General features: G+C 41.6%; 6 protein-coding genes across 14 annotated transcripts in view; 5 read left to right on the top strand and 1 right to left on the bottom strand.

The window, feature by feature from the left end:
* The first annotated feature begins 17,089 nt into the window (after positions 1–17,089).
* Positions 17,090–23,623, top strand: isy1 (ISY1 splicing factor homolog). Its single transcript, XM_012838524.3, has 11 exons — positions 17,090–17,213; positions 17,780–17,802; positions 17,915–17,966; positions 18,093–18,158; positions 18,882–18,924; positions 19,038–19,150; positions 19,342–19,459; positions 19,925–20,047; positions 21,480–21,604; positions 22,850–22,939; positions 23,245–23,623. The coding sequence occupies exons 1-11, from the start codon at positions 17,211–17,213 to the stop codon at positions 23,350–23,352; spliced, it is 864 nt and encodes a 287-aa protein (XP_012693978.1). The 5' UTR covers positions 17,090–17,210; the 3' UTR covers positions 23,353–23,623.
* A 94-nt stretch (positions 23,624–23,717) lies between these two features.
* Positions 23,718–36,744, top strand: zgc:77375 (uncharacterized protein LOC402927 homolog). The gene is made up of 8 exons (XM_012838480.2): positions 23,718–24,963; positions 27,093–27,296; positions 27,750–27,862; positions 29,042–29,135; positions 31,769–31,802; positions 32,987–33,161; positions 33,491–33,679; positions 34,178–36,744. The coding sequence occupies exons 1-8, from the start codon at positions 24,847–24,849 to the stop codon at positions 34,617–34,619; spliced, it is 1,368 nt and encodes a 455-aa protein (XP_012693934.2). The 5' UTR covers positions 23,718–24,846; the 3' UTR covers positions 34,620–36,744.
* A 422-nt stretch (positions 36,745–37,166) lies between these two features.
* rab43 (RAB43, member RAS oncogene family) lies at positions 37,167–42,568 on the bottom strand. Its single transcript, XM_012838523.3, has 3 exons — positions 42,216–42,568; positions 40,635–40,818; positions 37,167–40,172 (listed from the first exon to the last, which is right to left on the bottom strand). Exons 1-3 carry the CDS (start codon positions 42,402–42,404, stop codon positions 39,919–39,921), a joined length of 627 nt encoding a protein of 208 aa, XP_012693977.1. The 5' UTR covers positions 42,405–42,568; the 3' UTR covers positions 37,167–39,918.
* Positions 42,497–50,994, top strand: nuf2 (UF2 component of NDC80 kinetochore complex). Of its 2 annotated transcripts, XM_031567572.2 has the most exons (15): positions 42,497–42,574; positions 43,132–43,297; positions 44,134–44,267; positions 44,851–44,925; positions 45,104–45,180; positions 45,350–45,411; positions 45,676–45,773; positions 46,174–46,247; positions 46,935–47,028; positions 47,165–47,227; positions 47,452–47,589; positions 47,962–48,102; positions 48,419–48,594; positions 50,526–50,661; positions 50,886–50,994. In XM_031567572.2, the coding sequence occupies exons 3-15, from the start codon at positions 44,139–44,141 to the stop codon at positions 50,991–50,993; spliced, it is 1,371 nt and encodes a 456-aa protein (XP_031423432.1). In that variant the 5' UTR covers positions 42,497–42,574; positions 43,132–43,297; positions 44,134–44,138; the 3' UTR covers position 50,994. The 2 variants fall into 2 exon arrangements, with proteins under 2 accessions (XP_031423432.1, XP_012694030.2); XM_012838576.2 differs by lacking the exons at positions 42,497–42,574; positions 43,132–43,297 and adding an exon at positions 43,317–43,387.
* Positions 50,995–52,340: 1,346 nt separating this feature from the next.
* On the top strand, positions 52,341–60,476 carry LOC105903018. Of its 2 annotated transcripts, XR_006152414.1 has the most exons (9): positions 52,341–52,422; positions 52,609–52,725; positions 54,664–54,819; positions 55,775–55,918; positions 57,511–57,742; positions 57,844–58,001; positions 58,117–59,062; positions 59,164–60,090; positions 60,246–60,476. XR_006152414.1 is itself a non-coding variant. In XM_031567571.1 (3 exons), the coding sequence occupies exons 1-3, from the start codon at positions 58,624–58,626 to the stop codon at positions 60,296–60,298; spliced, it is 1,419 nt and encodes a 472-aa protein (XP_031423431.1). In that variant the 5' UTR covers positions 58,117–58,623; the 3' UTR covers positions 60,299–60,476. The 2 variants fall into 2 exon arrangements, 1 of the variants encoding a protein (XP_031423431.1); XM_031567571.1 differs by lacking the exons at positions 52,341–52,422; positions 52,609–52,725; positions 54,664–54,819; ... (1 more) ...; positions 57,511–57,742; positions 57,844–58,001.
* A 3,144-nt stretch (positions 60,477–63,620) lies between these two features.
* LOC105903019 overlaps positions 63,621–69,875 on the top strand; it is an 8,496-nt gene continuing 2,241 nt past the window's right edge. The window contains exons 1-11 of one of the 7 annotated variants that reach the window (XM_031567569.2): positions 63,621–63,944; positions 64,523–64,591; positions 64,721–64,783; positions 65,343–65,399; positions 65,987–66,103; positions 66,477–66,541; positions 66,644–66,938; positions 67,744–67,887; positions 68,730–68,961; positions 69,068–69,225; positions 69,341–69,875. The exon at positions 69,341–69,875 is cut by the window's right edge and continues 1,217 nt beyond it. In XM_031567569.2, coding sequence (XP_031423429.1) covers positions 64,544–64,591; positions 64,721–64,783; positions 65,343–65,399; positions 65,987–66,103; positions 66,477–66,541; positions 66,644–66,938; positions 67,744–67,887; positions 68,730–68,961; positions 69,068–69,225; positions 69,341–69,875 — 1,714 coding nt within the window. In that variant the 5' untranslated portion in view covers positions 63,621–63,944; positions 64,523–64,543. Of the gene's footprint in view, positions 63,945–64,522; positions 64,592–64,720; positions 64,784–65,342; positions 65,400–65,986; positions 66,104–66,476; positions 66,939–67,743; positions 67,888–68,729; positions 68,962–69,067; positions 69,226–69,340 lie in introns of all 7 variants that reach the window. The other 6 variants (XM_031567567.2, XM_031567565.2, XM_031567564.2 and 3 more) reach the window with 6 other exon arrangements.

Below are 69,875 nucleotides of genomic sequence, written 5' to 3'. Positions count from 1 at the left end.
GCAGGATGGAGATACAGATACTGCTGGTATTCTAGTGACCTGGGACAAAAGAGAAACCTTTTAGTCCTGCTGACAGTAGTAGTAGTAGTACTCCAGAAAGGTATGGCCTTTCAGCCTGTACACAGTGCACAAGCATACCCTCCAAATCATGTACAAAGGTCTTTGTGAAATAAAACTTCCCATTTTCAGCATATGGTTTTACAGTCGTTTGCCAATACAAGCAATAATCTATTAAAGCAAACAAACAAACACACAAGCTGAAAAAAGTTGTTCATTGACCCATATTTAGAAATCAGCAAAGCTGAGGAAAAGGCTGTGGCGTTCCTGCAAATTACGTAACGCAGATAAACAGAATCAACAGAATCAACATCGGCCTTTGAACCGTTTATCAACACAAGACATCTGTCACACAGAGCAAGTTGTGTTTGTTGTCTTTCTCCTCCAAAGTCACTGAGCATCACAGGAACCTTCTTTCTAGAACAAGTTCAGAGGGGTCTCCTGCCCTCCCTGCCTGTTTCCTTGCCTCCCCACCGCCCCATACTCGCACTTTAACACACTCCCAAGCGCCTTTATGTACCACTCGCAGACATTGCATAAACACTTTACCGCGGTGCACTTTATTGGGGAACAAAGAACCCTGGAGCATTGTTCCCTCACTGCAAGAGGAATTTCAGAAAAAGGAGAGAGAGAGAGAGAGAGAGAGAGAGAAACAACAAAACATAGCCAGGTGTTTAGACACTAGGAGGGCAGGAGCCCCCAGAGGTTGAAAGCATGATGGAATGAAATTTGAACAAAATGACAACAAGAACTGAAAAGGGAGATGAAAGACACAACACAACATAAAAAAAGTAAATTTAGAAGATCTTCGAAGTGCATCAAAGGCTTTGTCAAATCAAAAGACTATGACAGGAAGTTGTGAATGTTTTTGTTTGTGTTGTATTCTAAGTTAAGCATCATCAATATTTTCATCCGGATACGTTGCTGCTATCACTCTTTGTGTTTTTGTTTTGCATTGTTTTTAATACTGAACTGGAAGAGCGCTGAATGCATCCAATAGGTTTAAAATGCTTTGAAATCCCTGCAAGGTCAACATGGTCATGTTCTTTATCTTTCCCTCATATCTTTTCATTAAAATGTAATATTGAGTTTACCTGCAGTCAAAATACAGTATAACAGAATAACATCGGTTGCTGCCTTTCCTCCTTTATTTCCAGCGATTCGCACAAAATAGGGTGAAAGGGGAAAGGAACTGCATAATGTTGGTGAGAGAAACCCAAACAATGGTCTATTCCAAGACCTCTGATCTCCGGGCTCCATGAACCCGGTGAACGTGTCTCTGAGTGTGTTCTCTACGCTCTCCTACAGAGAAATGTCTCTGCGTGCAACAGGGTTTAGATGAGTGGGGTTTCTTTTTCTTTTTTTTTTGCTTGCTTTACAGACCTCATTTCATCCTACGTCTGCCAACATCAACTGACGGGGGCAAAGCAAGGAATGCTGGGAAACCACACGATCGAGCAGAGTCCCCCCACAGCAGTGGGACTGATGACTGCCTGATTCGCAGCAGGCAGAGCTTCTGAGCTGCTCTACCCCTCCCCTCCCCACCCCACCTCACCTCTCTCTCCTCTCCTCAAAACCTGCTCTTAAGCGTCATCCCCGTAGCTTACTCCAACACACCGTGCAAAAAAAAAAAAGTTATGAAAAAGATCTTACAATATTACTGGGCTTACAGAGCCATGGCCACCCCTGTAGAAGCGCGTGGGAAAATATGTGCAGTAAGCACAGGGATATCTACCTGAACAATGAGGCTTTGTGGGATTCAGGAGGCAGACGTTCCTCGTTTCTCCTGCATCCTGACAGACTACTCTGGCCTGTGGCAAAGCGTGATAATTCCAAAAATACAGTTTTTCAAATGAAAGGTTACATAACTGCTCATTAATTGCACCTCTGCAAGTCCTGGACTTTTTTAATGTTAATGATGCAGAATGAATAATTCTGCTTGTTAGCTGCCACTTTTCTTGTTTTTCATCTCCATTAAAGTTAGGTATATAATACATAATAAGTAAAACTTTATTTGTATAGCACCTTTCATACAAAACAATGCAGCTCAAAGTGCTTAACAGCAAAGAATATATATGCCTTACACACTGTAACACACTCATTGTGAACATATGTACCCAACTTCTAACGAAGTATATAAAGTTGGCAGTCAAACTTTTCCAATAAACGGTTATTGACCGAATATTGTGTGCAACCAACCTCCCCATTTGGTCCCCAACCATGTTATCCATCACTACAATGTAAAGTTAAAGTTTTGCTATGCTTTACATGAACAGGCCTCAAGTACTTCTGAATAAGTACAGTGCCCTAAGTGTGTGTGCAAATGGCAGGCCAGTTTAGGGTTAGTACCATGTAATAATATGTAGAATCAGAAATACATCAGTGTTTATTACTAAATCAAGAACATTGTAATAATGAACACCATTAACCAGCTATTTGCACCTTCCCCCAGTGTCTACTATTCAGCTGGTCTGCTATTGCTAACACAAATAAAGGCGCATTTTTCAAGTTGTGCATCAGACAGAGCTTATTCTTTACAACATGATAACATATAATCCAGTACATCATGCATAATTCAGGCGTGAGATCAAGCCCAGAATGAGCCCATGCCCTCATATGCACACTGGCTGAGACACAGCACAAGTGATGGAACTGAGGCATTATGAGAAATGTTATCACTCACCTCGTCTGTCATTAAATCAAGTGAGAATCTCACAATGTGATGTATAACAATCAGAAACTCAGCTAGTGTTTGCCTCATGTGTACTCCAAATTTCAGCTATCCGCCACTTTTTAAGGCTTCCTTTTGGTGTCTGGATTTTTCCTTTGTTGTTTTTCCCCACAATATCAAATCAGTCCATTGTAACAAAGTCACAGTGTATTAACAACAACATCCTGGACTAAGCATTCCTGTGGCACGTGGCTCTTTGAAACTAAATTAGATGAATTATATTGTGATATTTAACAAGGTTATGCATGCTAATGCATGTACAGTACATTAGAAGACTACATAAATAATCAATATTGACTAAACTAGATTAAACAATAAAACAGAATATTGTCATAAGTATGAAGTTAACGTGTTCTACTGTTGTGGAAATTGTCACGAGATGACGCTAATTCATTTGTCATAGAAAAGCGGATAAAATCTTCAGAGTGCAAAATCTCAAACAATAACCCCATGAACATTTTAAGAAAGCCTAACTACTGTAAAAAAATCTTAGGCCTTGTTTCACCCCTTGACCCACATTGCATTGATCTGCCAAAAAAATGAAAGAAAGCCATGACCCAAACCACTGGCAATAACTGTTAGGCGATGGTTTGGGTCATCCTACTCCTCATGTTACGCTGTTGTCTCGTCCCTGCCCCCTCATAGATCTAAAAAAGAAAACGGCCCCGTCACACGTACTGGCACCCACAGGACTAGTTCCATTCCTGGAGGTAGTAGCCTTTACTGGAGTAACTCTTTCTACATACGAACCTCAACTAACATGTAACATTTCCATCAGCGCCAGGAAATCACTCGCAGCGGTTATGCTTAGAAGATAGTTAGATGCATGGCAAGAATGTCTTATTTCTCTGTATGATTTTCTCCAAATGTCTCGAGCTTTCAGCCATTGGTTTTGTTTGTAAAGGGTTCAGAAACACGCACCAGTTGATAGGCCTTTCAGGGCCTCTGGGAATCTCCATTCTATTCTTATGAGTGTTGGTACGGTGTTCATAAAAGAAAAGAAAATGCCTTTCACAGTTTACTTTGACTTTTTATGTCTTTTCAGTCATCAGATTATAGCTTCAAAGGGGAACTTAAACAGCTGAACAGGGGTGAAATGCATCAAATTTGTTTTTCTAGGGGACTTGCCAAAGAGGAAGATGAATCTACAATTAATTCATTACTGTTTTGATTTTTTCTTCATCTCTCATGGGTTCAGTGTCTCTTATTTACGTATTTGGAATGGAAACGCTCTTAGAAAGACATTATTGCCTTACATCAATAATATACTATGGAGACCTCTGCCTTTATTTGTTTTCATTGTTCATAGACTTAATTCAGACCGGCCGGTTGGAACAGGAACTACAAGCAGTCTCCCACGAAGGTATTTACAGTCACATTACTGTCAATTAGACTAAAATTTCAAGACAAATATAACCACGTGAAGAGCGGCACAGTGAAAAAGCTTAGAGGAGCCCGTCACAAACCAACAAATCCTATTTTACGTTTGCCGGTAATGACTGTTGCTCAGAAAGTGAACAGCATCCTACTATTCACCTTTGGCGTGAAGGTGAGCACTACACTCAAAATAACCTTCTCGCTCTGCTTCTAACACAGACACACAGACAATGCAGCTTTGGAAACTTCTAATGCTCAGACAGGAGATGTTCCACTGACCGACTGTGGCTGACTGCCCTGCACCACAAAACCTCAGCTCAACCCAGCCATGTGCTTCAGCTACTGGAAAAAGAGTGTGAGAGAGAGGGAGGGAGGGAGGGAGAGAGCAAGAGAGAGAGGCAGAGGAAGAGAGAGGTGGGGGAAGAGAGGAAGAGGGAGAGATAGAGAGAAAGAGAGGGGGAGGGGGTGAGAGAGACCAGAGGAGTCAGACAAGGACAAGCCATGAGAGGTCAGCAGGGGACAGTCAGGACCTGGATGTGCACAGGGCTACGCCATCTTCATCCAAAGGGTTCAGCACGTCCTGGTCCAGCTTATTCACATGTCAGATGTATCACTGTGGCGTTAGGATGTGGGTTTGGACATTACTTCACACTGCTTTAGACAGACATAATAGCAGCCTTAGTTTTGCAGGGTACTGTTTTGAAAATAAAAACGGCACATTATTTTCAAATTTATATAATACAGTCTTGGTTATTGGATCTTATTGGCCATAATGAAAGGGATTTTTAAACGGATTCTTAGATTTTGGATCTGGTGGAGAACAGTATTTCACTCCAAGACAGTTCCAAATACCTCAACACTGTTTTAAATGCTTCCACTGAGTCATTTAGAGGTTATCTTTGGCACCAGGTTTTTGGAATAACCATTTCTGCACCACCCACATAATGGCTCACTGTGAAAGATGTCTGGCTCTGATCTGGCTCCGATCTGGCCCTGGTCTGGCCCAGTCTTGCTGGATGTGTGCCAGTCCGGCTCCAGTCACATGTTATCCGGGTAGTGCCTTCTAAAACCATCCACCAACAAACCTTCCCCATATAAACAGACTCTTCATGCTTGAAAAGGGTTCTCTGTCACAGACTGAACAAACTTTTCAGCAGTCCTAGAAGTTCTCCTAAAAAGAGGGTGGCATTTTTAGCCATGTCCCTATTTATGAACGGAGACAGACGCTTCCTCTCCAATCGGCTTTAGAGACATGAATATTCATCTGTTGCCATATTTGTTGGTCTATCCCAGTTCCCACCACTGCCCCTGAAGTCAGGTCAGGAGCGCCATGGCCTCAATCAGTTTAGGAGCGTTAAGATGCCGGAAACAGCAGATTAGACACGGAGCGCCACAATTCACTTCAGTCATCAAAAGGAGCGGGAAAAGGAAACGGCACTTTCGAGTTGCTGTGGGTGCTGGAGAGAGAGAGACAGAAAGAAAGAGAGAGACAGAAACAGAGACAGAGAGAGAGAGAGAGAGAGAGAGAGAGAGAGAGAGAGCCAGAGAGAGAGAGAGAGATGAGGGCTGATATGAACCTTGGCTTTCATTGACCTTGAGTTATCCATGGCAACCAGACAACAATGTTCCACAAGTGCAGAATGAACTCATACAAAGACTTGAATTACTAACAAAAGGAGTCAGTAGAAAACAGTGTCAGTGACAAGACAATATCTCTGATTTAGGGGAATCGTTTTTAATATATATCTGTGATTCAGGAAAATAAATTGCTCTGTATCTGCAGCGTAGAAGAATGTTTTTTGGTGCCATGTTTTTTTTTACTCTCTTAATTTACTATTTCTGCTTTCAGTATCTACAGTGAAAATACTAGCCTCAAAAGCCCAGGCGTAGGCCTACACAACTGTGAAGATGTATGTTGTTCAGCCATAACAGCGTGGTCATGAGTGACCAAGCCATTCATTACAGGTCCCTCATGTTTGAATGCATCATTGGCCACGTTACCACTCTAATTAATGTACAGCGGTACTGAAACTAGTGTTCATGCGACCACCATAAAGCCCCTTTCATGGGACACTGTGTCGGTTATGTAACAGGTCAGTGAGATTTATGCTGAACTCAACAACTTACCCCCCATCAAACCACACACACTGTTGACTGCTGTGAAGGCATTTGCCATCATCCTCTTCAAGCAAGGAATCATTAATCTACAAAGAGAGAGAGAGAGTGAGAGAGAGAGAGAGAGAGAGAGAGAGAGAGAGAGAGAGAGATCAAAGCCTCATGGCGATGTGTTGCCGTTAATCTGAGTGAGCTGTCACTCTGTCAATCAGAGACAAATAAAAAAGAGACTGGAGAGAGCTTAGGCGCCCTGCCAAGCTGGTCATGCGGCAGCTAACCTGACGTGATGACTGGTGTGCACACACACACACACAAAAAAAACACATACTAGGAAGGATTTGTGTCAGCGCTCATTTTTATCTCTTTCCCTCTCTCTCTCTCTCTCTCTCTCTCCCTGTCTATCTCTCTCTCTCTCTCTCTCTCTCTCTCTCTCTCTCTCTCTCTCTCTCTCTGTAGTAAATAAATAAATGAAAGAGCCGAATGTGCCCAGAGTAGAGAGTGTTTGCGCTGGCGTGTCTCGGTAAAGCCGCGACAGTGTGGGGATAACGGTGATGGCACGGACCTCCACCGCCTTACACTAATCCAGCACAGGTTCCTGCTTCTACTGTTACTACAGGAAGCCTGATCCAGGCCAGGGAGGTGGTGGGCAGAGAGAGGGAGGTGGGAAGGGGAGGGGAGGGGAGGGGAGGTGGGGGACAAATGACGGCGTGTTTGTATTACATTTAACTTCTTTCTCAAGGTGTATTTATTCAAATCGACCTCATCGGGTAGTGTGTGAGATGGGATTATGTAGTGTGCAGTTTTGAATGGGTTGGTGTTTTTGTTGTGTTTAGTGTGGTGTGTAATCTCTAGCTACACACTGTTGCACTAGTTTATGCAGCCATGCTGTTTTCTGTCATCTTGTCTGATGTTGGTTAGGCAGCTACTGCAGCATGGGAACTCCATTGCATTCTGACCGGCTGTGTGTTTTTCACGTAATGTGTCTACACACGGCTACGCATAACAGTAAACAAACCTGATTGTGGCATTTATACCAGTCCTTCATACATTGTGGGAACTGACAGGTAAGCAACCAGCAACAAGATGAGCAACCAGTGTGGGTCATAAAAAGATTTAAAAATGTATGCTACACATCCATGTTCTCATCAAGTCCTTCATACGTCGCGGGAACTGACAGGTCTTGCTGTGAAAACACCTTGCCGGTTGGGCTGTCCGGTGTTCGGCGTACAGCTGATGTGCCCTTGCATACTGGCTGCTAAGCATGAGACAGGTTTGCACACGGTGAGAAGCGGGTTCACAAGGCAGCCTGTCACACTGACTTCATGTGACATGTCTAAGGGGAAGGGAGAGCTCTTGTTGCATACATCCAATTTCATTACCAACGTTTCATAGCTATTCCTGATGACATGATCCTCACCAATCACTCAGTGTTGGAGTGGGGCACATTTTTTGCATAAAACATTCAATCATCTTTCGACTAAGACAGTTGAAAAGCATCTTAATTTATTTGGTTTTGTTTTGCAATGGTATATTGTAAAAAGAAGTGAAATTGTCCCCCTCCCTCTTCAACTTATTATTTTGTTTAATGCATACAATGCAAATACTGTCCCCTAGTGGAGAATATATAATACTTAAGCAGCAGTATTTTTACTTTTTGGCAAAGCCCCAATACCCTCCCCCCCCCTCCCCCAACACACACACACACACACACACACACACACACACACACACACACATGATACCCCTTCATTTCTCAGCAAGATACCCATATCAAACACCACTAATACAAGTGCATGGGTTGCTTCAACCCATTCAGAGTGAAATGCATTCATCACAAACCAACATAGGATCTAGAAAAAAACAATGGTGTAGTTTTTACTGAGCTATACAACCAAACGCCACACACACTTAAACTCAATATGGGTTTGTTGACTGTCATCTCAGGGATCTACAGCAGTCTCTCGAACACCCAATTTCACCGGAGAGAAGAAAACCATCATAAATCATCATAATCATAGGTACTGCATGGGGTAAACATCCACATTGCATAACTGTTTCTGAAACCACAACCATCTCCCATTCAACAAACAGACCACACTCAGTGAGAGACAGAGGAGGAAAATTTGAAGTTAACAGTAAGAAAGTAAACACACTGACATGTTTGTGCACCACTTTGGCTGTGAGTGTGAGAACTTCACTCATCATAGGTCGTTGACATATATATATGCAGTATATACAGTATGTATGTACAGTATGTATGTATATATACACATACATATACATATATATAAGTGTGATTGATTCAAATGCATTAGGTTGACACAAAACACAATGCAGAGCCTCCACTGTTTGACATGTATATATAAATATATTTATATATGTAATTGATTCAAATGTATTTGGTTGACTACTGTGTCTACTGTTTGAATAGGGAATTTTGCATACTGGCAGGGAACGTACACTAGAACAGAGATTATTAGATTAGACTACTAGATTATACTCCAAGGGCCACTATGGCTCCAGGATCAATCAGGTGCTCATCTGATGATCCCACCAAACCCAAATACCCAAATAACTGCATCCGATCAACCCAACTAAATGTATCCGATCAGAATAACCTAAATGTATCCAATCAAGGGTCCTGCTCCATTGTAGCAGTTAAACCCGTCCCTGCTGGCTCTATGTGAATAAGACCACTGTGTCACATCATGGGGATGTACACAGCAAGAGTTTGATTGGGGGGGGGGGGGCTCAGATATAGATGGACACAGCCACCAGGCTGGACCCGGCAGGCACTAGGAGGGGCTGGGCGACCCCTTCTTCTGGATCGGCTCTGCTGGAGGAGAACAGGGAGGTGGTGGTGGAGGTGGAGGTGTCCGTCAGAGACATGGGCACGGGCTCCTTCTTCCCACTGACCCTCCACCACCACACGCCCCGCCGCAGATCCCAAGCTCCACCGCGCAACTCCGCCGCCAGGAAGCGCCTCAGCAGGTAGGCATTCCACAGCAGGAAGTGAAACAGGGGCAGGCAGATGAGCGTGAAGCCCAGGATGGAGAGCGAGGCCGTGAGGGGGCACGCACCAAAGTCCAGCACCTTGTAGATGAAGGGCTCGCCGGTGAGGTTGGTGAAGCCTCCCAGCCAGTAGAGCACGGCGAAGGCGGCGTAGACGCAGCCCGCCAGCAGCAGGTAGACGTAGTGGAAGAAGTGGACGGGCGTGGTGGACAGGAAGAGGTCCAGCAGGGACTGCAGGGAGTTACCCACGTGCATGTTGATGTTGAAGGCGGACAGCTTGTGGTCCTCCACGGGATAGACGGCCAGCCAGTAGAGGAAGGACACGGTGAGGGAGTAGGTGCCCACGAACGTGAGGAGGAACCACTGCAGGCTCAGCGACTTGGTGAGGAGGGAAGGGAGAGGGAACGGGCCCAGCGAACCTGTGGTGAATGAATGAAGGGATGAATGAATGAATGAATGGGTGGGTGAATGAATGAATGAATGAATGGATAGATGCATGCATGGATGGATGGGTGGGTGGGTGGATGAATAAATGAATGAATGAATGAATGAATGAATGGATGGATGGATGGATGGATGGATGAATGGATGGATGATTGGATGAAGAATGGGTGAATGAATGAATGAATGGATGGATGGATGGATGGATGAATGGATGGATGGATGGATGGATGAATGGATGGATGGATGGATGAATGAATTAATTGATGAATGGATGGATAGTTAGCTGGATGGAGGAATGAACCACTGAATGAATGAGCAAGTATAAAAAAAGGAAACAGGACCTGAAAGGATAATGGAGTAAATTAATGAACTAATGAGTGCCTGCATGAATGAATGAATGAATGAATGAATGAATGAATGAATGAATATGAGACATAGGACCTTCAGTAACAGCTCTGCACTGAACCCTGCAGTGCTGTCTGACCAGCACCATGACTCCTGTGAGGTTGGAGAAGGCCAACAGGTAGTAGACCCCGAGCAGGCAGTAGGTGAGGTGGCTGATGTAGATGAGCCACTTGGGGGTGGAGAAGAGCAGGCCGGAGTACATGCACCAGCCCAGCGTGTACCACAGCATCAGGAACCTGTACAGCAGCCACAGCCAGGGCGCTACGTCCCACTGAAGAGAACCAGTATGTTACACAGATCAGGAGAATCAGTGCTCTTGATAAAGCACTGGACTTTTATTACCAAGGAACTATGTCAAGAAGGAGACCATTACCACAAACCACTTCACAGCACAACACCATTTAAACACTATTAAACACTACGAACAACACCTTGCTTTAACAAAATATATCATCAAAAATGCTACAGTTCTGTTCATATGAGTGTGAGAGGAGGCACTCTACTCATTTATAAAATAAACATGGTGTCCCTCCTTACCTGCGGGTGTAGCAGCAGCTCAGGTGCGTAGGGGTGAAAGGTCAACTTCCTCCTGCTGAACTCCTCCCTCCAGCACTGAGTCCATGTCATCTTCACTGGTTGGGGATGGGGAGAGACAGCGAGAGCCGGCACATGGGCTAAAACAACCTCCCCGATTCACACTTAGACAGGTTAGCACTAAGACACGTCTGTGGATAAGAGGAACAAAGAAAGGGCTCGTGACATTAGCTGAAGTGAAAGTTTTAACGTTTGTGCAAATTTGACTTGGTTTCGAGCGCTCATGACTTGGCCTGCGTTAAGACAACAGTGCCAACAGTGCATTCCACACCACCTTGGCTATTTCTGCTCTGTAATGAAGTAACTACATTAGTCTAATTTGTTACCGTGACTAACGTCGAACCCTACTCCCAAGGCACATAATAGAGGTATCTATGCAGAAAGGTATCCGCATAATGTATGCTTCAATATGAAATCCACAGATAGCCGATACAAAGAAGAATGATGGCATCACGGCATTGTGAACTTGCTCCTTTGTTGTCTAACTTCAGAGAGATCAGTGTCAACAATAGGCAGGCTTGTTGATCTTCAACACAGTGTCCATTTATGTGGAGGGTGTCCGAACAACTCTCCTGTTCATCCCTCTCGCCCAGCTGTGAGGGCTGAATTGGACTTCTATACAGTTAGACATTACGAAATCAAAAAGTCCTGACAAACTCCAACTGGACACTGAGATGCCTTTAAGGATATACTGTACCAGCTAAAGCTTAGCCAGAACTCTTATTAACCACACACACACACACACACACACACACACACACACACACACACACACACACACACACACACACACACACACACACACACACACACACAGTGCATGCATGCCCATCAATTTGATCATAGAAAACAATAGAATAATAATTACCTTCTGAAAAATGCCTTTTCCAAAAAATCAGTTCTTGCTATGTTGAAAAGACACAAGCTGCAGTAAAGCTCTCCTTCAAGGGGAAGGTGTGTCTCTATCAGGAGGGCAGGACACACCTTTGACATTATGTTGTCCCCAACACTCATTACGAATGTCATAGTCACACCTCCGAGACCAGAATAGAGCCCAACTAATCTCAACCAAAAATGCTTTCATCCAAAGGCTCAGACAAGGCACAATTCTTCTCAGCAACGATTCTAAAACCACATAGCAGCTGTCGTCTGCAGATCTTCTGTGTGTGTGTGTGTGCGTGTATGGGTGTGTGTGTGTGTGTGATACACCAGAAATGTGCCAAATGAGTGCCAGACCCACCTCAGATGGTCCGATGCTACTTGAGAAGCCTTTACAAAACATCAGTCAGATAGGCACAGTACAAAATGAAAATAAGGAAATAGCAGTAATCACTGTGTGTGTGTGTGTGTGTGTGTGTGTGTGTACCAAAATGGTACCTGACATCACTAGACTACACATAGCAGTTTCAGCCCGCTGGATTCAACCTTGAAATGAAAGCCTTGTAATTCTTCAGTGTTATTGCCTTCACGGAGAATGTGCACCCATGCAAGATGAGTGCGCCATGTGTGTGATGGATATTTGTGTAAATGTGGCAGCAGTCGTGTGTCAGACAGACGTGTGTGCAGAAACATGCCACAGCAGAAAGGGTTTTAATCAATCTCAGCAAAGCCAGAAAACGTGACCTTTTGAGTAGCATCCACGCACACGCCTGGGGAGGACGGCTCCATAAGAGCCTGTACGTGGCACCTTTATTTATTGATGAGGCATTTATTTCTTAATGAGGCAAGAGAGAGAGAGAGAGAGAGAGAGAGAGAGAGAGAGAGAGGGAGAGAGAAAGAGAGATGGGGAGAGAGATTGGGAAGGAAAAGGACAGAGCATTTAATTGGGAGGGAGGGTTGTAAAACACACCTATTTCTCCTAATTAAAATGACATAAATACACACACACACACACACACACACACACACACACACACACACACACACACACACACACAGAGACACACTTTCAAAAGATCTAACATAAAACATGCCACTAATATGGTAGTGGAACAGATAGACACATAAACAGATACACACACACAAAAATACACTATGTGTATATTGGACCAGTTAACACTTTGCTAGAACTTTTTATACCACACACACACACACACACACACACACACACACACACACACACACACACACACACACACACACACACACACACACACACACACACACATATGCACACGCACACAGAGTGCCCTTTTCTCCATTGGCTCCAGCATCTGACACTGATGTTGTGTCTTCCTAGCCTATCTGTTGTGAGCCCTCCAACACTGTTGATGTGAGTATGTGTGTGTGTGTGTGTGTGTGTGTGTGCGCGCGTTCGTGCACATGTACGTATGTGACTTCTTTTCACATACTGAAATAATTCTGGTCCCCTGTGTAGCATCATGAGAGATGTAGTGTGCATTGCAAAGCTGACATATCCCTGTGGATTAAACAACAGGCTTTTTAGAATATGCCTATTGTACAATACATGGTCCAAATTAAATAATATGCATTGTAATTCCCCTTGATATGTTGTGTTCAAATACATTTGGCAAGCTTTAAAGAGTAAAAAGAAATCGTAAAAGGTATCAGACACCAGACACTGTTGCTGAGAGGTCATGGAGTTTCCTTTCTGTGGGAACGTGAGGTTCAGGAATGCCATGTTTATCCATCCTCACTATGGGGCTGTCTGTAATTCACCTTCCGCAAGTGATGAAAGGATAGGAACTATAGGAAAGGCTTAATTAGGTAAGCATTCCTTTTGTGTGCCTTTTTTTATCTGTGGCCAAGGGTGTGTGTACAATATGTGTGTGTGTGTGTGTGTGTGTGTGTGTGTGTGTGTGTGTGTGCGTGCGTGCGTATATGTGTGTGCGCGTGTGTTTGTTTGCTAGTCCTACATACCACAATTGTAGACCTACTCAGACATGGCACTATTTTCACTTTGCGATTCCTTATAAAATGATTTCATCCACACACCCTCAATCCCAAAGTACCTCCAAGACATACACTTCTAAATATAACCCGTACATGTAACATAACTAAGTATATAATGTAACTATGTATGTTGAGTTACTACGTAACTACTACTACTACCTACTACGTAACTAAAACACCCCTCTGTAAAATCCTTACTTCACACAAAACTTGGTAGACCAGAACTGGGTGAAAACTCAGCCTGTGGAGGTCACAAGGCTGTTGATGATGAATGGTTTTCACAAGTGCTGTTTGACACTATGGTTTTCAGGTAATCTGGTGGGGAATTCCTAAGACCATAATTAACAAAACCTGACTGATTCTTCTTTTAGAACACGTTTCCATAGGTCTCAGGTCTAACAGAGAACTTGGGTAGACCAGGTTAAGAGTGCAGCAAACCAACTCTGTCTGCTACACAGATGTGAGCCTAAATGTCTTACTTTCACCATTGCAAGCCTTTTTTATAACTTTGGAGATATAGTGAATGTGACTTTTTCCAGAAACTCGAATTTCCATCAATAAAATAAGTTGCAAAATGAATAACAGATATAGTCAATACTTTGACAAATGTAGAATTAATCATTTCTGCTCGAAATAAAAAAAAATTCTACGTGACAATTTGTTTTTATCAAATAATTCTCCCTTTGCAGCAGTTCTAGACTTTCCAGCATTACAGCTTGACTGCTTCTTCCCTTAGATTTGCCTGTCTTTGACATGTTTCCAATTATCTACCACACAGTTTCTGTTTCTTTCTGCCCAGTTTAGTATTTTCCTTTAATTGGCCAGTCTTGGACATACCGAGCATTGCAGAACCTCTTCACTGTTTTCTGGGTATTATTTAATAAAGCAGCCAAATGAGACGCAACCTGTGACACATCTTTTTCTCAAATGATAGTTTCTGATGTTTTAATTCACCTGCACAGTTGTGCACTGGGGCCTCCTGCTTCTATTTCTATCCTTGTTAAAGCTTGTTTACACTGTCCTGTTAAGATGTGGTGCACACCCTTTTCCAGATAGCTTCAGTTTCTTGCATAGAATAGCCTTACTTTCTTGAGAACAGCAACAGACTGAAAAGTTTCTGAAGGCAGCTTTCTTTCCAACCATTTTAGTTCTGATGCTCCAGGCACTATAGTCCAAAGAAGGCCCGTTTTATTGCTTCCTTAAACCGCACAACAGTTTTCAGCAACCAAGATATCCTTGCAAAAGCGTTTTCTAATGATGAATTAGCCTTTTAAACAGAATAGTTTAGGATTAGCTGACATAAAGTGCCATTGAAAGAAAGGAATGATGGAGGTACAAAGTGGGCTTTTTTCTGCCTATGTAGATATTCTATTCAAAATCAGTCCACTACAGCTGCAAGTCATTGACAATGTCTATACTTCATTTTGATCAATTTCAGGTTAAAACAATTTGATTTTTTAGTCAAATATAAGGAAAATATTTAGTGATTCTAAACTTTTGAACGTTAGTTTGACTGTTCAGAGGCACAATTTCACCTTTTGAATCAGAGATGAGACCTAATGTCTTCTGAGCAATGATACAACACTGTCCATAATTATTTTTCCAACATTCATTATAGGCACATCAAAAATATTCTTTATTGACACCTACAGATAAAAGAGGAATCGTGTCAATGCTACTAAACGTAAGCATGGCGCCAATTAGTTACATCTAGTCAGCTCAGCTGGTACAGTTGCCAAACATAAGAGAAGCAATGAACTGCACTGTATTCATTAAACGTATATTGATCTACATTACCTCTAAACAGAACTTAAATTGACACGCTGAAATTATTTAAAACTTCCTTTTAAACATTTTATTTAATTTTTAATACAAATGTGAAATCAAATTGCATTGCATACACAAAACTAAGGTAAAAATGTCAGACAATTACCACAAGCGGACAACGCACTTTGGCAACTCTTCTGTGTATCAACATGCTCAACAACAAACACGTGGGGCAGGTATCCATATGCAAAACATGGACCACAGTGTAAGATCGGAGATCTTTTCAGGACAGTCAATTTACTATCTGCAAAGCACATGTAATGCAGAAGGGAGGGGTTCGGTGTTCCTCGAGATGCCTATATCTGTTCATAATACTTCAAAAACATTTGTTTTAATTGTATATTGATTTAAATGTGGTTTGATTGCATGATTACAATGTTGTAGTTTGAAGTTCAAAACTGTGCAGTAACATTGACGAAGTCCACAGGATCCATGTGAGCTGGCATTTACAGTGAAGGTGCACATAAAGGACAGCCTGTCAGACCATTTATGAATTACTTTACAAAAAGTTTAAACAACACATCCAGTTAGCATTAGTATGAAAATGGAATGCCTCTAATTGGAGGAAACACATGATGTGATGTGTGAGGTATGGTAAACAGACTTTCAAAAACAGAGAATAGGAGGATTCCCGAGACAGAACTGAAGTCGGGTCATCCTGGTTTAGGTCAATGTTTCTCCCTTGGTGACCTGAAACATATTGAACATTTCATGTCAACATGCTGAAAATGCAAACAGAAAAATCACAACACTGCCATAAATTGTGACGTACCCTGGCCTCAATGTACTCGATCCTTCTTTCCAAAGCAGTGAGCTTTTCGTTGAGTGTGGCCAAACGAGATCGACATGACATGTCTGAAAATTGGGAAAAAGAAACTCAGCGTATTATTATAAGCATTCTTTCGGTAGACTTCAACGAAGAATAACATTAACCACCCAGTTGACGTCAGCAAGTTAGCTACCTAGCTAGCGAAGTCTCGTCTCTGGCTAACATGTCAGGCATCTGTCGACATACATCGGCAACACAAGAATCTCTCGCTAGCAATACAAGCTTCTTCTGCAAACACAAGCTTGAGCTCAATAACACCAAATGTGCTAACTTGACTTAGACAGTTAATGTTAGCTAGCTTGATAGCTAACTGGCTATCTAGCAATTTACTGGGGACATTTAAGGCTAATGGTACGCCCTTAGAATGTAAAGCTGATTTGCTTCAATGTTTATTATTCCTTACCAAATGAGTTAAGAAAATCCGCGATTTTCTTAATACTGCTTGTTATAACTTCGATATATTCTCGATTTGCCCAGTCTTGATGAATCTCTCTCTGAACAGGGTCTTCCTGGCCTGCCATTTTTTCAGATGATTTCAGTCTCCACCCAACCCAAAGCGGAAAAGAGGTCAACCAGCGGAGGGCGCACGCAACCACTTGGACGACAACGAATTGTTGATATAACTAATTTCACCTTTAATTCAAATATTTGTCAATATCTGAAGTCGTGCCAGTGTTATCCAATTAAAAACAACTCTGTGTTTAGTTAAACCTTGATACAACTGTTTTAAAGTGAACTACCGCAATTAAAAATATATAACCACTAGGTGGCGGTATTCTGTTATTTACTATTCGCAACCCTTGTCGCGGTGTTTTGTCATCAAGGTTCGTCATATTACTGCGTCCAAACGTGTGGGAACGTCGAATCTTTTCACAGATCTCGGGGTCTTTTTTTGTAACTGCAAATATGGTATGTAAAGTTTTATGGACTATTGTGATAATAAGATGCATACGTTACGTTTGCCCCCAAACTACTTTTGCCTAGCGATTCCATTTGATGTATCTAAATAATTTTCTAACGTTACTTACGATTCTGTTTTTAACCTAGCCAACTAGCAATACGTTGACTGACTACGTAGTTAACGCTGGCTATCATGTGAAGTCAAATTGATATCTCAGGCTGTTATAGTCTCTGGTATAATTTATCTGGCTAAATGTCGGTAGAAATTAGTACATTCTTATTACCAAGCGGTGTGAAATAGCCTTTATATCTAAATATCTATTTAACATCCCTCTTCTCTTGGGAGAAGTCGTTTTGGCCAAGGTGTGCACGTTATTGTTACAATGTTGCATCGTCTCAAAGGTGACTTGATGAGACTGTCTCAAAAATCACCAAAGAAAATATTCATTCTGTACTATAAAGTTTGAGTCAGTCTCTGAATTGTGATCGGCACAATGATTCAGATTCTAGCTATATGATGTTTTTTTTTTTTCTTTCATTGGGTTGAATAAAAATGTTCTTTCCTTTTGGAATAGGCTCGAAACGCAGAAAAGGCCATGTGAGTGCATCTGTCATTTTACCTGCTTAAAGTGATATTCTTTGGCTACCGTTAATTTTGAAGGTGACCGAGAATGTGTAACTCATTTTAATTTTCTGATTGTGTCTCACAGGACGGCCTTGGCTCGCTTTAGGCAAGCCCAGCTGGAGGAAGGCAAAGTTAGGGTAAGAATATGAATATATAAGATTGAAAATGTATCAAAAGCTATATATTTATGAATATTTGGACGAATTGGTGGTGGTCACAAGGTTCAAATAGTTGATCCAAACTCTCTCTTCGGGACATTCCAGGAAAGAAGACCATTTCTTGCATCAGAATGTAATGAGTTACCCAAAGCGGAGAAGTGGAGAAGACAGGTAAGAACATTTACATTTCTAAATAGAGATTCCATTTTGTCAGAGGGAATCTTCTGAAGTTATGTAAACAAGGGCCCAATTTTGACCACTTGAGTGTGCTAAAGCACTTGGTGGATACACTGGAAGAGTTCTGCAAATGCCAAATTAAGATGTTGTTTTTCTTTCAAACTGGTAATTAATTAATTATTGCATAGTGTCCTTTTCATGGTTTGCTTCATAATATATACTAAGATCTGTTAGAAATGTAAAACATTTAATCAGACTGAAGTACTAGGAAACAATTCTGATAGAACGTCTAATATTTAAAAGTCAATTCTGAAAGTTCAGTCATAGTAACACATCTGTAATTGCAAAGACAGGAAGGGCTATTTCCCCCTCAAACGTTTGCACACTGTGTTGCATTGATATGAGATCATTTATATATAGTATTAGATTGTAATACTAGTGTATGTGCTGGGAAATGGAAATAATGCTATTGAATTTTACCTTAACATTTTCAGAATTTGTGGGTGGGAAATTAACTAAAAGTAAAAAAAAAAACAACAACAAAAAACACACATTTTGTCAATGATTTATTTAACCGTGTCCCAGATTATAATTTTGGGTGTGCTGAAAAATGCCTGAGTAGATATCATCTCTATTCTTTCAACATTTTGCTTTGCATTGATGAACTCAAAGATTTAACTAAACAAGTTGTAACTCCTCTCCCTCTCAACTTTGTAGATCATTAGTGAAATCTCCAAGAAGGTGGCCCAGATTCAGAATGGTGAGTTGCAGACATGATTGTATGCCATGTCACATCAAAGGTTAATGAACAAATGGCACCGGTTTATGGCACATGCAATGTCAGACGTGACACTCTCTGTTATCATTCTTCAGCTGGTCTGGGTGAATTTAAGATCAGAGACCTCAACGACGAAATCAACAAGCTGCTCAGAGAGAAGGGCCACTGGGAGGTTCGGATCAAAGAACTCGGAGGTCCTGACTATGGGGTGAGTGTTAATGAAAGACGCCTAACTTCAGATGCATTTTGTAGGTACCACTGGCTGTAGAGACTATAGATGATTATTCACATGTTTTTTTTCCTGGCTGTTCCAGTTTGTTTATTTATGAGCTATTGATGGTCATTTTAGGAGTGCAATCTTCCGGTACTTGTACAATCTTAATAATGTTTTTGTTGCAGAAAGTGGGACCAAAAATGCTTGACCATGAGGGCAAAGAGGTTCCGGGAAATCGAGGATATAAGTATTTTGGCGCTGCTAAAGACCTGCCCGGTGTCCGAGAACTGTTTGAGAAAGAGCGTGAGTAGGCACAGCTGGTAGATCTCATATTATTAAGCAAGCTGTGTGTAAGATGGTGTGTAGAGCACCTATTCAAGACCTGTTAAACCCCTCTACACTGATCTGGGCTCATTCCAATTGTACTATTACAGCCTGTTAAACCCCTCTACACTGATCTGGGCTCAGTCCAATTTAACTATTACAGCCTGTTAAGAGAGTATGTTATTTCATGCCCTTTGTCTTAGTCATGGTGTTGTGGTGATGTCATCATAACCCTCCTGCTCTCGAGGACTGAAATGGACCTTGGTCAGGCAGTTAGGCTCAGTGAAATTCTTAAATACACACCAGTATCTCTCCGCGTATCGCCGTCAGCATGTTCGCTTTGATTCGAAAATGGCAAGATCTCCAACTGTCGTATCAATTGAGTGTGTTAATGATTGGGACCTGTCTGTGCGAATGACTCCTCACGTGTGCACCCCCTTTCAGCCGCCCCTCCACCCCGAAAGGCCCGTGCCGAGCTGATGAAGGAGATCGACGCCGAGTACTATGGCTACAGAGACGAGGACGATGGCATGCTGGTGCCCTTGGAGCAGGAGTATGAGAAACAGGGTAGGCCGAGCCAGTGAAATCCCATCAGTCCTGCACATTTTTGTTATTATCTTTATTATGGAAAAAGACACACAATATCCTCCTACATCTTGTTTTTTGTGAAAAACCAGATGAATAACTGGGCATGGCCAGCTAAACCTTTTAAAAAGAAAACCCTTCCGGACATGCACTGTACACTTCGTCTCTTAAATTAACTCTGAGAACGAGCTACATCTGTCGTTATATAACAGATTGTGCACAGCGTCAGGGTGGTCGAGGCTAATCATTGAATTATGGTTCACTATCACCAGTGGATGAGAGGAGGGGAGGGAAAAAGCAAAAGCCCCCCTGGCATCTTGAGTATCTCGTGCCTCGGAATTTGAGAGCCTCGTGGTGACTCCTTACTATTCCAAACGTGACTTCACTTCCAGTCTTAAACACGCACACTCACTCGCACACCCATTTACGCACACTGTCCACTCTTCATCAGGGGGGACAATGGGGGTCTTTGTGTGTGCCCTGCAGTACAGCGGGTGTCTTTATCCTCTTGATGCTACTAGCAGGACATGTGTTTCCCATTTGTACAAATGTATTAGAGCCGCTGACAGCTAGCAGCATGGGAAGCCTGAGGTTGCTCATAAGAAGCTGGTCCGGGTGTCCCAGCCACTGGCCCTGTGGCTATAAGAGGTCATGCAGTTTAGTGGACACCATGTGACTGACATTGCTGTGCCATACCCAAATGACACTGATTGAGTACCTGCATTCACCCAGCTTGTGGCTACTCGGTCCTCAGGACTAGTCACTGTATTGATTGAAACTGTGACACACACACACATTTGCATTTACATTTACATTTAGTCATTTGGCAGACGCTTTTGTCCAAAGCGACTTACAAGGGAGAGAACAGTCAAGCTAAGAGCAATAAAAAACCTGGTGTAACAATAAATACTACTTTACATAAGAAATAGAAAAACGACCTAGAAAGGAAAAAGAAGTGCAGGAATGTAACTGCTACATATAACACACACACACACACATATATATATATATATATATATATATATATATATATATATATATATATATATATATGTATGTAGTTTAGTACTGCTACTAATTCTTAATGGATAGATTGTTCTTTGTTGACTTCCTGTAGTTGAATTCGTAGTGCAAGGTTAACACCACAGTGTTTGGTTGAATTCCAAGGGGCTACACATAGTTTATTCCTTGCTGATAAAAGCTTCTTAAATGAAAAGTATAAATGTCTGTATTGGTTTCTCTGGTCTTGATGTTATGTATTTGTTGCTGTTTTAACATACAGTATGTATTAAGTGGCCATGTGATCATGATTTCAAAGGATTTGCTGTGCTTTATTGTGCGCGCATCATGTCTTGAGGAGTCATGGATGTCTGTCTTTGAATAAGAGCATTTGTGTCCGTCCATTGTGTCTTAGCCATAGCCGAGGCCGTGGAAAAATGGAAAGCAGAGAAGGAGGCGCGTCTGGCTGGAGGTGAAGGAGGAGGAGTAGGAGAAGAGGAGGAAGAGGAGGAGCACATCTATGCTGTCCAAGCAGAAGAGGTAAGCAGTACCTGACTTGAGTACCAAGGCTGGGAGTAATTTCCCTAAATGGGCAACAGGTCTCAGATCAGTGAGGGTGACTCAAAATCAGTGGACAAGCGATGGCAAACGAGTGGGGAAGTGATGGGTGTGTGCTGCATACGTAGGCCATACGCCATTAGCACTGAACTGAGCAGATCAACAACAGGCAGTGATGACGGAACAGGTTTGGGGAAATGTCAGGTGTTTTTGGTTGAGCTGAGGTTGAGTGTGAACGTATGTTTGTTTTGTAAATTTAGAGAGGAGAAATGTTTATTAGTTGGCTGTTTAAGTTGTGATATTGATATTTATAACGTATTTACTAGTGCTGTCAAACGTTTAAAATATTTAATCACGATTAATCGCATTTGTCATAGTTAACTCAAAATGAATCGCACATTTTTTGCTATTCTAAATGTCCCTTCATTTATTTTTTTCCATCATTTGTTTCATTTTAATGCTCTTATCAACATGGAAAAGTGGATTGGCTTGCTTTATGCAAATGTTTTATTTTATTGAAAAACAACATTGCCAAACAGGGCGGTACAAAATAAAATTATAAAGTGCACATTTCAGGTAAACAAGGACTCTTAACAGTTAGGTAACCAATAAAAGGTAAGCCTACTACTTCTTTGCTTTCAGCCAGTTACTCAAACAGACAAGCCTGTTGACATTTTCAGACAACAGTGAAGCTCGCTTCTTTTGCACAACACAACTTTTAAAAGTAAACTCTCCATTCAGAAGCTTTTTTTCATCCATTTCGCCGTATCGCGCTCACCATTCACTCAAACCGTAACGATAGCCTACTACTATTGGCCGGCTTCCAAGCCCAAATGGCGTGCCTATTGTTCTGCTTCCGGTCTAGCTAGATCCGGCGTGGTGCTGTAGTTTTTCTAAGGTTACTAGTTGTTGCAACAGCATTTGAAAAAAAACTAAAGTTTGCGAGGCCAAAAAGAACGTTAATCTAAAAAAAAATATCTCGCGATAAAAAAAATTACGTCGTTAAAATGGGTTTGCGTTAACGCCGTTAATAACGCGTTAAACTGACAGCACTAGTATTTACATTGCGATGTGACAGACCTCTGAATGATTACCAAGATAAATGTTTTTGTTTAAAAACAAAACAAAAAAACGTCTGCCTTATATATTGTCTTGACGTCTAAACTTTAATCCAGTGTGATTTTGTAAGCTTGTCATTATGCAACCACTCCCATTCCTGTCTTTAAGCACTCGGACGAGGAGACGAGGGATCAGATGGAGGGAGAGGAAGGCGTTCAGTCCTTCATCGCTCATGTCCCTGTGCCCTCACAGAAGGAGGTGAGAGCCATTGTCTTCTGCTCTTCCTTTTTATTTGTACAATTTTTATTTTGTATTTATTTGTATAATAAATGTGTAATTTTATCACACAGTTTGTGCACTTTCAAAAATAAATGCAAGCAAGCAAGCGAGTGGTCCATTTTTCCATTCAACATCCTGAATGAGTAGTTGGAGAGCCCAGATTTGAGGCCTCCAAAGCACACAGTGTCAAAATGATGTGATCTACACACTAAATTCCGTGTGTTTCTGAGAACACCATTGCAGGAACATGTTGCATAATAATGATTTTTTTTTTGCTTCTCCAGATTGAGGAGGCCTTGGTGAGGAGGAAAAAGATGGAGCTGCTTCAGAAGTATGCCAGTGAGAGCCTCATGGCTCAGAGTGAGGAGGCTAAAGCCTTGCTTGGGCTGTAGTGACCTCCTCTTTCGAGTTGTGTGTGTGTGTGTGTGTGTGTGTGTGTCTGTGTTACCATATGCGTGCGTGCGAGCGAGAGAGATGGAGAGGGTGGGAAAATGTTCAAAATGATGTAACAGCCAGAGGAGAATAATTGTGAAACAGGGCAGTTCTAAGTGCAAAACGTCTTTGTTGCCATCCCTCTGAAGTGGTTATGACGGAATATAACTGTAAATATCTGTTTTGTATACATTTCTTTTGCTGAGTAAACTATTTTCTACAAACATGTAACCATGGGTGATGATCATTTTCAAGATTTCCCGGCGATAATTGAGGTGGTTGATATGAAGCCTTTTTTTCTCTGTGCTCTCTCTGATCCAAACTATTAATGTGTTCCTCTGTGCCAGAGCTCAAAATACCTCCATCCCAGATAGTACAAGTAACTACATGCAGATTGAATTAGGATCTTGAAATGCAAGGCTGCTCACTGCATGTGACCGCTCAAGCAACAGGCGTTGTGGAGAAACCAGGGTCACACGATCAGGGCTAAATCAAATCATTGCATTTACAAATCCATCAGTGAGGTTTTCCGTGCACACTGCCTGGTCACGTGCTCGACAGTTCCTTCTGAGCACCTTGCATGGAATTTCCATAATGCGTAAAATGCTTCAAACTCAGTAATGGAAGTCCTCAGATGTATTCCCCCCTGTTGTGTTAAATTAGTGGACAAAATTCATACCAATTCAATTATATGTGGGTAACATTTTCCTCTGGATTTTCAGAGACAGGACTCCTAAAGAAAGGTGACTAAATGGGTGGAGGAACAGTTAATAAAACAAAGGCACATTATATAAGAATGAGAGTGTGATTATGGTGAACACATCAAAACATACTAGTAACCCCAGACTCTCCGATGCCCCTCACAACAAAGGTAACATAGTTTACCTAGCCTATGTTGGTCACACTCAGCCTAAAAAAACCCCAGAAAAAGTGCCCATTTGGCATACCAGGACCTTTTTCAGGTTGGACTATTTTGAATTATGATGACTGTTAATATGAACTCTTATGCTATTAAGTAATAGTCAAGACAAGTTATTTTTATATTAAACACAATCTATCGTAACTCCGTATGATTTCAAATGACAGCTGGTATTTCAAATGTGACATCACGAATCCGTTGCACAGCTGTGGTGGCCTTTGTTTCCTTGTTGCGCTGGCGGTGTTGAGACGCCTTCTTTCCTTATAGCATGTAAAAAGCTGAATAGAAATTAGGTCGATTGCTCTTGTACGATGTAAGGCGTTGAAACTGTATCTTTGACTGCTTCTTTCTTATGGTCGAGATAATCTCGAGAGGGTCATGTTTTTTCCTTATTCTCCCACTACGTTGGACCACCTCCTCATGTCGTCACATCTCAGAGCTACAAAAGCTATATGGAGGAATTAGACGAGGCTGAAACCGGACAGGAACAACAGGCGGTGTCAGGGGAGTCGCAAACTGGCGAAATACAACAGAAATGAAGGTCTTAAACTCGATTTATCGCACGGTGAACAGCCTATGTAGCCGGCAAGGCGAAAGAGGGACCGCACTGGCCCGATGCGGTTTGTGCGGCACTGCAACGTCAAACAGCAAGGTAAGCCCTTGTTTATGTACATTCCAATGGCAGTGCCGTTGATGTGCATCGATGGGATGCGATCACTGTAATGATAGCAGCATCTTGTTTATCTTTGTGATTGTCTTGTTCTAGGGACCATGTTATTTTTTTAGAGTGTGAAATACTTGGTCTTGGTTTATTCGAGACTGCTGGGTTGTTGATGACACCGGTAAAGCAGCACTTTAGAAAGTCGCCTTGAAGCTTGGCGTTCTTTCGTTCAATATATCCATCCATAGCATAACTTTCAATATTATCTGCCTTGGATGTTCCTATATGTGTGTTTGTTGCATTAGGTGACACTGTAACGACTATCTACCAACTAGCATCTACATTTGTCTTTTTAAACGTCTTTCAGCAATGGAGTCGTGCTGATGCAAACGTCCAAAATGAGATTGTTTATTAGACTGCAAGGCGATGGAAAAATCCCACGTTCATTTAAACGTTGCAGCAGCGGCCCGTTATCAGTGTTTATTCAATAACAGGGCTGTAATTTTCAACTTCTCCTAGCTACGTGTTCCCCTGTGGGATTAGGGGGTCATATAAGCTCTGGAGTGAGGGTCTTCCTAGGCACAAAGCCTCGTAAGCACACGCTTCATTGCACATGCAGTTCATTCTTTACATACGTCCACAATTTTGCGTCAATAGGCCTATAATTGATGTTCAATTGGAGCGTGGAATCGTATACATCATGCTGGTCGGCCATACACCATGAACATTTGTTAATTGACACGTAGGCCTATAACGTAGCTCTTATTTCTCATTACCAAATGTAAAAGGTGTCTGCAACCTTGATAAAGGTTTTATTCACAGGTTGAAACCAAGGTCAGATATCAGATATAAATCCCTTTCTCTGAGTGCTTCTGTGTATGGGAATATCTGACATGTTTGTAATATAAGTGCTGGTAATATGCCTAGTCAGTGAATGATTGTATAGGAAATGGCACCACTTGGAACACTGACCCCAAATCTCAATTAGGTCCGTTACTGTTTACCCCGACATATTAGTGTTGTTTCTAGCCAAATGACACTTCCCTGAAATTTGACTTTAGTCCCAATAAAAAAAGGATAGTCTGAACATGTTCATGCTTGAACTCGAGGATGAGGCTTCAAGCCTGACTTTGTCCCTGAAATCGGACCTGTTTGGCCAGTGTGGCATACCTCAGGCTCGTGTCAGTACCTTCGAGCCATTTGATGCGACTCTTGGCCCTCCACACTGTGCGATCTGTGGTTTGGCTTTGGATTGGGAGATAGACTTGGAGAGTTTGTGTATATTTTTTGGGAAAATAAAAAACACAAAACATTTCAGTGAGGATAATAAACTAGTCACACAATTGAGTCTACACCCCTTCAATCATGTAGTTTTGAATGGAAAAGGCTAGGTGGAAGGGAAGGGGCCTCTGTCCATTTATAGCCCTCAGGTCAGAAACCACAGCAAGGAAGATGGTTAGAGTTATATTGCCAAGGCAGGTCTTCAAATGGTGCTATGCAACTGAACAACAACTGTTCTCAGAGGGGAACACACAGATGTTGACTCTTGCGGGCTTTGGCAGTGCCGGACGGCATAATCCTCAAATGCATGCAAAGAGAAATGTGCACTCGCGACAATGCTGGAAAACAAGGGATACATGTCCAAGCTTTGGCGGGTCGGGTTGGGTAGGGTAGCCACAGTTGAGCAGAATCCTCCTCCCTGGCGCTTGTGTAATCAGATTCCTCGGACAGTCCTCACTGGCTGTCTTTATTGTCCTTCTGTTTGGTGGCGGATTTGGAGAATGCTGCGTCATGCCGATGTCTTAAAGGTCACAAATTCAAGCTGTGAACCCTAATAGTGGTTATGTAAATGATGTCAGAGGAGCTGTTTGCAACCAGTAGGCCTAATTGTACACTGGTCATTATTTAGCAGTGCAATCAGACAAATACGGCTTAATATAGACTGTGTTATTGATTCTGTGAGTATTTAAGTCATGTTGTTGGTGCAGGGATTAATGCACAATAAGATAGCCTGATAGCTTAATGTTCTGCATCATATTGATTGTGTGTGTGTGTGTGTGTGTCTGTGTGTGTCTGTGTGTGTGTGTGTGTCTGTGTGTGTGTGAATGAATCCGAAACAGTTCCAGCCGGACTTTGGCTTGCTGTTTGATATTGATGGAGTCCTCGTCCGGGGGAAAACCCCCATCCCTGCAGCAAAGAAGGCCTTTCAAAGACTGGTGGACTCCAATGGCCAGTTTGTCGTCCCTGTTGTGTTCGTCACCAACGCTGGAAACTGCCTTCGCCAGAAGAAGGCCGACCAGTTGTCCCATATTTTGGGAGTGCCTGTAAGCTACTCTCAGTTTCCTTGTGTGTCTCACGCACTGTTTCACTTCCCTGCTTTTGGTCAGACTTGAAGCAGAACAGGTTCTGCTGTGTCAGTAAAGTGTGAATATGCCCCTATATGAACTTGAGTATAATATCATTATTTAGACGATTGACATGATAATGTTGTCATAGATAGCAGCTATACTGGCTAATGTATGTTGTAATGTACCGGTATGTTAAAATGATTTAATTATTGAGATGAAATAGAAATAAACTGTCCTGACTTGTTTAATGTACTATGTAATAATAATGTAAGCTGCTCAGTCACTGTGCAGTTCATTAGCACCTCTGCCACTGTATAGTGTGTTCTCCGGTCACCTCTATCTCTGACTGTGCGGTACATTTTGTACTTGATGTTTTAGAGTGTTATATTATTGGGGACATTTTTGCAAATCTCTGTTACCTCCACACAGATCTCCCAAGACCAAGTCATGATGTCCCATAGTCCTCTGAGAATGTTCACGAAGTACCATGACAAATGCATCCTGGTCTCTGGACAAGGCCCGGTTCTAGACATTGCCAAGAAGTATCCTTCCTAAACACTCACATTTTAATTGATACAACCATGGAAAAAAGTGCTACCCAAGTGCAGTGCTACCCAACACTCTCCTGTCTGAAACTGAACAGCTGTCATTCGGCTGGAAAGCGGACAGTCGTGAAAACAGCGCTCTGGATGTAAAGGCTGCGAATGCATAATCACAGGTGCTACTGAAGGGCCATGTCGAAGCATGCAATTCAAGTAGGGAGTCTAAACAAATGTTTCTATCAGAAAGCAATGTTGTTTCTCCCTTTGGTGAGCTTAGTGAGCCTGGGGGTGCTTTCGGCTCAGTGCTCTGTGCTGCCTGGTTTAAGGAGGGTGTGATGCTGCAGCACACACACACACACACACACACACAAGGCCACATGGCACTGCATCTGTTTCACACGCAAGATGGGGATGCGATGGTTTGTTTTATAACAGCCATTCGTCTGTGCTGCATAGTTTTAACCGAATGCCGAGGTGGTCTGTGATTACAGGGAGAAGCATTCATCTGGGCCTCAACCTAATAAACAGTTACGCAATGCAGACAGACCAGAATCTGGGTTAGGTTATGAGTAATGCTGCCGTCATCAAAGACTGTGAGACCATGATTACTTTTCTTCGAATGATGGGAAGTGAGCCCAGATATAGTCCCCGACAGAAGAATGAAAACACATTAAGGAGGAGAAAAAAAAAAACTGCTGAGTCAAAGTTGAAATAAAATAAAATAAATTATTACTAGTGCCTGTTTAATGGCCCACACAGGAGCCGTGTTGAAACAGATGCCCTTCTTTTTATGTTATGTAAAAGTATCTGATCTTTGATATCCGGTTAGTAACTGAAGACTTTCTCATTAGTGATATTATCTCTACAGTTATTTATGTTTCTGGTAATTAACATCAGTTACCCCTTTTCTAAAATGTTGACTTTCTGTTAAGTTTCTGCTTTAAGACCTTTTAACCATTTTACCATTTAAAACGGCAAATGATTTCTCTGCTGGGAACTGGGAAAACAAACTACAGTTCCATCCACAAAAAAGTATCAACTGTGGGTCACATCAAGTGTAAACAGTGCTTAACAGCAAGACTGTGACGTTTACTCACTCCCAGCATGTGTATGGGAAAGTTCAAATGTTGTGCTTGGCCCTTCAGAGTTGAGTGTGGATCCTTACATCAGTGTTTGTAGCCTGGGGTTCATGAAGGTGGTCAGCATCGATATGCTGCGGGAGTCATTTCCCCTGCTGGACATGGTGGATCACAACAGACGCCCCCGGCTACCGGTCAGTTCAACAACCTCTTCTGTACTGAGACGTCTGGCCACGCGTCACATAAACTGTCCCTATTACAGTAAACGTATGTAAATCAGAAATATTACTATGTAATTCTCATGTAATTATAAATCATTACATGTTAGTAACCGTAACCCCAAGAGCGTCACGTACAAACACACAAAGTACGATTTTTCACTTTAGTACAGGAAGTTTTAAGTACATACTACTAAGGAAATTTGATATGAAGTGTGGCCAGATGTCCTTCTCTTCCTGGTAACTTGGAAATGTGTACCTTTACACCACATTCTAAGTCTGTGTTAATAGCTGTTACGATCACATTAGAATTACAGTGGTATTGTTATTGCAATGGCTCTTTGTACTTATCTCCCTAGTGTGCCACTGTTTATTTGATTTGATTTCCTGTATTGGTGAATATAAACTTGGTGCTTTTTCGCCGCTCGTGCCAAGTCCGTTGTCATGATTATTATTGGTGAAAACAGTGACACCAGAGCAGGCCAAGAAAAACAAAGTGTGATTTCCTGATTTCCACAATGACTAAGGCTGTTCCTGGAACTTTGGGGGTTGTAACAGATCACCCAGGTCTTACAAACAGGCTGAACAAGGTTATGGTGACTTTGCAGCCAAGGGCCTTTGTTTGGTTAAATGGACAGTTGTTCTGGAGACACTCCGTTCTGGTCTGTGACACCCCCTAGCTCCACACCCACACCTACACACACCCGCCCACACAGACTTACAGACAGGCACACAACAGTGTATACAGTGGGGAAAATAAGTATTTGAACCCCTACCGATTTCGCAAGTTTGGCCACTTGCAAAGAAATGTGTGATCTATAATTGTAATAGTAGGTGTATTTTAACAGTGAGAAACAGAATATCAACAAAAAAATCCAGAAAACTGCATTTTATAACATTTATGACTTAATTTGCATTTGATGCAGAAAATAAGTATTTGAACCCCTAGCAAAACATGACTTAGTACTTGGTGGAATAACCCTTGTTGGCAAGCACAGACGTCAGACTTTTCTTGTAGTTGGTCACCAGGTTTACACACATCTCAGGAGGGATTTTGGTCCACTCCTCTTTGCAGATCCTCTCCAAATCCTTAAGGTTGCGTTTTCAATGGGAGGGAATGAGGGAATGAGGTTCAAGCCCAATATTCCACTGTACATGGCCCCATCCATAGTCCCCTCGATGCAGTCGTCCTGTACCCTTGGCAGAGAAACAGCCCCAAAGCATAATGTTTCCACCTCCATGCTTGACGGTGGGGATGGTGTCATATTCAGCATTCTTCCCCCTCCAAACGCGGCAAGTCGAGTTGATGCCAAAGAGCTTGATTTTGGTCTCATCTGACCACATCCTGTCTCCCAATCCTCCTTAGAATCATTCAAGTGTTCATTGGCAAACTTCAGACGGCCCTGTACATGTGATTCCTTGAGCAGGGGGACCTTGCGAGTGCTGCAGTACTTCAAACCATTACAGCGTAGTGTGTTGCCAATGGTTTTCTTGGTGACTGTGGTCCCAGCTGCCTTGAGATCATTCACAAGCTCCCCCTGTGTAGTTCTGGGGTTATTCTGCACCTTTCGGATGATCACCAATACCGCACGAGGGGATATCTTGCATGGAGCCCCAGACCTAGAGCGATTGACAGTTGTTTGGTGCTGCTTCCATTTACGAATAATCGCACCAATAGTTGTCTGCTTCTCACCAAGCTGCTTGCCGATGGTTTTGTAACCCATTCCAGCCTTGTGCAGGTCTACAATCTTATCTCTGACGTCCTTGGTCAACTCTTTGGTCTTGCCCATGGTGGTGAGGTTGAAGGTGTGAAGTATGATTCTTTGGACAAGTTTCTTTTATACACGTCACCAGTTGAGATCAGGTGTACCTTGTTAGGCCAAATGAGGACTAATCTGTGTGCTTCTTGGGCACATAACTGGTCATTGGGAGCCAGAATTCTTGCTGTTTGCTTGGGGGTTCAAATACTTATTTTCTGCATCAAATACAAATAAAGTCATAAATGTTATAAAAAGCAGTTTTCTGGATTTGTTTGTTGATATTCTATTTCTCACTGTTAAAATACACCTACCATTACAATTATAGATCACACATTTCTTTGCAAGTGGCCAAACTTGCGAAATCGGCAGGGGTTCAAATACTTATTTTCCCCACTGTATATATATATATATCTTTGATACTCACTTGCACACAATGTACCTGTGAGATACTTGGTGAACTTGACAAGACTGAATAAACCAAGCTATAGTTACATTTTCAAAGCCCAGTATTTCAGATTTTCTGCGACCCTCTACCATGCTTTGCCATCATGTTGCACCATGAATAATGAATTATACACACATCCTTGGATAGACAGTTGTTTCCCCAAGTTGATCATGAAGTAATAGACCTTAGAGGTGGAGTCAGATAAAGGTAAAAGTCCTTTTTTGAACCTTTTTTCAAAAGCCAAGAAAATATACCCCTTCACTTTAGTGAGTCCTTCCTCCTGTATGTGTTGTGCAGTACTGTATTGGCCTGGCCACATATTGGAGAGGCCTTAACACCCCCCACCACACACACACAGATAATTAATAATAATGCTGTTTCTCTTGTGTGTTCTTCTTCTGCAGTCTTCTCTCCTGGTAAACCTCCCTAAAGTTGAAGGTAAGCTTTCTCTCCCTGGCCATCATCCCACCTCTAAGTTAAACATATGGTAATAGAGTGAGATCAACTTCCCCTAATGTACTCTATTTACCTCACCATGCATTGACCACCGCTGTATGTAAACATGTTAACGATTTAACAAACATGTTTGTTAATTATTGTCAAGTTTATTGATCCAGTTTTGCATTTACTTACAGGGTTGTATGTTTGACCTAGCTCCATAGCAATAGACTTTTGTTTTTTTACTGCAGTCACTTGCCGTGCTAATGGTGTAGGCATTGTGCATTAGCCAGTAAAAGACTGAGAACATCTCAGTGCTCAGTCACAGAGCTATTTAAGCTACTGCAGTATTATTACATAACCACATGAAATAGAATAGTCTACTGGAACACTTTGAAGGAAGGGAGTGAACAGAATCCAACTACTGTAAAGGCATGCAAAAAACCTTACCAAAAACAACAACACAGTAGGCATTGAAAAACGGCTTGCTGGCATGCTAAGTTATGTTTTTGGCGATGTAGTGCTGTGAAAGTTTTTTTTTTCCATTTTCACGTGGTGATCCAATCTGGACCACATAACTGCATAGTGCATAGCCTGGGTGACTAGTTGGAACATCAGGTGTGTTTATCTGTCCTTCACATGACCATATACCATGAACATTAATCTGACGATGATACCAATACTAGTTGCTTATAAAAAAACTCAAAAACTGCTTAAAAAAGTGGCAGGTTGTTGCTACTGTCTCTTTAAGTAAAGATATCAATGTTTTAATTTTTTATGTGAGCTTTATCTAGGGAAAGTGACATGACCGTAGCTGACCCGTTTGACTCTGTTTGTATTCTTGTTGGTAATTGGTGTCCACTGAATGATTTATTACTTGCCCTCTGGCCAAGGAGGGCATTTATGTCAAGTTGTTTTTTCAATTAGTCATTGATGTGCCAATCCCTGTTTACACTGGACAAACAGGAAGACTGGCAATACAATTTAGACACATGGATTTGCAGGTCTTGACAGCACACTGGCATATTTCACAGTACCTGTGATTTATGACGTGGCCTATGTTTCAGTGGTTTTTAGTTGACATTGACCAAGCAGCCTTTCTCTTGCTGTCCCCTACTCTCTTTCTATACTCTCTGTCTGACCATCCATCCCTCTGCTGGGTCCTCCCTTCCCCCGTCCCGTAGCTGTTATCCTGTTTGGTGAGCCCATCCGATGGGAGACAAACTTGCAGCTGATAGTGGACGTGCTCCTGACCAATGGCAACCTGGGCAGTACCTATGTGAACTCACCGCCCAATCACCTCCCTCTACTGGCCTGCAACATGGACCTCATGTGGATGGCCGAGGCACCGTCTCCACGGTAATAACTCAGCACAGGAGCTGGAGGAGGAGTTGAAGATATTGAATAGAATCCATAATTGCAGTTACTTTGGTGCAGTTACAAGGATAAATGCAAATTTGGTGACTTTGGAAACATAAAGCAGTTTTGTATCTGGACAAAATGCAACATTTAGTTGCCATTTTAGCTTTGTTGGCCTATGCATATGGTAAACATCTACACACATGTTGCAGGCTGAGCCCCTGGAATTACCTCTGGACAGGACCCAAGTTTCCTTTCCACATGTCATTAAATGACCCCCGTCTGTTGCCCAGCTTTGGTCATTAAACCACCCCCTGTCTGTTGCCCAGCTTTGGTCATGGCACCTTCCTGGTGTGTTTGGAGAACATCTACAAGAAGGTGACGGGGAAGGACCTGAAGTACGAGGCCCTGATGGGGAAGCCCAGTGAGCTCACCTACCACTTTGCAGAGTACCTGATCCGGGAGCAGGCCGCAGAGCGAGGCTGGAGGGCCCCCGTTAGATCCCTCTATGCCATCGGGTAAGCGCACAGTGGCACAGTGGCAAAATAGACCGCAGAGCACGACTACCACCACCAGGAGCTTTCGTTTTGGAAAGTGTGGTGGATATATATATATATGTGGAGGATTTGTTAGAAATGTGGTGGAGACTATCCAATCAAAATATTTTCATTTTCAATTTGAAATCAGATTTCATAAAAAAAACAAGAATTATGAGATGTTTGCAAATTATTTTAATTACAAAGCTGCGGTCTGTAAACTTTGTGAAGAAGTGGTCATTTTACATTTTCTTTTCACTTTATAATCCACCACAGTATAGACACATTTTGGCTCTGTTCAGAAGTGGTTGTACTGGAGGTGGCACAAATGCTTCCTGCTAATCCGAAAATAAACATCCACCCTCAGAGACAATACTTCCTCCTTCCGTTACTTTAATTAGTGCGGAGATAGCTGAATCTGCTTCCTGCCCAAATTAACTGCTCCTGTTTCGTTTTTGTCTTCCTCCTCTGTGCCACCAGGGACAACCTCATGACCGACATCTACGGTGCTAACCTCTACAACCGCTACCTCGAGGAACGGGCCCGTCGCACGAGCACCAAAACTGTGGCCAAAGCTGTGGCAGGGGCGGGGGTGGGTGCGGGGCTCAGAGGTAGCCCCTCCTCCACTGCATCCGCCACTGCTGCCGCCACTGCATCGCAGGAGGTGGACTGTCGCTGGGAGAGTGAGCTGGCATCGCCCTCCGCCACCTCCTGCAAGTCCATCCTGGTGTGCACGGGTGTCTACAACCCTCACACAGAGGTGCCGCCCGATTCCAGCCACTCCATCAAAGAGACGGTGTTCCACGGCCACCGCGACTTCCGCTTCGACCCGGCACTCGTGGAGCCGGACCACATCGTGCAAGATGTGGATGCCGCTGTGGAGCTCATCTTTGAGCAGGAGAGGTTTGGGGCGCCCGTTTAGAGTAGGATGGGTAGGGTAGGATGATATTTAGCAAAAGAAGGCGAGGGGGTGAAAGTAAGGGTGAGAGACTGGCCTGGGCATTTTGTTGGAAAAAGACATCATCATACTAGTCAGACTTCCTGTTTGCAGAACAGCAATGTCATCAGATCCGTGGTCACTCATCAAGTACGCAGCATCAGGGGTCTGATTCAGCCTGGAAAGGTTTCTTATACAGTCCAGTGAAACCTTCCAGAAGGTTCCCAGTGCGGGCTGTGTCCCTTTCATGCTTTTAGAAGTGCCCGCACTGAAAGCCCTCCGCAGGTTGGATCCGATGGTGTTGTTGATGTTAACAGACCCTCCCTACAGCAACTCAGCCAGGCCTAGATCTGGCCCTGAGTTGGCCTAGATGCGGCGCCCATCATCTGAGCAGCTGTAAGGGGAAGGAAATGGACATGAACAATGATGTCATCACTTTCAGCCCCTGAGTAAACCTCTCCAGAAGATGCTGTGTCTGCAGAAAAAAAAAAAAAAGATTTGCCGTTGTCTGTCACGTTTTTTGTTACTGTTGTTTTTTTTTATTTTGCATGTTTTTCTTCCGGCTGACGAGCTGTGTAGGAGCACAGACTTGACCAATACCTTGAGACAGCAGTTCACAGTGGACACAGTACTGTCTTTGTGTTTTAGCTGCCATCGGCACTGGTTTAAATGCATCTTAACCATAGTATCTTAATTCATGACGCGTCAGACACTCCAGTAGGTTCATTTTCAATACCGTATGTCTTTCAGGTGGTGATAGCAGTAGCGCTTTTGAAAGTGCTTTGCTAATATTTGTAATTAGGTCAGTATATCATAGACATCAGTGTTTTTTTATTGCCAGGTGTACTCGTGAAGAATCCTAAATCCTATTTAAACATGCTAGATGTAATTTAAGTTACAAATTACGTTTTATTGTCTAAATAATTGTTAATGGTTAAATGTTACATGTTGAGGTGTTGAGAATATGAGAGTGACTGAGAATAGCTTTGACTGCACTGACCAAGAAACTATGAGACACACATTTAAAAATATATATATATTGTTTTAGCTTTGTGTACTGTACCCTCATAATCTGTTTGTGTTTATATTGAGTTCCCATAATGAGTTACTATAATGAGTTATTCTTGCTTTTTTAACTTTCTGCTCATGAACTTTCCACCCATCTTCGGTGCTTGTGGAAAAGAAAATGGATCCTTGAGTCCGACTCTAAAAGGAGAACTGTACAAAGGGCAAAGGTCAATATCCATAGCTCTGTGAAAGCCTCCCGTTACAGCTGGAGACCAGGGTCTTTTTCAGATCGACTGAAAGATCTTGAAGTTGAGAATACTGAGTCCAGTGAAACCTTCTTAAGGTTCTTAAGGCTTAAAAGCAGGTTCACCCACCATCATTTTTCCCATGCATTAAAACTGCAGGGAAAAAATATGTTTTCTCCTTTCATTCTAAATAGGTATCCCATGTTGCTCAGGGTCATTTGGGTGTGTAAAAATAGTATCTTGGACCCGAGAGGAACTAGCCAGTCTTGTTTGTTGCTTGCAAGATGGTGTTGTTTGTTGTTGTAACATCTGTCAATCAGGTCCTAGCCACAGGCACTCAAACAACAGTTAAACTACAACCAGCTGGATGGTAAACATTCAGGGAAAGAAACACAAATAAGCATATTTAGGTGCAAGCGTGATGAAGAGAACTGCAATAAGTGTTTGTCGGGGGATGGGTGAAAATCTACTGTGGCTTAAGCGTCTGTAATCAGGCACTATTTGTGTTACTCTTGCCATTGTCTCCTATTTTAAATTGCACAAAATACATTAGAGTTATAGGTCAACAGTGTTACTGCCCATATGATCAAAGGGGGACAGTGGGACGAACTGTTAATGGTCTCACTTTCTTTTGCGGTGCCTTACCTATGGGATAAGCAGGTAAAATATTTACTTCAGATTTTTTTTTTTTTTTTAAAGAAATACATGTTAGATTATTATATATCACATACATATTTAGATATTTTATTCCCCCACATTACAATAGCATATTTATATTTAAACATTTTTTAAACGTATTTGTAAGATTACAAATCATTTTTTCTTGAACGATATTTTCCTTCTTTTCGAATACATAAGGCATAAGAAAAGAAAGTGCTACCATTGAAACAAAGATGCATCTAGAAGGTATTTATTTTTATTAACAACTTTAGATTTATTCCTAAAAAAACATTTCCAGAAGTTTAATCAGATATTGTTAATAAAAGAGTGTATCATTCAGATGTGCGTGTTTGTCATCAGTCTGTTATTGGTCAGTGTGTCCACCGTCTCATTTTCTCACATAAAAGGTCAAAACATCCAATTATGATGCATTCCATCATCCTTCAGTCATCATCAACTTCCCATAGGTTAGAACTCATGTCCAGTTATATATTCATGTTTCAGAATGTACAAATTCCAGAATTTAGGAATTTCAGCATTCCAAACATGTCTAGTGTCATTTCAGTTGTCTTTACAGGCAGGGCAGTATCCTACGACACACCAAGTCTCAAAACATGGCAAGTATTTATATTTATATATGTTTTATTCAATATGAACAGATCATTTAGAGCATCAAATTACTCAGAAAACAAAGGATTACAAACAGAATTCAATACAATAACTTGTGTCAAAGTATTATCATAAAATGCATAGTAACATGTCATGGCTATTGCTAGTCATTTTTTCTATTGATATCAAATTTATTTTAAGGCACTCTAAAATCCGCTATAACCAACCATCAGATACATTCAACCAAGGTCACATCCCAGGCATGTACGTAGCATCCAAGAGACGTGTCCTTCAGTCATAAGACATTATCAATTAAAAACATTTCAGTTCCAACTTTATACCAAAAGTCAATATAAATCTTTGAAGGTCACTATAAAAATCAATAATTCACAAATGCCTTTTTCACCCACCACTGGAAACATTCAAAATTGTACTAAGTTCTGTCTAAATGTTACTAAATTACAGTACCTGAATATGTGCTTTTCAAATAACTAATTTGTAAAAAATATCCAATAAAATCCTGGTTACCTACATAGGCCTAATTGACTAAATATAATGACGTAAAAGGTACCTAAACAGAGTTGCACCTTCCAGTGAGTGATGAGCGTAGTACTGAGTGTGGCAATCCTTTCAAGGCTGAAGATGGATCACTGCAGTTTCAACATGGCTTTAGGTTAACACTGAAAAAGAAGTGCTTCAATAATGCCTCTGCTTGCCAAAAACGACACCAAGTCATTGAAGAGAGCCAAAGCCGAATCGGTGGCCTGCAGTCTTAACTTTCAGATGAGCGTGATTAAGGTTTGTAACAACACCCCTCTGCTGACATATCTGCCATGTAGCCCATCTTTCTAAATTCCTCAGCCTCTCAAACTCAAACTACGATGACCAAATCCACTATTTTACAATGTACGCTGTAGCTCTCACTCACATCAATTTTTTTGTTCCATACTTAAAAATCGCACACATGCACACGCACGCGCACACACACACACTATGCTGTAAAATATTGCCTTGGAAATGTGACACATCTAGCATTTCAAAACATGTTGGGACACTACTGAAACACGGGACTGTCCCTGGAAATAAAATGGACATCTGGTTGTCAAACTCTATTACAGCTTATTAGGAGAAGATGGGGAATAGTCCAGAGGCTCTGATGCACATAATCTCTCCATGTCTGCTTAGACAAACGTCATTGCACTTTCAGCTAAATAAACAATATGGCTGCTCTTTGCCCATGAATACATCCATTTTATAAAATAAAAAAAATAAAAACACACTCAAACCACATGATCGTCTCTCTCCTCATCCACAGTTTACACCCAACTACACACCTTATATATGAGGCAAATCATTCCACCATCTCTCTGTAAGCGCACGTGTGTGTGTGGGGGGGTGGGGAGTGTCAGTTGACATTTACACGTCAGTTATAAATATATATAAAAAAAAAACTATTTGAGAGGCTTTTTCCTTCACACACTCCAAAAACAACACTGCCCAGCAAGGGAGCTTCACAGCATTGGTTCAGAAAGCAACAGTACAGTAGTGCTTTCTGTGTGGATGTCTGGTGTCCAGCTGATCCAAACACATAGCCCTCTCTCCCTCTATCCTCAGGGGGTGAAAAAAAAAGAGAGAGAGAGATACACAAATACCAAAGCGCAGAGGGCTCTCTGCTCCCCTCCAGCTGAGCGACATGTGGGGCCTTTGTGACATCACATCCTGGCCACAGCAGCAGAAGCTAAAAGGCCACCAATCAGAAGGCCAATAAACCAGAGACTCAACTGTCCCCCTGGCAACGGCCAGGCTTACCATCACAGACTTTTTTTGGCACTGTGATAAACACGATGTTGTGGTCTTCCCCGTTTCTGTTGTTGTGAGATGTAAAAATCCAGTTAATAGTAATACTAGTACACATTTCCATTATTGGTCACGCTATACCAGACATTTTGTTTCCCCCCTTACAAAAAGCTAAAAGGATATCTGGTCAAAAAAAAAAAAAACATTGCCCCATTTTACTGGAGTGTGTCAATAAACTAGTGTGTGCAATAGTTTACCTGTGCCACAGTGCTTCTAAGAGACTTTCAACGACCATAACTGTTGTCAATAGCTGTGTAAATATGCACTCAGTCTAGCATTCTCACTATGACATGACACCAAGCTCATAAGTCTATAAAGTACGTTTACAAGGTTGTATTCATCTTTTATCAGCATTCCTTTCGACAAAAAGAATGTGAAAGTACCAGTGGCAAAAACCAAAAATCCTTTGAAGAGGTTTCATTACTTCAGGCAACAGCAGTTGCTGCACTTCAGCAACCCTGGCTGACAGTGCTGTAGGGGCCGCATTCAATAAGAGAGACATGTGAATGCATTAGCTAGGCTAGCCCATTACCAGACATGTGATTCAAACTTGCTTAAGAACCCTCTGAAAAGACCTTTTCGTTCCATGCCAAAATGCCTGCACATCAGTCAGGGCTTGTGAGTTGAAGGTCCACATGCAACGTCTCTTTATCTAGAAACTTCTTTCCTTCTCCGGTGCATGTCCAGGTGAAAGACTTTTCTCTGAGGGCACACTGTGACCAATCTGCCTCAACAGTGAAAACTATTTATTGCTAAATTTAAAAATAAAAACTATGGACTGGTCCCTGGGAGAATAGAAAAACAAATGTCCCTTATAGGAACTCGAATGGTGTGCCTTAAAAGACCAGCAAAGCAAAAAAAAAAAAAAAAAAACTTTCCAGACGGATAATGAAAAATTTCGGGCATCAACAGCTGCAGCCCCAGCCTTCTGTAGTCACATCCTTGCTGTTCAACTTGAAGCTGTCAGTCACGTTCTCATTGAACATGGGGCCCCCATGTCTGAGAATGAGTTCGGCGGCCATCTTGTTGAAGGCCTCTTCCACGTTAGTAGAATCCTTGGCTGACGTCTCAATGGCAGTGATAAAGTCCAACTGGTGAGCCATAGACTGGGCCTCTGCGAGTTGGACTTCACGCATGTCGCTTAGGTCGGATTTGTTACCTAAACCACACAGGACACAAACAGGGTTAATGACATCCTTTAAAAATATTGACATTGCACTGACATGATCAAGGTGATTAGAACATGTTTACCAAAGGTTCGGAAAGTACAAGTATTTTCCAGGGTTTCATGTCACTCTTCTGGACAGACTCATTTTCACTAATAACACATATTCTCTCCATTTAACACTTTCATTTGCCTAAGTGACAGTGTTTCTCTTACGTTCTAACACAAGCTATTCTTTAATTATTTGACAGAATTACTAGTAAAGCTGAGGGCACTCATCATGGAGTGAAATTAATAGTAATTTCAACACTGTGGCACCAGTCACAGAGCTAGATAATTAGGGCAGCATAGACAATCCATGAAGACCGAATTAAGACTGACATTTTTGAAAGACAGTGTCACCTCCTCCACAGTTCATATTTAGCCTGAGCGCTAACCCTGCCCAGCTCCACTCACCGACTAAAAGTGGGACGATGTTGGAGCCGCCGTATTTCTTCACGTCCTCCATCCACTTGGGCACGGACAGGAAGGAGGCCCTCTTGGTGATGTCGTAGGTGATGATGGCGCCGTTGGTGCTGCGGTAGTAGCTCTGCGTGATGGTGCGGAAGCGCTCCTGCCCTGCTGTGTCCCAGATCTGCAACTGTTGCCACAACGTTGCCTTAACATTACTTTAAGCAAGGCACACACACTCATGGTTACATGTCATTATGTATTTAGTGTTCAACTATGAGAACAGGCCTACACCAGATCATACCCCATATAAAACAAAATGTGTGTGCGTGTGTGTGATTGTGTAGCTTGCAGACATGCAGACACACAGACTTATGGTTTCGTGTCATACTGTTTGTAGTGTTAACCTGTGAGAACCGCCAACACCATATCATAACTTCTACACACACACACTACATGATCATGATGAGGTTCATAGCTTTGGGTATAGAATGTGTAGAATTGGCTATATAACATATTGACCCCCCACACAACTGATTCACACTGATGGAAACCTGCCCTGTCATCATCCATAAGCTATGGTAAAGCAGTGGGCATGCTGACAGCAGGGGTAGCCGGCCAGTTAACCAAGGCCAGGCTCTGGTTGAAAAAAAAAGTGCTGACGTTAGCTGACTCAGCTAGGGGGCTCAACGTTAACACTCATCACAATTCAACCTAGCAGTGGCACCCTGCTTATGAGAACCCACAACACTTCCAAAAACACACAGGCCATGCAAACAAATAGACACGGCTCCAAAAGAGGTCAGATGTAGTGTGGCATAGCTGTGGCATGAACATCTAACAATGACTGCTCAGATTTGACTTAGTCTTTCACCAAACCCAGTCATATAAAAATCAATAGTTTTATATTCTGGACCTCATTATTTAGCAAAGTCTTTCAAATGATCAGTAAAAAAAAATAAAAATAAATGAAATCACCAGGGACTGACATCATGTGACAAAGTCTGCATCTAGAGGGTCAGAAAAATAGGCTACATATAATTCCTAGAATGATACAGAACCTGAAGAACTTGAACCATACATTTTTAAACGTTTAACACTTTGCCACAAATCATGACACGGAACAACGCTGTCGTTTTCAAACCATAGGATAGGGTCCATTGCCTAAACGTGTTTACATAAGTCAGTGTCCTCCGTCTTCACTTTGGACGAAGAATACCGCAAGAAAGTAGACAGCATATCCCGTTTAGCCCTTTGGATTTACAATCTTAAGCACCCTAATGTGGTAATTGCATAATCTATGATTGTCTACCGCTCTTACAGATTTTGTTTGTGTATTTACACCAGCTGCCCACATTCAAAACAATGTAGCCTGTCCTATCTAGTGCTTCATATGGGCTAATCCTCACATTTAAGTCAGGACAAAGTTCGAGCGTAACACGCTAATAATACAGATTCTGAGAAACAAAGACACATTGTCTCCAGTCTACTCAATGTATCAGCTCTCTTACCTACAGGTATCAGAGACAATAACACAAGACAAAGTATTGAGGTATCAAGGGCAAGCTATTCCTGAGATCCACAAACCTTGACTCTTTTTCCTTGAATGTCCACAGTCTTCATGGTAAAGTCCACTCCAATTGTGTTGCCCTGTCTTTCGATGAAGATACCAGTCTTGAATCGTTGCACTACACAAGTTTTGCCGACACCGACGTCTCCGACTAAAACTATTTTGAAGACGAAGTCATAGCTGTCATCAGAATCAAGCAATGACATGTTTGCAAAAGCTCGTAGAATGTCTGTTAGGATATGGGTCCGACGGCTATTGCATGTGTGCCGTCTCTGTGGTCGTAAGCTCTGTGTTTATAAAAGCAAAACTGACGTGGATAAAGCAGCACCTGCGAAATTGCCAACGCGGAAGGGACGAATGACAGCACATTTGTGAGGTATCCCAGCGCCGTGCCTGTCTCTTTTCTAAAATTGGAGCATTAATAATTTCTACTAATTTGTTAGTATTTTTTTCATGGCACGGGTTCTAATTAAATAAATATATTGTTTCAAGTAGGCCGAGACCGCTATGGCCGTTGCCCTTATATCATGTTACAATATCTATCTGTCTACGTGTCCTGATAAGGAAAATGTACTGCACTAGAAATGTCCGTGATTGCATAAGCTTATTAATAACAACAACAATCGTCTCAACTCTCCAAACTGGGAAATTATTGAAAAATGATTAATGGAAAGTTAGAAAGTGAAAAATCGAAAGTTAAATGAACTAAACGTAAGCTTTGTTAAAAAGAGTAAGAGTGATGACAAGTTGCAGTAATTGGAGACTCCAATTACAGTAATTCTATAACATAGTTAGATGTTATTTCTTCAATTAAATATATTAACATCTAGGCACATAACTGGACATGAGTAAGTGGATATGATATAAGTAAATATTTAAAAAATATGTTATGCCCTGTCTGAATCTCACTGCCTTCTCATAAACAAACGCTAGGTGTCAGCAGTAATAATTCTATAGTGGAGTCTGGTACCAGACCTGTACCAAAGAAGGAGCAAATGGGAAGTGACGACAGAAGCGCCAAAAATCAAATTTTCTCTAGAGGACTACCAGCTGTAAGGAATTAATCTGCAAATAAAAAGCGACGAAGAAGAAGCTGCAGGTAATGTATTGTTCTGCGTGTATGCTTTTACTGTTCTTGTAAACGTGCTTTTACGTCTCTGGACCATGACGACCTGTGCTGAAATAGATGGTAGGCTAAGAATGTCGACGAATGAGTGTATGCTAAACATTAGCTGGCGCTACCTAGCATAACCGACACAAATTCCGAATGGAGTGTTGCTCACAACTAGCGAATAAGTAGCTAGCCAGAGGTTCAGTGACTTGTTGTCAATTGTCAACAATCGGAAATGTTCTGACATCTGCGATATTGATACACCTTTATTTACGTAATTATCACGACAAAGTGCAAAGATTGTTCCCTCTGTTTACTGTGCAGTTAGAGTCTTCAATGAAGGCGTTTTTAGGTATTTAAGATCCCAGTGCCAAGTGACAACAAACACAAGCAGGAATCTAAGAATGCACTACAACATCTAAAAAAAACAATCCCTTTTTTGCACTCTTTTTATCAGACTAATTATCCTTACATTAAAGTAATTTTGTTTAGTTGACGATTTTCCCTGTGTCTGCATGTTGGTGCTTTAGAGTATTTTTTTTTTTGTATGCATTTGTTTAGTTTAGGCTATAGTGTAGGCTAAGCAAAAATAAATGAAAAGGACTTTAAACAAAGTGGTAAAAGTACAGGAATGTGCACAGTAATATTATTGTCTCATGCCTTTAAAGTTGAATCAGTCCAGAAGCAGTTTCATTTTTTTGTCAACAAATACTACTTACTACACCCTTTAACCAAGCTGTTTCTAACTTCAATTAGGTACTTACTCAATGGGCCACTTTTTCTTTGAACTGATGTGGCCTCCCTTTGAATGTTTTCCCTCACAGAGGTGATGTCGGACAGCGCAAATACATTCCCGGGTTACAAGCCGGATGCACTAGTCCAGTTCTTCCGTACAGAGGTACTTATTGGTCAAGAGGCCAAACATTTCACTAAAGGTGATATAACACCAACACCTAAGGTAAGTAAAGCGTTCAAATCAGTCACATTTCCATTATAGTCATGTAGTTATGCGCACTATTGGCATTGCTGCTGCTGGTACCCTAGTGTGTTTCTTTTGTTCTTATTATTCTTAACTGATGGGGGGGGGGGGGGTTTAGTTAGTCTGAATTTCATGAAGTTTGGTGTAAATCATTGGTCATTAGAAGAATTGGGATTTTTAAAAATGTACAACCCAATTTTATTTATTTTTGTTTTGATCTAATAAGTCCAAAATGGTGCTTAATCACCAGCACAGTCTTTGGACGCTTGCCAAATGTTGTGAGGATTTGTCCATAGCAGGACACGTAACAATATCAAGAACTACTCAAATGTGAAGTGTCTTTACTCAGTTACATTTGTTAAGTGAACAAATTATATCTGCGTTCCTGTTGCAGAATTCCAGTTGTCGTCTTTTGCTTGCTTAACCTGTCTAAACACTCCAATTTGGTGCACTTTTAGTTTTCTGCTTGAACCCAGATAAATGCCCCTAGTGGCTTTATTTATGTTCGATCGTGTCAGGTAAACATTACAAATGTGACTTATGGATGAACCTATCTTTGCAGCCAGATGTCATACAGCGGCTATACATGAGGGTGCTGCAACTGGTGATACGCATCAAGCCAGAATCCCTCTATCTGGTGAGTATTCAGTGGGCTAAGCCTACATGGGCCATCATGACTATTTGACCATTTGTTAACATTTGCTTCATGTTTGCTGGTTTAATGGGAAAGTTATTGATTGAGGAGTTCATATGAGTGGGACATGGAGCTACCAGGGGAATTGAGTTGTTAACATCTTTCTGTTTCTTTCCTATAGGTGCCTTTGTCTGAAAACATCCAGTATCCTTTACTGCATGAGGGGATGGCACCCATCATGAATCTCTTCTTACGCATGTGAGATGTGTTTGTGTGTAAACAGTATATATCAGATACACCACTACTAATTTATAGGTGTTGCATTCTTTTTATTATTATTATTTTTAAGTATCTGGATTTGATCTGTTTTTCCTTCTCCATGTCTGCATTATTTTTCTGGTATGTAAAAAGTTGTTTTGCATTTCAGGCGCCAATTCCTGCCAATGTGCCATGTGTATGACTTTTCTCTCAGTGATCTGCTAACTCCTAGTAAGTAGTATCCTAATGTGAGGGCATGGCATTCATTTCTTCCATAAGAATAGAGTATTTCATAATTTTTTCAATGTCATGTTTTCACATATGTAGTCTTTATCTATGCGGACTTTACATTTACATTTGGTCATTTAGCAGACGCGTTTATCCAAAGCGACGTACATAGGAGAAAACCTTTAATTTCTTTGACTACTTTCATTTATTTAAAATTCATTCATTAATGACGTTGTGATAAATCTATTTCACGTGTTTGCATTGTAGAGACCAAACAGACAATCACTGTTCTGAGTGGCATCATGAATTTCCTCCACTTCAGGAAACAGAGGACGGAAGAGACTGCAGCACATCAGCACAACTTTGTAAGTCCTTGCAATGTTCCACTCTGCTGTACGGTAATGGGTTATGAGAGAGAATCCTGTCAGGACTGATCTAAATCCATGAAAAAGAGGAGAGCCTAATCATAATTTAAGTTTGCGATTGTAGAAAAAATGCTCATAAGTTTTACATGCTACTTTTGCTCATAGGTTTTACACTACTCTATAGGAACCTACCTGTTACTTTTGCTGCATCTTGTACAAAAAGGTTGTTCCCAGAAACCTTTTTTTTTTTTTTTTTGCCTACATTTCCATTCATATATCTTTTTATAGAGGTTAAATATGTTACCCTTCAAGACTGTCTAACTTGTATTGCCATATTGAAATGCACAAATCATGTTGACTAAAGGTCTGATTTCCCTGTTCTGTTACTCCTCTGTTTTAGCGGGAGAACCTAGACAGACAGAAAGCCTGCAAACATGGGATCAAGGATGCAGAGAAACGAATAAAGGAGCTAACGTAAATGTTTATTTTAACTTCTTTTTTTTTTTTTTTTATGTCTTTATTTATATACAAATATTTTTGTACCTGCTATACTACTATTCAGCACTTACAACTGCCAATACTTTCACTATCCCTGTTGTTACTCCTAAGGCTCTGCCTACAACCATAGCTAGTCCTGGTACGGCCACTTATACATCGACCTTAGTATCATCCGCATTGTAGTTGCTATCTATGGTGCATTATTACTAATGGTGTAGATTTAAAAAAAAAAAAAAAAAAAACATTTAATAAAATTCAACTTTTCTCCTGTGGGTAATTTTTTTTTCACTACTTGTATCATAATACTGAATATTAATTATTATAATTATAATTATTATTATTAAAGGGATCTTGCACGCAGACACAACACAGTGGGCAATGGTGACAGAGGCTAATACACAAGGAAAGCAGACAGGGACATTTACACAAACAAAAATGGGAACGGAAGTCCACACTGACGTTAACGTAGGCTGAGTGAACACAAGTACACTCGGAAAAAGAACATTTCAAACATAATGAGACATTGATGGGTGACATGCACTGCATTATGAGTGCCCTATTACACGCTCACAGAAATATGCATGGGAGCGCGCCGCTCCACTGCATGCTTTAGTGTTATCAGTTGATATTTAAGAATGATTTTCCCTTCCCTTGTTGATGTAGGACCATCCCTCCGGAACAGCAGGCCGAAGCCAAACAGCTGGACAAAGCTCTGGCTGAACTACACGAGAGTACGTCACAGGCGTACCAGGAAGTGGTAAGAAGGGAGCACGCACGCCATTTTTATGTTTCATGTGTAGCCTATTCTCTCACACACACACTGTGAAGACACCACCATTATCCTGCACACATACATGTTGATAATATCTCTCTTTTCTTGCCCCATCCAACAGAATAACCTAAAGGCTGAAGTCAGCGAAGGAAAGAATGAAAGTATCGAGCGGATGCAGAAACTGGTTAGTTTTCCGAATGCAAGCGAGCCTAACTCCCCACATAGCAGCTGACCCCAAAACAGATCGGGCCTGGATGTGGACCAGATTCCTCCCAGGTCCAATCTGTAACAGTCAGCCACTGTCTGAATCACATCACTGTACAGAAATCAAAACAGCAGTGCAGTGTGTACTTGCTGTCAGGGAGCTGTCTCGTTCTCACTAGCACCGTTCTCATCCTTCCTGGACAGAGTCAGCTGAAGACCGATGCGAGTGCCCTCAAAGAGGCGATCAGCAGGCTCAAGTCTCAGATCGTGGAGTCGCCCGAGGAGCTCAAGAACGAGATGACGAAGATGAAGGAGAACATCAAAACCATCAAAAACTCTAAAGTACGTGGCCACGAGGCGATTCAATGTGTGGCTACAATTTGCATATAAACATATATATATAATGTATATTTATTGTATATTTATATATCACCTTATGACTTGTTAAAAACTAAATCAGAACTCCTATAAATGTGCTCTGTGTCAGTGTCTGGGTAAATTAATTTCTCACATTGAAATTAAGTTACTATTACATTCTAATTGTTCAAAACGTTGGACGCAATGGCATGAATCCCTCCGGCTATTGAATTTAGTTTATATTGTCAGTCAAATAATGACAGCCTCACTTGTGTGTGTGTGTGTGTGTGTGTGTGTGTGTGTGTGTGTGTGTGTGTGTGTGTGTGTGTGTGTGTGTGTGTGTGTGTGTGTGTGTAGGAGCTGGCGGATGAGAGGCTGGTGGAGAGGCAGATCAATGTGCAGGCGGTGCAGCAGAGCGAAGTGGAGCTCCAGCTCCTGTACAAACTGCTGCAGGACCTCCAGACCAGCATGACCAAGGCCCACCGCCAGCAGGAGGAGGTGAGTGCCGACTCGCCCATGCCTCCTAGGGGACCCCATGCCTCCCAGGGGACCCCATGTCTGTGTGATCTAAAGGCATCTCCTCTGGATTTCAGTGTGAGGTGGAGCTGCGTGCCGTTCATGCAGCTAGTGGATTCAACTGGGTGTGATTTTGACTTGAGCTTGTATACAACTTGCTTACCAAATTGTCTTCAAGCTACTTGTAATACAGAGCTTGTGTGAGCTGCCCTTTATGTATTTGCCAGGTCGGTAACAAATAAGACCTTCACCAGTCGTGTGTGTGTGTGTGTGTGTGTGTGTGTGTGCGCGTACACAGATTCAGCAGCTGGCGTCTGAGTACGAGCGGTGTCTGAAGGAGATGAAGGCCGTGGGCATGGAGGAGGCGCAGCTGAAGAGGGCGCAAGCCATGAAACAGGACAAGGAGTCGAAGCAGCACATCCGCCGGCAGAAGAAGAAGGAGATGAAGGACCACCACCTTCGCGACGTCATGGGGTGAGGACTGTTGTGCCGAGTAGAAACCACTGACGGCAGGTGCTCTTTTTGTTGCGCACATCGGAAGCAACAACAACAACAACAACAGTAGAGCCTGCCTGCTCATAAGCTGTCAGATCTGTGTTTTTTTTTTTTTTTTTTAAGATTTGTTTCTGGGCATTTTGTCTTTAATCGATAGGACAGTGAAGGTTTGGACAGGAAAAGAGATGGAGAGAAGAGGTAGAGAGTGGGATCGGGAAATGACAGTGGGTTGGATTCGAACCCGTGTCCCCGTGGGCGTTCAAGCCCGTATATGGTTGGGGCTACTGCTTGCGCCACAGTGCCCGCCCCCTAGATCTGTGTGTTTTATGTATGACTGGTTGGTCTGATTGGAAAGAAAGAAAAGGCAAAGAATGGATGTAAAGGCTAGACACCTAATGGCACACATGTAGAGCAGGAATCAGGAAACCCAACCGTAGTGACGGCACTCCGTCACAAAGTGTCTTCGGGTGAAAGCACTGTTGTGATGGGCTCCTAACGACTACCGACCAGTGGCACTGACACCTATCATCATGAAGTGTTTTGAGAAACTGGTCCGGAGTCACATCACAACAAGCCTGCCACCCACTTTTGACTCCCACCAGTTTGCATACAGAGCAAACAGGGCTACAGAAGATGCTATTGCCACGGCTCTCCACACCACACTTACACACGTGGAACAGAGAGGGAATTACGCCAGGCTGCTCTTCATAGACTTCAGCTCTGCTTTCAACACGATCATACCAAGCAGACTGGTCACCAAACTAATGGACTTAGGGCTCTCACAGCAAATCTGCTACTGGATCAGAAATTTCCTGACAGACCGCTCCCAGAGGGTTAGAGTAGGATCCCATCTCTCCTCAGCTCTCAGCATCAGCATCGGCTCACCGCAGGGCTGCGTGTTGAGCCCCCTACTCTACACCATCTATACCCATGACTGCACTCCCACCCACCCGAGCAATGCCATCATTAAGTTTGCAGATGATACAACCGTGGTGGGGCTCATCTCAGGAGGAGATGAGACTGCATACAGGGAGGAGGTGCAAAGGCTGTCGACATGGTGCACCTTGAACAATCTTGTCCTCAACACCTCCAAGACAAAAGAGCTGATAGTCGACTATAGGAGGAAAAAATCGGACATGCAGCCTATTGCCATCAATGGGGAGAGAGTGGAGAGGGTATCAGACTTCAGCTTCCTGGGCACTCACATCGAGCAGGACCTTTCCTGGACCAGAAACACCATTGCACTGCTGAAAAAGGCACAACAGAGGCTGTATTTCCTGAGGTTACTCAGGAAGAACAAATTAAAAAAGAAACTGTTAGTGTCCTTTTACCGCTGCTCTGTGGAGTCAGTGCTAAGCTATGGCATCTCGCTGTGGTTTGCCAGCTGCACGGCAGCAGAAAGAAAGGTACTCCAGAGGGTCATTAACACAGCGCAAAAAGTAATTGGCTGCTCTCTTCCACCTCTTGAGGACATTTATAAAACACGCTGCCTCAGAAAAGCCCACAGTATCCTCAGACTCAACACACCCTGGTTTGAACCACCTATTTGAACTGTTGCCCTCAGGGAGACGCTTTAGGACCATCATAGCAAAAACAGACAGGCTGAGAAACAGCTTCTATCCCAGAGCCATCATAGCACTTAACAATGCACAAAACTGACCTGTATTTGTCTCTCTGTTGTGTTATATGTCTTGTGTTTTTATAGTGTAAATATGTATATATATATATATGTTCAATCTATATTTTTATTGTTTTTGTGTCTGAGAGCTGCTACCTCAATTTCGTTGTACTTGTGCAATGACAAATAAATATATTCTATTCTATTCTATTCTCTTCTTTTTTGGATTTCCACATGTCCTCCTCCTGTGCCTCGGCCATGTGATGACCTGCCCGTTCCCTCCATCCTGCAGGGAGTATGACCGGGTCCATCTGAAGCGTGAGGAGGTGGTGGAGCTGATCGCCGACCTGAGGAGGGAAACCCAGCAGTTCAGGACCAAGATGCAGGTCATGAGGGACACCTGCAACCAGGAGATTGAGAAGGCACAGGTACCATGCACTACCTCTGCAAACCACTAGGTGGCAGTGTATTCTGTCATGACACACCACCACACTACTGACATTAAAATATGGATTGAAGTACAGATGTTAATATTAAATATGAAAGTTCTGACTTCTGAGATTTTAAAGTTCTTTGAATAGCACCATGTAATGGTTATCTTTAGGTGAAGAAGTTTGTTGTGTAACAAGTTGAAATGTGCGATTTCTTTCAGGCCATGTACGACCACCTGTTAAGCAGCCTGGATCAGTTCCACAAGCGCATTGAAAATCACGTCGTCGAGGGCAACGCATATATTCACAAAATAAAGCCACATTTCTAGACGTGTTTCTACTGATTTTACCTTTCCTTGTATTTTGTTATATATTCTGTCCTGTTTCTTATGATAATGTATACATGTTGTGTGTCAAAAGACTGAGTTGGACTGTGTCATCGTGATTGTGTTGCTTATTTCATAGGTTGAATGTTGAATATTTTGGATGCACTGGCCTCTACAGTGTTGTAAGCATACATTAGCATTTTTTTTTTTTTTTTTTTTTTTTTGCAGGTATATTTATTACCAGTCAGCTCTGAAGAGTGGACGTTAAAAAAAATGAAATATTGCTCTGTATTGCGCTCTGTAAAGCGCCTTGAGACAATTTTATTGTTTTGGCGCTATATAATTGAATTAAAATAATACCTTGAATCATCTAGTGGTTATTTTGGGAAATCTTTCAGAGCTCCCCTATTAGAAATTCTCTGAAACATTGTGACCAACCTTTCGTTTTCAATGAACAAATACGGTGTAACTAAGGTGTAAGAATCAAAAGAGCCCGAACCTGACAACATTGAGACACCTAAGAAAGAAGAAGAGTAAGTACATTTCTTGACTTTTGTGACCTTGTTCTAAATAACCCGAGTTTGGAGTTATGTAGGCTGCCTGTCTTTGAACTGCTCTGTCCTGAAAGTCAATAATAATCACCGAAAGTAGCCAACTGCTTAGTTGGGCTAAGATATGGGCTACCATGCAACTCTAACATAGCTAGTATCCTGACGAAAACGTCATAAAGCTTACACTTAATTTAGGCTATAATGGTCAGAGGCAGACGGATTAAAACAATTTGTTTCTCAGGATTGTAGTCAGAATGACCTTAACCTCGTCGCTTGATTCAGCCACCGAAACGAAATCGATTAGTCTGCGCAGTTTTGCGCAGCTGAATTCACATTTGTGAACAATTGTCACTTGTATGAGGAATATCGACAGAATAAAGGTTGTATAGTGTGCAGAATTTAGTAGGCTAACACGATGTCATGTGTTCACTTAAATGTGACAAAAATACAACATTTAAGTTAAAAAATGTCTATTGGACAGTGAAATATGATGTTACAGGACACTTCCAGAAGAGAAGGAAAAGAATACTGCTAAAACTACGACATTTAAATATATTCTCCGCATAGGTTGGAACACAAGTTATAAATGGATGGAGTGCCACCAATGGACATTGCTTACGGGTGCGGCTTCAATGTGAGTAGCCTAGTTATGAAAGGCAGTCATTAAAAAAAAACTAAAAATAAGAAACTTGGGATAACAACAAGATCCTATAGTCCAATCTCACAGCAGGACTGCCAACAGGGGTCAGTGTGGCACAGGTTAACAGTCTATCATTTCTCTCTTCTAACTATAGGACGTGGAGATGGGTGTTGATGAGGACAACATAGACATATATAGGTCTATGGAGGACATGGTCAGTCCTGCCGGCCCAACTGACCAGGTTGGTCCACATTGTCAAAAAAAAAATGTGTGCAGATATGATGTAGAAATTGATACACATTTAAAATGGTTTATTTTATTTATAAGGTGCCAGAGAGGACACCTAACTTTAAGGCTCCAGAACAGTAATAATTACCTTTAGTCTCTAAATTCTATTGATGCTTAGCATTACCATTTCATTCTCCAGCAGGTCTCCACCACAGGGACACTCCTCGCCACAGGAGCCTCCTCTGTGTTTGTAGATAGGACAGCAACACAGACACAGAATCACAGCGATTAACCCAAAAATGCTACATACCCTGAGGTAAAATAATTTATTTTTGTATAGATGTTGTATGTTCAGGGGGTGCCAGAAGTCTTATCAGTTTGTTGAGACAGCTCTGTGTGGGGTGCCTATAGCCCTGCACAATCCCAGACCTGCTGTAGCAAACCCAAATTGAGTAATCATGCTGTGCAGGTTAGTATAAGGATAGTATAAGAATATTTGTCTGAAATGTGTTTAATTACAGCTAAGGTTTAGAGTGAGACATGCCTGCTCTAAGTAATGGTTTTAGTCATGAAAACATGGCAGTACTCATCAATGTGAGTGTAACCCTCGTTAGTTTCACTTGCTAGAAGTGGATGAACCCTAACTCTATTCACATTAGAATTAGTACTGGGTATTGTGAGACACTCCCTAAGCCCTCCCCTCTAAGGGAGAACGATACATTTTCCCTTCCTTTTGCGTTCCCACACTCGCACCATCAACCCAGAGACACGTACACACAGAGTCAAGATCGGGATATTTGATAAGATCAAATAACAAAAAAGTGGCTTAGATATAACATAGAACTTTAGAATATAAGTAGACTGACTACATGAAGATTACGTTTATTTTGAACTTATCCTGGTGAGTTGACGTTGTCTAGCTATGATGTGAAAACGTTGACACTTAGTTAAATGTTCACGGTAGATTACCTGTTAATAGTAATTTAAACCAGTCAGGATAGTTGACAACTAATACTATACACTATAAGTGTGATGTTCCCTGTTATGTAATTTGTTAAACTTGTGTGATTACTGTGTTTTATGTGCATGTAAGCTAACTGTGTTAGCCACATGGCTATGGTGCTGACCGCGAAAAAGCTAGGTCTCCTATATGTAAATGAAGGAGAGAAATACCTGTGTCTTTTCACATTAATATACACTGTATGTTAAAATTACGAAGTGATGACATGGGCAATGAACTATTTAGTCCTAGTGTGAACGATGAAGTTCTAAAAATGTAAATTTGCTAATCGCCACACACGTGTGTACAGGCTGTTTTTTTCCCCCACCCCTGAATGCCGCATCAACGGTCATTGTGAAGATCCGAGTGTTCCATTCTTCTGCGCTAGCCTGCGTCCCATGGAGTGACTGATTCCCGCGAAACAGTATAGCGTTCTCCCCTGGACCATCCCACGCAGGAGCGTGGTAGGACGGGACATTTTGATCACACAGATATTCCCCCTCTCCTTTCAATATTGACATCAGCTCGAGCTTTCTTTTTTTTATGAGATCTCACGTTTGTTTTGGTGTTGGATCCAAGATTATTTGTATATATCATATGTATTGTATTGAAATGTTGTGCTTTGTATTGTATTGAATTAACTGCATTGAATAGAATATGCCACCTGTTTTTATTAGTGGTAGTTAAGGTTACATATTTTTAGATAGATACTATACCACACTGAATGTTATAGATCATTTAACTTAACATTTAACCTTGAGCAACAAAATATCCTTATCAGCATCCCCCTAGATTACTTTTAGATAAATTTAAACATATAGTGAAATATAACACACACACACACTAGTATCTTACACACTGTTAGAAGTAGCATTTATCTTCCTTCCCCTTCATCCTGGAATTACATATGATGTACTGATATTTTTATAAATATAATTTCATACTCTTTTCATACTCATCTGATTGGTTTGCTGTTGTTATTGTGGGTTTGGGTGGATATCTTAATGTAATTAAGCACTACTGCAGTCCTCCTAGAGATAGAACCTAGAGATAAGATACCTCTGAGTGAACCTAATGACAGATATAGTAGTTTAGTTGATAATAGTGTCTACCCAGAGTCTCTCTGTGGACACAGGGTTACATGAGGAAGCCATATCAAATGGCCTTTCTGTGCCTTGACTTCCCATGAATTCCATTGATCACCTGAAAGTCACAGCTATAAACTTGCAGCACTTCCATCCTTTACTCTCTCAGGGTATTCCCACATATGCAACGGCCATAACTGAGCAACCTTTGAAAGATACATCAGCACCCAATACATCACAGCATCTTGGACATCAGCCCATTGGAGATACATCAGCACCCTATACATGACAGCATCTTGGAGATCAGCCCATTGGAGATACAGGGGTAGGTGAGTACAATGATGTAGTTTGGGAAGTAGCACAGCACTGTGATGTACATTAACAGGAAGTCGCACAGCACTGTGATGTACATTAACAGGAAATAGCACAGCACTGTGATGTACATTAACAGGAAGTAGCACAGCACTCTGATGTACATTAACAGGAAGTAGCACAGCACTCTGATGTACATTAACAGGAAGTCGCACAGCACTGTGATGTACATTAACCGGACATTGTTTGAAGAATATTATGAACTAGCAGTTTTCAGCCTGAGAAAAGAGTTAAAATAAATATTAGAAGGCTTACGAGAATAATAATAATAATACATTCTGTAGACCTTTGTCGTATGTCTTCCCTTTAAAGTTAATATTTATTCATGTTTCATAATTAGTTTTAGTTTTTAAATCAATCTATACCCTCCAGCAACAGCGCATTTTGTTCCAAGGACATTCCAGTTATCCCTCAGCGCAGACAGAATTACAGCTATTACAGCCGTGTGGTCATGATCTGGTTGTGATCTAGTTCACAAGATTGGCATGCAGGCATTTCAAGACTTATTTCTACCCAGAGCAAGTTTCCAGTAAATCCATTTTTGGCATTTTGATAAAGCACCTGCAGAACATATTTGACCTAATTTGCTTTAAGTGTACACAGACAGTTAAAATGTGGGTACATATCTACAAGCCAAAATGAGTTCATGCATAGTGTATTTTGCACCATGTATTATTACTATCATGCATTAACCCCAAACGTTAATCCATTTGAATGGTCTACTTTAGTACAAGTAGATGCGTTAAGGCCCCTGCATCTGAAAAGCACCTCTCAACATTTGATGCCGTTTCTAATGTTTATTTGTTTATTTGTCAGGGACAGTAGAAAAACATTATTTCCACAAGTACAAGAGATGAATTGTATATAAGGCTTCTTCATTAATACTGTGTTTTGAATGTTAAACTCGGGGTCAGACGCAAATGCAACAATTCCAGGCTCCAGGACCGGCAGGAAATCTGATGGGGTTTCCAGGAGGATGGCGTGATGGGGCTAAAGGCCCGACGTCACAGCAGAAGCTCTCACGCCTGAGGTCCCAAGACCAGGATGAAACGGTCAGAGAAGACTCCTCCTTCCCTGTACCTGTAGACCAGTAGTGGGATGGAAATAGATGTGATGTGATCTCTGCTTTTGGCGATATAGTTGGTGCCGTTCTGTGGTGAAAGCTTTTTTTACTTTTAATGACCCTCACTACATAATTACACAGTGCATGGGTTGTTCACAGGTGTATGTATCTGTCCTTCACATACTATTCACATGAACACACTTCAAAAAGTGCTAAATTCCAGCATAGTGCTTTTATGGAGTATACAGTATAGAATATGTTACAAAGTTCAGTTCTGTTTTAGGACTAGGTCTTACAATCCCTGGTTGATTTGCACTCTTGAGATGTGAAGTGGGTTGAAGCAGACATGCAAGGTGTTTCCGGGTAAGAGTCATGGTGCTGTCTGTGGGACAAAAGGGTCAAAAAGCCTCATTGGAGTCATCAGGTGGGCACCCTCCTTCTCCAGTGTTTCGATGATAGGCCCACAACACCTCCAGAGGGCTCATCGGCAACACCTGGCGTCCCAGATGTGCCCTCCTCTGCCTTAACCCTTCTGCGCCACAGATGCTATTTTGGGGCCCGGGTGGCGTCTCTCCTCTTCACCCACAGCCACCGGCTTGCCCATTCAGCAGCGCTTGAGAGGGCTTTGATGGCTTGGCGTTGGGCTCGAATTCCCAAATCCTTAAGCAGCCTGGTAGTTGTCTTACGCACAAAGCCTCTGCAGCCGACTTCCACTGGGCAAACTTTGGCTTTTCAGCATCAGCTGCCAGCTCAGCGTACTTAAGGCTCTTTCGTTCGTAGGCCTCCTCTACAGCGTCCTCCCAGGGCACAGTCAGCTCTACGATGTACACCTTCTTAGTTGAGGAGGACCAGAGCACAAGGTCTGGTCTGAGGTTCGTAGTGGCGATCTCTGGTGGAAAGTAGAGCCTTGGACTCAGATCTACCACAAGTAAGTTATCCAAGTTTAGATTAACTTGACATTTCCCTGCAGTTAGTCTCAGACACTAAAAATAGGTTTCAATGACATTAAAGGACAAATATCACTTGAACATGAGGTGTATAATAAACCCTCATAGACTGATAGTCAGTGTTTGAAGCAGCAATATGGAGTTCTGTTCCAAAACTAGTAAGCTAACTACCTAAAAGGCCTGCAAAAACCTTGCCAACAGCCCATCTGACTCTGATAGAAGCTTGCCAACACACTAACTGGTTTCTTTTGGCAGTATAGCTGGCAATGTCATGCGTGTGAAAGCTTTTCTTCCATTTTTGCACGGTTTTCCAGCCCGGAACACAGAAATACATAGGGCATATCTTAGATGGCTAGTGGGGAAGACACAGGTGTTTATCCTTCCTTCACATGACCATATGCTATCAAAATGAATTTGAGGATGGTACCAAATCTAGTTGCCTATAAAACCATACCTCAAAAAGTGTAAAATTGTGCATAGTGTTACTTTAATTATATGTGAGGTAATAGCTCAGATGGGCTTTTGAATGAAATACATCCCTTAGTTTAGTTAATCTGGTGTGTGGCACTATATACCAGATCAGGTCCCAGGTCCTCTTGAATGTTTAATAACTTAATTCTTTTTTTTCAAATAGAAACCATCAGAGGATGAGATGCAAAACCAGCAGCCGTCTAAACCCCAGGATGTTGCAGCAGTCCTTGTGGAAATAGAAGGGGAAGGAAAAGAACAGCCACCAAAATGGGCGAAAATGGTTAGGAAGGCCCTGCAGACATTCTTCAACAGAGACTTTAAGGGGATTGAGGTCTGCAATCTAGATATTTTGGACGCTCCATTTTCAGCCAAGATTATAATAAGCCCTTCATCAGGTAAGAAAAGATGCACTAGTCCAGTGGTTTTATATTCTGGGTATGTCATTGGTCTGTTGTCATAAAGTCACATATATTAATAGTTGAATAATTTATTTCAGCCTGTGAAAAGCTGTTGAACATGAAGTCAGCACCACTGAATTTCAAGGATAGAGATGAAAAAGCCACTGTGCACTTCAGAACCACAGTGCCAATAGATGAGCCTCCAGTGTCAGCACCCATACACAAATATGGAAGTTCTGTGCAAAAAACACAAGAGGCATGTTTACAAATTAATTCAGTTAATATAATTGCAATTAATAACAATTAATATCACTGCATTTCTGTTTTTTGAAACACAGAACTGGATAAAAACAGCTTTTTTTTTTTTACAGATCCCAATGACCGTGAGTGCTGTTGTGGATGTCCGGAAGTTTGAAATTCAGCTTGAGAAGAAACTCCTGTGCATATTTGAACAACACAAAACAGGGAGTCATACTCTCACAGTGAATGGGACCTTTGAAGAAGTGGAAATTTTTTACAAGGAATTCAACCAAGTTATTGGACAGCCAGTAACAAGAAATACCAACACTGTGTTTAAACACACCAACCCCAACCAGATGGAGACCAGTAGAGAGCCTATGAGGGTGCCACTGTTTCAGTATTGGTACTTGAATCAGATGCAAAGGATGGAAATAGAACGCATTCAAGACAAACATGGAGTGGCAATCAAAGCTGATGTGTGTGTTACAGTTGAGGAGATCAGTGGAGCCACCAGCGAGTCATGCACAGATGCTACCAACGAATTCATCGACCTGTTCAGAAAATGTGCCAGTAATATTGTGAATGTTCCTGTGCCCAGTGCGGCGTTGGAGTTGGTTTAGCGTTTGGATGACAAACTCATGCTTACTGCATCTGCCCAAAACTGCATCCTGCTAGGACCACCTGATAGTGTAGTTGCAGTGCATAGACTGTTGAATCAGCCGGCTAACAAGGATGATCCAAGATCAGAGAGACCTGAGGTACATTGGGACAAGGACCGAAACAAGAATCCCCATGGAGAAACTAGATGGACTGGACCCGAAGCTATTGAGATGAACTGCAAACAGAAACCATCAGAGGATGAGCTGCAAAACCAGCAGCCGTCTAAACCCCAGGATGTTGCAGCAGTCCTTGTGGAAATAGAATGGGAAGGAAAAGAACAGCCACCAAAATGGGCGGAAATGGTTAGGAAGACCCTGCAGACATTCTTCAACAGAGACTTTGAGGGGATTGAGGTTTGCAATCTAGATATTTTGGAAGCTCCATTTTTAGCCAAGATTATAATAAGCCCTTCATCAGGTAAGAAAAGATGCTCTTGTCCAGTGGTTTTATATTCTGAGTATGTCATTGTTCTGTTGTCATAGGGTCACATATATTAATAATTTAATAATTTATTTCAGCCTGTGAAACGCTGTTGAACATGAAGTCAGCACCACTGAAATTCAAGGATAGAGATGAAAAAGCCACTGTGCACTTCAGAACCACAGTGCCAATAGATGAGTCTCCAGTGTCAGTAGATGAGGGTCCAGTGTCAGCAGATGAGGGTCCCGTGTCAGTAGATGAGCCTCCAGTGTCAGCAGATGAGGGTCCAGTGTCAGTAGATGAGGGTCCAGTGTCAGCAGATGAGGGTCCAGTGTCAGTAGATGAGGGTCCAGTGTCAGCAGATGAGGGTCCAGTGTCAGTAGATGAGGGTCCAGTGTCAGCAGATGAGGGTCCAGTGTCAGTAGATGAGCCTCCAGTGTCAGCAGATGAGGGTCCAGTGCCAGTGTCAGCACCCAGCACCAGGAATGGGACCTTTGAAGAGGTGGAAGAATTCTACAAGGAATTCCAGCAGGTTATTGGACAGCCAGTAACAAGAAATACCAAGACCAGTAGAGAGCCTATGAGGATGCCACTGTTTCAGTATTGGTACTTGAATCAGATGCAAAGGAAGGGAATAGAACGCATTCAAGAGAAACATGGAGTGACGATCAAAGCTGATGTGTGTGTTACAGTTGAGGAGACCAGTGGAGCCACCAGCGAGTCATGCACAGATGCTACTAACGAATTCATCGACCTTTTCAGAAAATGTGCCAGTGATATTGTGAATGTTCCTATGCCCAGTGCGGCGTTGGAGTTAGTTCTGCGTTTGGATGACAAACTTATGCTTACTGCGTCTGCCCAAAACTGCATCCTGCTAGGACCACCTGATAGTGTAGCTGCAGCGCAGAGACTGTTGAATCAGCCGACTAACAAGGATGATCCAAGATCAGAGAGACCTGAGGTACATTGGGACAAGGACCGAAACAAGAATCCCCATGGAGAACATAGATGGAATAGACTCAAAGGTATTGGATTAAATATGGATTAAAGTACAGATGTTAATTTTAAAAAGTAAGGTTCTGACTTCTGAAAATGTAACTTCGGATAGCACCATGACATGGTTATCTTTAGGTGAAGAGGTTTTGTTGTGTAACAAGTTGAAATGTGCCGTCTCTTTCAGGCCCTGTAAGACCACCTGTTAAGCAGCCTGGACCAGTTCCACAAATGCAATAAAAATCACGTCGTCGAAGGCAACGCATATATTCACAAAAGTCAAAATTCTATACGTGTTTTGCTACTGATGTTACCTTTCCTTGTATTTTGTTATACCGTACGTATATTCTGTCCTGTTTGTTATGATAATGTATCGTTTATAAATGTTGTGTGTCAATAAAGACTGAGTTGGATTGTGTCCTCATGATTGTGTTGCTTTTTTCATAGGTTGAATGTTGAATAGTTTGGATGCACTGGCATCTACAGTGTTTTAAACATACCTTGGCAAGTTTTCCCAGAGACCCAAGCTAACTTACAATTGCTGGTACATTTTGGAGAGTGGACATTAAAACAATTAAATATTCTTTAATCTACATTTTTGAAATATGGCAGCCAATAGTGTGACAACAAGGTGGAAGTATGTGATTTCTTTCCTTCTGAACTTGGGTGAACTTGATCCTCATTACTGTATTGCTAGTGGGCACTTAGCCTGTTAGGGGATGTTTAGTCGGGCAGTTTATTGGCATATTTTGTTAGGATTGGGACAGGACAGGAAACAGCTTCAAGCCTTATGCCCAGTGATGAGACTGAAACAGATGAAAATGGGGTCATTATGAAGCCAAGCTGATGGAGGCTTACAAATCCACAAGTGGGGGGGATGTCAACTATCAGCACAGAGGCCGTGACTATTACCGCTTACTTTACGAAGTACACTGCAATACAGTGTGTAGTGCACACTAAGCACTTACATCTATAGTGCGTTCTGTCGCTGATTATTGTTGTCTCAAATGGAACACTGACGGCCTTTTACCCATAAATCTGTGCGCCAGCTTCCTCAGGCCAACTGGACATTTTAAACAAAGATGGCAGACCAAACTCCACTGACGGCCGTGTTTTGTATGTAAATGTACATCTTTTGCCGTTTTCTCGCTTAGATTTTTTTTAAAGTTACCGAGAAATAGACACTGTACTATCAGAATAACAGTTATTGTAACCAGCAATAATGGTTGAAGTGATTTGCGAGGCGTCAGTCAGCCAACTTTCCAAACTGAAAAGCTGCCGGAAAGGGCTTTTCCTCTTCCGCTACGTAGCCAAGATGGCGCCCGTTTAGGGCGAGTAGTGTCCATCGTTTCACACTGCATTTTTTTACCGTTTGCAGTGCGTCATCCGGGTACTTTCAGTGCCCTGAATTCTGCTGGCTCTGTCAGGGTGAACGCCCTAGGCACTGAAAAGTCAGTGTTGAAGTGCACAAGTGCGCGGTAGTAGACACGGCCAGAGAGTACCATACTCAAATATAACTGTCATTGTGTGGATAATTTAAAGTTGTCCTCCACCCCATCAAAAGATGATGTGAACTTTTACACAGCGCTTTAACTATAAGTGATGTCACTGGAAAATAAAAAACAATGAGAATATGTACAAAATTGTATTGGTTCAAATATGCAAACTAATTGTTAGTGCTTTAAATCTAGGTGCGTTTTTGTCTGGATTTAAAGGTATGTTTTTGCCTGATAAAGGCACAAAATGGCATGTCGCCCCAGCTGTACCTCATTAGCTACCAATTCTGTACCTTTGCAATGGGTACATTTTTGTCACTAGGGGTAAACTTTGGATGGTTTTGATCGGGCATATCTCTGTTCCTGATTAGCTGACTTAAGTCTGGTTTACTGTACCTGTCACAACAGAAGTGTATGATCTCAGTGCTGGCAGGAACATCATTCTACAGCAGGGTTTTGTATCTTTCAGCGATGGTTCCAAATGTTTCACTTTTGGTAAAAGGCCAGGGTCGTATGATGAGTGCTTACTGTGCCTAAAATCAGAGATGCCGGTCACTTTCCATTTCAGTGCCAAAGATCAGTACTGATCTGCAGTTCTGATGGCAACCTCCCTCAGATTTATCGTTGCTGGTGGCGCAACCGTGGTAAAGTTGGTTGGAAGTTCGATATTCAACAGACATTCGGACACCCGTATGTTTAGGGACCATCAACAAATTACACATTTAAAATTTCAAAAGTCAATAGCTTTTCAACAACATGAACTAAAAACATAAAAATTATGTTGAACTGTTCAAAATGTATGCATACACATTGCACAGCCTTTATTTTGTTTGATTTTATATCAGGTTGTAACAAAATGTTTTAATTCAAAATAAATCTTCAAACTTCAATAGCTTTTTGGACTTATTATCCTCAAATTAGTTTCAGAGTGTTCACTGACTATGCATACATGTTGCACAGCCTTTAGTTTTTTTATTTTCACCTCACACTATTTTCAGTACATTTATGAAAGTCTGAAACTTCAATAGCTTTTTGGTCATGTGACCTATCATCATCAAATCTATTTAACAGTGTTCAATGACTATGCGTACATGTTGCACAGCCTTTAGTTTTTTCATTTTCACTTCACACTATTTTCAGTGAATTTATGAAAGTCTGAATCTTCAATAGCTTTTTGGTCATGTGACTTATCATCCTCAAATCTATTTCAGAGTGTTCACTGACTATGCGTACATGTTGCACAGCCTTTAGTTTTTTCATTTTCACTTCACACTATTTTTATTGAATTTACGAAAGTTTGAATCTTCAATAGCTTTTCGGTCATGTGACCTATCATCATCAAATCTATTTAACAGTGTTCAATGACTATGTATTCATGTTGCACAGCCTTTAGTTTTTTCATTTTCACTTCACACTATTTTCAGTGAATTTATGAAAGTCTGAATCTTCAATAGCTTAGCTACATAGTCATTGAACACTGTTAAATAGATTTGATGATGATAGGTCACATGACCGAAAAGCTATTGAAGATTCAAATTTTCAAAAATTCACTGAAAATAGTGTGAGGTGAAAATGAAAAAACTAAAGACTGCAACATATATGCATAGTCAATGAACACTCTGAAACTAATTTGAGGATGATAAGTCACATGACCAAAAAGCTATTGAAGTTTCAGACTTTCATAAATTTACTGAAAATAGTGTGAAGTGAAAATGAAAAAACTAAAGGCTGTGCAACATGTACGCATAGTCAGTGAACACTCTGAAATAGATTTGATGATGATAGGTTACATGACCAAAAAGCTATTGAAGTTTCAAATTTTTCAAAAATTCACTGAAAATAGTGTGAGGTGAAAATGAAAAAACTAGACCAACTAGAATTTGATCATGCCAGCGTGATCGGCGACACATGCAAGTTAACAGGCCTACCACTGTGGGGTTTACATTGTTTGAACCCACGCTGTAGATTTCCAGTAGGGAATTGACAAGGTTTTATACCCAGGTTGTGATCCTTTAAGTTCCTAAATATAATTTCTAGGGTCCCAACCTTTTATAACACTCCATGTCTGATTTTCGAAAAAAGGGAGTACTCAACTATTCCAGACTTAGTTGGTGTAAGAGACAGAAAGCCGATTACAGGGCCATTTGTCTGGCTTCAGACGATAATGTAGTCTTATAACCTATTAGCTGTAGAGTTAGTAGTGCATGTGTCTAATGGCCGTGTTGCTATCCCTGGCTGAACACATCGTTCACCATGACCATGTAAAGGCGTGAAACATTGTGACCAACCTTTCAGTTTCGTTTTCAATGAATAGATAAGGTGTAACTACCCTAACCGGAATCAAAAGAGCCCGAACCCGACAACCTAGAGAGACGTAAGAAAGAAGAAGAGTAAGTACATTTCTTGTCGACATTTGTGACTAAATAACTAAATAATTTGTTCTAAATAACCCGAGTTTGGAGTTGTTGTGTAGGCTGCCAGTCTTTAAGATATAACTGCGGTTTCCTGAAAGTCAGTAATAATCACCAAAAGTAGACAACTGCTTAGCCTAAGAAATGGGCTACCATGCAACTCTGCATGCAACTACTGCCCATAATTCACACGGTTGTGTTTTGGCTGCAGTTAAAACAACAGCCTTAATCCAACAGAGTATCCTGACGAAAACGTCATATAACCTACCATTCATTTAGGCAATAATGGTCATAGGCATACAGAAGCAGACGGATTAAAAACAATTTGTTTCTCTGGATTGTCGTCAAATGACCTTAACGTCGTCGCTTGATTCAGCCACAGAAACGAAAGTGATTAATCTCGTTTTGCGCAGTTGAATTAACTTCAATGTGACACAAAAATACAACATTCAAGTTCCAAACTATTCCTATTTGGACAGTCATTGAAATATGATCTTCCAGGAAACTAGAAATAAATATAAATAAATAAATATATAATAAATATATTCTCTGCATAGGTTGGCACACAACAGGTAGAAATGGACAAAGATACACCAATGGAGCTGGACGCCACACCAGCAAGCAATGTGAGTAGCCTAGTTTTGAAAGACAGCCAGTAAAAAAACTAAAACTAAAAAATAAGAAACTTGGGCTGATAATAACAAGATCCTATAGTCCATTCTCACAGCAGGACTCATATTCTTTATTCTTTACAGGGATCCCCACTCTTACAGCAGGGCTTATGGCAGTCAGCGACATACCAACAGCAAGCCACTGAGGTATAGGTTGTTAAGAATAATCAGCATATTTGTCAGAATGGTGTACATTGCTTGGTCACAATATGATACAAACGTTATTCTGACTTTATTTTCTATTTGACTTAAACACTGCTAAACATTATTTCAGGCATTGTTGTAGGCCTATTGGCATGAGGATTTTATTTTTTTTCAAAAGTATGAGAAACATGAAGCAGCCGTCAGACTCATTGTGGAGTCAAAGTTTGTTGTTGCTGTTGCCCTTTGATCTCTGACAAGTTCAAGTGCTTCATTATACAGCCATGGGTTCAATGTACATACATGCATGAAAGCATGTATTTTTTTAGTTTACTGCCAACAATAGTTATTGTCTAACTCATTTTAGAGTAACTGTCTAACTCATTTTGTATTCACATCACACACTTAAGGAAAAGCTTCACATTCCAGAAGTGGCAGAAGCCAGACAGACCAGATTATCAGAATCTCCGAACCTGTTGGAAAGACACATGCCACACCCCCATCTACCAACAGGGGTCAGTGTGGCACAGGTTAACAGTCTATCGTTTATCTCTTCTAAATACAGGACGTGGAGATGAGTGATGATGGGAACACGGACAGTCTTGCCGGCACGAGTGACCAGGTTGGTCCACGTTGTCAAAAAAGAATCATGTTGTGCAGATATGATGTAGAAATTGATGCACTTTTGTAATGGTCAAGATGAATACAATGTATTTTTTTATTTTATTTATAAGGAGCCAGACTTTAAAGTAACATTATGTAACAATTCTACCTTAAAATAACAGCTTGAAAAAAATGGTGCCGCTACAATTACTTTTAATATGGAGAATGGTCTATCCGCCATTGCCATCAGGGGTCTAGGGAAAATACTGTGCTATGTAGGATTTCTGGAGCCGCCCGGTCCTGGCACTAGTCATGATTCAGAGCTAGCCATCTTTCTGCTGGATTAGTAAGTAGTTTATTTGCGGTCCTGCTTTGTCTTGTCTTGTCTTGCACTTGCTTGATGTTTGACTGTGTTAGCAAAGTTGTTGACTCGCTAGTTTGTCATAAACGAGGAAAGCAAATTTCAACAGGTTTCGCTAGGTTTAGCCGCTAGGGGGAGGTCCAAGCCAAAAACTCTGTTGTGCTGCTTTAAGGCTGCAGAACAGTAATCATTAGCTTTAGTCTCTAAATTCCATTGATGCCTAGCATTACCATTTCATTCTCCAGCAGGTCTCCACCACAGGGACACTCCTCGCCGCAGGATCCTCCTCTGTGCTTGTAGATAGGACAGCAACACAGGCACAGAATCACAGCGATGAACCCAAAAATGCTACATACCCTGAGGTAAAATAATAGATTTATGTATCGAGTTTGTATGTTCAGGGGGTGCCAGAAGTTTTATCAGTTTGTTGAGATAGCTCTCATGCATAATCCCAGACCTGCTATAGCAAACCCAAATTGAGTACTCATGCTGCGCAGGTTATTATAAGTATAGTATAAGAATATTTGTCTGAAATGTGTTTAATTACAGCTAAGGTTTAGAGTGAGACATAGCTGCTCTAAGTAATGGTTTTAGTCATGAAAACATGGCAGTACCCATCAATGTGAGGAAGCCATATAAAATGGCCTTTCTGTGCCTTGACTTCCCATGAATTCCATTGATCACCTGAAAGTCACAGCTATAAACTTGCAGCACTTCCATCCTTTACTCTCTCAGGGTATTCCCACATATGCAACGGCCATAACTGAGCAACCTTTGAAAGATACATCAGCACCCAATACATCACAGCATCTTGGACATCAGCCCATTGGAGATACATCAGCACCCTATACATCACAGCATCTTGGACATCAGCCCAGTGGAGATACATCAGCACCCTATACATCACAGCATCTTGGACATCAGCCCATTGGAGATACATCAGCACCCTATACATCACACCATCTTGGACATCAGTACAGTGGAGATACATCAGCACCCTATACATCACAGCATCTTGGACATCAGCCCATTGGAGATACATCAGCACCCTATACATCACAGCATCTTGGACATCAGCCCAGTGGAGATACATCAGCACCCTATACATCACAGCATCTTGGACATCAGCCCAGTGGAGATACATCAGCACCCAATACATCACAGCATCTTGGACATCAGCCCATTGGAGATACAGGGGTAAGTGAGTACAATGATGTAAATTGGGAAGTAGCACAGCACTGTGGTGTACATTAACAGGAAGTCGCATAGCACTGTGGTGTACATTAACAGGAAGTCTCACAGCACTGTGATGTACATTAATGGGACATTGTTTGAAGAATACTATGACCTAGCAGTTTTCAGCCTGCGCTTTTTGCTGGCGACCAAGAAAAGAGTTAAAATAAATATTAGAAGGCTTACGAGAATAATAATAATAATAATAATAATAATAAATTCTGTAGACCTTTGTCGTATGTCTTCCCTTTAAAGTTAATATTAATTCATGTTTCATAATTAGTTTTAGTTTTGAAATTAATCTATACCCTCCAGTTATCCTTCAGCGCAGACAGAATTACAGCGATTACAGATTGGCATGCAGGCATTTCAAGACTCATTTCTACCCAGAGCAAGTTTCCAGTAAATCCATTTTTGCCATTTTGATAAAGCACCTGCAGAACATATTTGACTTCATTTGCTTTAAGTGTACACAGACAGTTTAAATGTGGGTACATATCTACAAGCCAAAATGAGTTCATGCATAGTGTATTTTGCACCATGTATTGTTACTATCATGCATTAACCCCAAACGTTAATCCATTTGAATGGTCTCATCTCAAGTAGATGCGCTAAGGCCCCTGCATCTGAAGAGCACCTCTCAACATTTGATGCTGTTTCTAATGTTTATTTATCAGGGACAGTAGAAAAACATAATTTCTACAAGTACAAGAGATGAATTGTATATAAGGCTTCTTCATTAATACTGTGTTTTGAATGTTTAACTCAGGGTCAGACGCAAATGCAACAATTCCAGGCTCCAGGACCGGCAGGAAATCTGATGGGGTTTCCAGGAGGATGGCGTGATGGGGCTAAAGGCCCGACGTCACAGCAGAAGCTCTCACGCCTGAGGTCCCAAGACCCGGATGAAACGGTCAGAGAAGACTCCTGCTTTTCTGTACTTAGACCAGTAGACCAGAGACTTGCAGTGGGATGGAAATAGATGTGATCTCTGCTTTTGGCGATATAGTGGTGCTGTTCTGTGGTGAAAGCTTTTCTTACATTGTATGTGCATAGTGCATGGTGACAGGTCTGTTTATCTATCCTAGAATATGTTACAAAGTTAGTTATTCATGTTTAGATTAACTTGTAATTTCCCTGCAGTAAGTTTCAGACGCTAAAAATAGGTTTCAATGACATTAAAGTAACACTATGCAACAATTTGACACTTTTTGAGGTATGGTTTTATAGGCAACTAGTTTTGGTATTTTGGTACCATCCTCAAATTCATTTTTAAGCATATGGTCATGTGAAGAACAGATAAACACCTGTGTCTTTCCTTCTAGTCATCCAGGATATGCCCTATGTAGGTCTGTATACTGGGCTAGAATACCGTGGAAAAAATGGAAGAAAAGCTTTCACAGCATAACATTGCCAGTTAGTGTCTTGGCAAGCTACTATCGGTGTCAACTGAGCTGTTGGTGGTGTTTGCAAGGTTTTTGCATGCCTTTTAGGTAGTTAGCTTGCTAGTTTTGGAACAGAACTCCTTATTGCTGCTTTAAAGGACAAATATTACTTGAACATGGCGTGTATAATAAACACTCATACACTGATAGTCAGTGTTTAATTATATGTGAGGTAATGGCTCAGATGGGCTTTTGAAAATGAAATACATCCCTTAGTTTAGTTAATCTGGTGTGTGGCACTTTATACCAGATCAGGTCCCAGGTCCTGTTGCATGTTTAATAACTTGTAGGCTTAATTATTTTCAAACAGAAACCATCAGAGGATGAGATGCTGTCTAAACCCCAGGATGTTGCAGCAGTCATTGTGGAAATAGAATGGGAAGTAAAAGAACAGCCACCAAAATGGGAGAGAATGGTAAAGAAGGCCCTGCAGTCATTCTTCAACAAAGACTTGAAGGAGATTGAACAAAGTATTGAGGTCTCCGATCTATATATTTTGGACGCTCCATTTTTAGCCAAGATTATAATAAGCCCTTCATCAGGTAAGAAAAGATGCTCTTGTCCAGTGGTTTTATATTCTGAGTATGTCATTGGTCTTTTGTCATAAGGACACATGCAGTATATTAATAGTTGAATAATTTATTTCAGCCTGTGAAATGCTGTTGAACATGAAGTCAGCACCACTGAATTTCAAGGATAGAGATGAAAAAGCCACTGTGCACTTCAGAACCACAGTGCCAGTAGATGAGCCTCCAGTGTCAGCACCCATACACAAATATGGAAGTTCTGTGCAAAAAACACAAGAGGCATGTTTACAAATTAATTCAGTTAATATAATTGCAATTAATAACAATTAATATCACTGCATTTCTGTTTTTTGAAACACAGAACTGGATAAAAACAGCTTTTTTTTTTTTACAGATCCCAATGACCGTGAGTGCTGTTGTGGATGTCCGGAAGTTTGAAATTCAGCTTGAGAAGAAACTCCTGTGCATATTTGAACAACACAAAACAGGGAGTCATACTCTCACAGTGAATGGGACCTTTGAAGAAGTGGAAGAATTTTACAAGGAATTCAACCAAGTTATTGGACAGCCAGTAACAAGAAATACCAACACTGTGTTTAAACACACCAACCCCAACCAGATGGAGACCAGTAGAGAGCCTATGAGGGTGCCACTGTTTCAGTATTGGTACTTGAATCAGATGCAAAGGAAGGAAATAGAACACATTCAAGACAAACATGGAGTGGCAATCAAAGCTGATGTGTGTGTTACGGTTGAGGAGACCAGTGGAGCCACCAGCGACTCATGCACAGTTGCTACTAACGAATTCATCGACCTTTTCACAAAATTTGCCAGTAATATTGTGACTGTTCCTGTACCCAGTGCGGCATTGGAGTTGGTTCAGCGTTTGGATACCAAACTCATGCTTACTGCGTCTGCCCAAAGCTGCA

The sequence above is a fragment of the Clupea harengus genome, chromosome 5 (assembly GCF_900700415.2).
Source record: "Clupea harengus chromosome 5, Ch_v2.0.2, whole genome shotgun sequence".
Classification (NCBI taxonomy): Eukaryota; Metazoa; Chordata; class Actinopteri; order Clupeiformes; family Clupeidae; genus Clupea; species Clupea harengus.
This window is presented reverse-complemented; position numbering and strand designations above follow the sequence as displayed.

Excerpts from the sequence above, each read along its gene's own strand:
- LOC105903018 (XM_031567571.1), top strand. The coding sequence starts at position 58,624 with ATGCTTACTGCATCTGCCCAAAACTGCATCCTGCTAGGACCACCTGAT. Across the intron at positions 59,063-59,163 it reads TATAATAAGCCCTTCATCAG|CCTGTGAAACGCTGTTGAAC; the intron begins GTAAGAAAAGAT and ends AATTTATTTCAG. Across the intron at positions 60,091-60,245 it reads TAGATGGAATAGACTCAAAG|GCCCTGTAAGACCACCTGTT; the intron begins GTATTGGATTAA and ends CGTCTCTTTCAG.
- rab43 (XM_012838523.3), bottom strand. The coding sequence starts at position 42,404 with ATGTCATTGCTTGATTCTGATGACAGCTATGACTTCGTCTTCAAAATA. Across the intron at positions 40,819-42,215 it reads TTCAAGGAAAAAGAGTCAAG|TTGCAGATCTGGGACACAGC; the intron begins GTTTGTGGATCT and ends TTGTGGCAACAG. Across the intron at positions 40,173-40,634 it reads CATCGTCCCACTTTTAGTCG|GTAACAAATCCGACCTAAGC; the intron begins GTGAGTGGAGCT and ends TGTGTGGTTTAG.
- isy1 (XM_012838524.3), top strand. Across the intron at positions 19,460-19,924 it reads AGAACTGTTTGAGAAAGAGC|CCGCCCCTCCACCCCGAAAG; the intron begins GTGAGTAGGCAC and ends ACCCCCTTTCAG. Across the intron at positions 22,940-23,244 it reads CTGTGCCCTCACAGAAGGAG|ATTGAGGAGGCCTTGGTGAG; the intron begins GTGAGAGCCATT and ends TTGCTTCTCCAG.
- nuf2 (XM_012838576.2), top strand. The coding sequence starts at position 43,363 with ATGACGACCTGTGCTGAAATAGATG. Across the intron at positions 47,029-47,164 it reads CACAGGCGTACCAGGAAGTG|AATAACCTAAAGGCTGAAGT; the intron begins GTAAGAAGGGAG and ends CCCATCCAACAG. Across the intron at positions 48,595-50,525 it reads CACCTTCGCGACGTCATGGG|GGAGTATGACCGGGTCCATC; the intron begins GTGAGGACTGTT and ends TCCATCCTGCAG.
- zgc:77375 (XM_012838480.2), top strand. The coding sequence starts at position 24,847 with ATGAAGGTCTTAAACTCGATTTATCGCACGGTGAACAGCCTATGTAGC. Across the intron at positions 31,803-32,986 it reads AAACCTCCCTAAAGTTGAAG|CTGTTATCCTGTTTGGTGAG; the intron begins GTAAGCTTTCTC and ends CCCGTCCCGTAG. Across the intron at positions 33,162-33,490 it reads GCCGAGGCACCGTCTCCACG|CTTTGGTCATGGCACCTTCC; the intron begins GTAATAACTCAG and ends TCTGTTGCCCAG.